This window comes from Quercus lobata, chromosome 2 (assembly GCF_001633185.2).
Source record: "Quercus lobata isolate SW786 chromosome 2, ValleyOak3.0 Primary Assembly, whole genome shotgun sequence".
In the NCBI taxonomy this organism is placed as follows: domain Eukaryota; kingdom Viridiplantae; phylum Streptophyta; class Magnoliopsida; order Fagales; family Fagaceae; genus Quercus; species Quercus lobata.
Genome location: NC_044905.1, coordinates 25,723,094 through 25,795,182, shown reverse-complemented (window position 1 = coordinate 25,795,182; position 72,089 = coordinate 25,723,094). Strand labels below are relative to the sequence as shown.

At 34.7% G+C, this 72,089-nt stretch overlaps 4 protein-coding genes and 1 pseudogene across 5 annotated transcripts; 4 read left to right on the top strand and 1 right to left on the bottom strand.

Annotated features, from left to right (window-relative positions):
- The first annotated feature begins 10,857 nt into the window (after positions 1-10,857).
- Positions 10,858-13,224, top strand: LOC115977786 (peroxidase 64-like). The gene is made up of 4 exons (XM_031099805.1): positions 10,858-11,112; positions 11,547-11,735; positions 12,305-12,467; positions 12,748-13,224. Exons 1-4 carry the CDS (start codon positions 10,915-10,917, stop codon positions 13,149-13,151), a joined length of 954 nt encoding a protein of 317 aa, XP_030955665.1. The 5' UTR covers positions 10,858-10,914; the 3' UTR covers positions 13,152-13,224.
- Positions 13,225-19,584: 6,360 nt separating this feature from the next.
- Positions 19,585-22,260, top strand: LOC115975097 (UDP-glycosyltransferase 87A1-like). Its single transcript, XM_031095744.1, has 2 exons — positions 19,585-20,125; positions 21,252-22,260. Exons 1-2 carry the CDS (start codon positions 19,627-19,629, stop codon positions 22,145-22,147), a joined length of 1,395 nt encoding a protein of 464 aa, XP_030951604.1. The 5' UTR covers positions 19,585-19,626; the 3' UTR covers positions 22,148-22,260.
- Positions 22,261-35,619: 13,359 nt separating this feature from the next.
- Positions 35,620-39,312, top strand: LOC115975098 (annotated as a pseudogene).
- Positions 39,313-42,060: 2,748 nt separating this feature from the next.
- On the top strand, positions 42,061-56,779 carry LOC115975096 (ran-binding protein M homolog). Of its 2 annotated transcripts, none has more exons than XM_031095741.1 (10): positions 42,061-42,555; positions 43,858-44,004; positions 44,179-44,265; positions 47,399-47,444; positions 48,416-48,492; positions 49,877-50,039; positions 53,330-53,398; positions 54,812-54,871; positions 55,239-55,325; positions 56,101-56,779. In XM_031095741.1, exons 1-10 carry the CDS (start codon positions 42,185-42,187, stop codon positions 56,374-56,376), a joined length of 1,383 nt encoding a protein of 460 aa, XP_030951601.1. In that variant the 5' UTR covers positions 42,061-42,184; the 3' UTR covers positions 56,377-56,779. The 2 variants fall into 2 exon arrangements, with proteins under 2 accessions (XP_030951601.1, XP_030951602.1); XM_031095742.1 differs by having other exon boundaries at positions 54,812-54,865; positions 56,101-56,649.
- A 3,125-nt stretch (positions 56,780-59,904) lies between these two features.
- Positions 59,905-62,225, bottom strand: LOC115975095 (60S ribosomal protein L15-1). The gene is made up of 4 exons (XM_031095740.1): positions 62,111-62,225; positions 61,845-62,011; positions 60,846-61,043; positions 59,905-60,402 (listed from the first exon to the last, which is right to left on the bottom strand). The coding sequence occupies exons 1-4, from the start codon at positions 62,112-62,114 to the stop codon at positions 60,157-60,159; spliced, it is 615 nt and encodes a 204-aa protein (XP_030951600.1). The 5' UTR covers positions 62,115-62,225; the 3' UTR covers positions 59,905-60,156.
- Between the last annotated feature and the right edge of the window lie 9,864 nt (positions 62,226-72,089).

The following is a 72,089-nucleotide window of genomic DNA, read 5'->3' as shown; positions in this document are numbered from 1 at the left end:
TTGACACCTCCTCGATCAATCGAGAATTACGAAATCAGAATTTTCAGATCTAATTTTCGTCCCATGCTGACATGTATGTGTAGGGTTTCTTTTGTCACAACCCTAGAAATATATAAGGCTTATTTTAGAGGCCGTCACATAAGAGAATACAAGGAGAACATATGTAAAAGGTAACCGATGCCTTATTCTTTCTGAAAGAAGCTACTGCGTCTTTTGCGCCTTAGGGTTTTGTAACCAAATGCTTCTTGATCTTCATTATTGATGAAGTGAGGAACTTTGCAGCCAACATCTTCTTCTGGTTGGTGTGTTAGTCATGTACTGAGAGCCGTGCATCATTGGTTAGTCACGTACTGGGATCTGTGCAAAAAGGGTGGCGTTTAAATATTGAAGAGTTTAGAGGTTCTGAAGCGGTAGAAGGTTTCTACTGTGAGTTCATCTATGGGGATTGTAAAGTCTAGGGACAAATGTTTTGTACTAGATTTGAAACTTCTCTTTACTATAGTAAATTGCTTTTCGGGAAGGTTTCCCCCTAAGTTTTTTACTGTGAAACTAGTTTGTTTCATTGGTTTTCTTGGATCATCATATCTTGTCTTATTTATTTTTCCGCTACATGATTTTGAAATGATATTGATGTTTGTTTGTTTTAACAAGTTTTATTCATAATAAATCTAATTAACAACTTGGGTTTAAAACTTGTTAATTCTATCAACCGGGGTCTAAATTTCCCAACAAGTGGTATCAAAGCGGGTACACTCTAATTGGATTAATTTGATGGAACTAATTATGCGTACTAGAAAGTTCGTATGAAAGTTTTTTTATAGGCTCTAGGTGAACAGGTATGGCAAGCTGTTGAAGTTGGCTAGATTAAGCCAAAGGAAGTGCCAATGGATTGGAATGATGCAACAATCATAGCGGCAAATTTCAACAGTAGGGTCTTGAATGCTTTGTTTTGTGGGGTGACCAATGAAGAATTCAAGAAAATATCATTCATAGAAGTTGCTAAGGAAGCATGGACCATTTTTGAGACCACCTATGAAGGTACCAAGGCAGTAAAAACTGTTAAGTTTCAAAGACTCACTAGTAGTTTTGAAGAAATAAGGATGGAGGAGGATGAGACATTTGATGAGTTTTATACTAAACTCAAGGATATTGTGAATTCTGCTTTCAATCTTGGAGAATCTATTGTGGAATCCAAAATTGTTAGGAAAATCCTTAGGTCCTTACCTGAAAGATTCCATGCCAAGATCACTGCTATTGAGGAAGTGAAGGACATTGATCAACTTCCTTTGACTGAGCTTGTAGGGAACCTTCAAACTTATGAGATGAGATTAGGCTCAATGGGAAAAGGTGGAAAGAGTAAAAACTTGGCTCTTAAGGGTATAGAGGAAGAGATTAAGGACTTTGAAGATGAAGATGAAGATGAGGATCTAACTTTCATAACTAATGAGATTATCAAGCTTCTTCAATTTATGAAAAAGGATAAGGGCAAACCTCCTAGGAAATCTAAATCCTTAAGGAAGGGCAAGAATGAGAAACTCCTCATCAAATGCCATGAGTGCAAAGGTTTTGGTCATATGAGGATAGAGTGCCTAAACTACCTCATGAAGGAAAAGACCAAGGAGTCAAAAGATAAAGGGTTGGCTGCTACTTGGAGTGATACTAAGAATGAATCTTCTGATGAGTATGTGGGTGAATGTAGTCACGTTATGGCCTTTGCTGCCTCAACCGATAAGGTGATTGTGGAGAGTGCTAGTGACAGTGAAAATTCTTCTGATGATGAAGTACCCAAGAAGATGACCCTTTAGGAAGCTTATGATAAGCTATTCACTGAATTTATAAAATCTGAAAATACTTCTCATCTTTGTAGAAAAGATCTTAATGAGGTAAAAACTGAAAAAGCTGATCTGTTAGTCAAACAAGATGAGACTGCAAGGTTAATTGAGACTCTTGTTATGGAGAACATCTCATTAGAAGAGAAAGTCAAGAATCTTGAGGTTGAGCTTAGTCAAGCTAGAACTCAAATAGAGAGGATGTCTAGTGCAAAGCTTGATGAGGTATTAAGTGCTTAAAAGCCTAGTTTTGATAAAACTAGTTTAGGATATACTATTTCTTTTAGCCCTTCCTCTTCCATGGCTTTTAGATCAAGGACTGTATTTGTGCCATAATCTGAGATAGGTGATAAAGGTATGAAATCCAAAACTGTTTTGGCTAATTCTAAATCCTTTGTTAGACATCATGTTTGTCACCATTGTGGTGTTTCTGGACACATTTGTCCTAATTGCTTTAAGTTGTATCCTCATAAGTAATTGTCCAAACGGTTACAGGCTACCTCTCAAGGACCTACACCTTTGTTTAGAGAGTAATTAAAAACTTTGGGCTTTTTAACTCACTTTCAGGAGAATTTTAGTTCTTCTATGTCCTTTAATAGACATATCAGGACACGTGCCTTTTCATCTTCACAGCTAAAGACTCGTGCTGTGTGGGTGAGAAAGGAGCCTAAGACTTAATTGTCTTTTCTATTTGTCCTCTGCTTTAATTCTTTCTATCTAAAGTAGGACTCTCTTTGCTTGATTTTTTATTTGCTTTTGGAATTATGCTTTCATGCATCTGCACCTTTCTATCATGCCTTCATGCATATGTATATTTCTTTCATGCTTTCATGTTTTTTGTCTGTTTTTGTTTGGTTGTTTAGTCTTTATTTTGCTTGTTTTTCAAAATAAAAAGAGAAAAATTTTAAAAATACAAAAATAGTGTGTCTTTTGTGTACATTGGTACTTATGTACCTTGAATGGCCATTGAAACAAAGTTTTCTAAACGTTGTATCTTTTGTAGCTTAGATGAGTATCTCCGTGCACAACTAAGCAAGTGAGCTTTGTGGCTCTTGTTTGTGATGAGTAAGATTAAGTTATCTCTTATACTTAACACTCGTATCACTCTTTTTGATCGGAAGGACTAGAAAATCCTAAGAGAAAGGCATAAATAACCATCTCACCACTGTTGCCCACCAATCATGAAATAACATCTGTATGTTTCGGCATAACAAAAGTGCAATGTCAATGACATTTGTGTGCTTCGGCATAGCAAAATTGGAATGTTAAAAGCTTAACATAATTGGGTATTTCTTTTCTATCTCTTATATGTTCATTCATGATTTGCTTAAAAAGAAAAATATGCAAAGAAAAATAAAAAGCAAAAAATCAAAATGCTTTTAAATATGATTGCAAGCGTGTCTTTTAAGAGTGTGGGAGTTATAGGATGTACCTCGAAGGTGATAGTCCTTATCAAACAGTTATGATTATGTGTGAGTTAAAGTGATTTTCTTATATCTCAAATCGTCATAACATGTATATACTTATGCAATCTTGCGATATTTTTTACACACAACACGTAATATTTTTTGTTACTCTTGATACATGTGCAGGTACAACTTAATTTGGTCATCACAAGGTTTATATGTGTTAATGTATGCTCACTAAACTGTCTTGACTTGTTTTTGAAATATAAAATTGGTTAGACTTGTTTAGTGTGTGTGTGTGTTTTGGGATCTATGTGCATAACATTTTTCTTGTTGAGAGATTTGTTTTTCACATGTTTTGCATCATTTTATTATCTTGTCATCCATAGCATATTGTTTCATTACATTCATGCATTTATATGGATTTCTTGTACCCCCTTGATCATCCTTGATCATTTTTATGTCTCTTGGGTGAAGCTTTCAAGCTTCTTGTACCCTTTGTCAATCATGACAAAAAGGGGGAGAAATTGTGGAGACTTTGTGGTTTTTTTTTTAGATTCTACATGTTAGGGGGAGAAATACATGCCTTAGTAAGGGGAAAATGTGCTTCATCTTGTTAGGGGAGTGCTTACCTCCTTCTTCTTGTACACCAGTCTTGTGACCATGTTTACATACATTGTACTTTTTCTTTTTTATATGTTGATGTATGTTTCTTTCACCTACCCTTACATGTGTTGTTTCTTTTCTATCTTTATACACATGTTTCTTATACATTGTATGCAATTTATTATTTCTGTCTCACATTAAGATGTCTTGATGAGTTTTGTTTAAAGTGTTTCAGAAATACAAGTTGTCAAAGTCTTCCTTGCCATGAACTCTTTTCTTGCAAAGTTTTTCAAGAGTTTGTGTTAAGATAGATTTTATTGTATTTAACAAGTGAATATGAGTTGAGTGATTTATGATTTCTCTCATATGTTCATTTGTTTGTTGTGATTTTGTCACGGATTGCCAAAGGGGAAAATTGTTAGGATATATATAATTCACTTGTTAGGAACATATGTCACTATTTTATGTAATTGGTTAATCCTTTGACAAAACACATTTTACTTGTATTTGGGTAGATCTAGGATGTGTTTAATACTTCAAGAAACCTTGTTTCAAGTTCAAGTGTTAAAGCTATGCAAGTCTGTCCAAAAATCAACTGAGAAAGTGCTGAATTTTAAAGCTCGATAGCTGCTTGACACCTCTCGACACCTGGCTTATCTATCAAGCTCTTTAGTTGCTTCTTATCGCAATCTTGACACCTCTCGATAACTAAGTCGATCGATCGAGCAAATTTCTGTCCCCTTGACACCTCCTCGATCGATCGGGAATTACGAAATCAGAATTTTCAGATCTGATTTTTGGCCCATGTTGACATGTATGTGTAGGGTTTCTTTTCTCACAACATTAAACATATATAAGGCTTATTTTAAAGGCCGTCACATAAAAGAATACAAGGAGAACATATGCAAAAAGTGACCAATGCCTTATTCTCTCTAAAAGAAGCTATTGCGTCTTTTGCGCCTTAGGGTTTTGTAACCAAATACTTCTTAATCTTCATTGTTGATGAAGTGAAAAACTTTGCAACCAACATCTTCTTCTAGTTGGTGTGTTAGTTACGCACTAGGAGCCGTGCATCATTGGTTAGTCACGTACTGGGATACGTGCAAAAGGGGTGGTGTTCATATATTGAAGAGTTCAGAGGTTCTGAAGTGATAAAAGGTTTCTGCTGTGAGTTCATCTACGGGGATCGTAGAGTTTAGGGACAAAAGTTTTGTACTAGATCTGAAACTTCTCTTTACTATAGTGAATTCCCTCCTAGGTTTTTTACTGTGAAACTAGTTTGTTTCATTGGTTTTCTTGGATCATCATATCTTGTCTTATTTATTTTTCTATTGCATGATTTTGACATGATATTGATGTTTGTTTGTTTTAACAAGTTTTATTCATAATAAATCTAATTAACAACTTAGGTTTAAAACTTGTTAATTCTATCAACCGGGGTCTAAATTTACTAACAAGCATGTTACCCAAATCTAAAAGGAGAATATCTCAAAGTGTAGGGGTACTTGCCTAAGGTCATGCTACATGAACCTAAAAGGAGGAAACTTGATTCTTCTTAAATATGTGATTGTGTATTTATTGGTTATATTTACTTTAGTTCATGATATAGAATTATTTTCATCAATAATGATGTATTTTGAATTTAATACTATTGTTGAATCTTAAAAATACTTTCTTTAAGTATGATTTTCCTTTGAAAAATTAGGAAAATATGTTCCATGAACCTATTGATGCTTCTAATGATCTTATTGTGATGTGCAAGAATTGAGAAGAAGTAAGTGAACTAGGGAGAAAAAGAGTTACGGTAACAATTTTCTTACCTCAATTGTTGAAAATGAACATGTAAGTTATTATGATGCAATTAAATTTGTTGATGCACCATTATGGTTGGAAGCTTTTAACAAATTATTAGATTATGCCTAATTATATTTGGAATGGGTTGAGCTTCCACCTAAGGTTAAGCCTATTGGTTGCAAGTGGGTGTTTAAAAGAAAATTATAACCAAATGAGATCATAGACAAGTACAAGGCATGCTCGGTAACTAAGGGCTATAAGCAAAAGTATCATGTTGATTATTTGATACTTATTCTTCAGTTATTTGATACTTATTCTTTGATATATGATGCTTACACATGGATTTGTGATTTTTGGTGAGGATAAATGCATATATAATAAGTTAAATAATAATGAAGGTATCATTATTTGTTTATGTGTTAATAACTTACTTATATTTGGAACTAACCATAATGTTGTGCATGATACTAAATGTTTTTTTTGTCTCTAAATTTGATAAGGAAATTTTGGTTGAGGCAAATGTTATTTTAGGCATCAAGATCCTTAGGGATAATGATTGCATTGTACTATCATAATCTCATTATGTGGAGAAAAAAAAAATTCAACACTTTGATATGTGACCTATGTCTATTATGCATGACTTAAAAGTGCACTTGTTCAAATATTGTAGAGATAATGTTTCACAAGATAAATAAGTACAAATTATTTGTTGTTTAATATTTTTGACAAACTGTAGTCACCCTGATATTGCATGTGATGTTGGTAGATTGAGTAGATACACTCATAATCCTAGTATTGAGCACTGGGATGCAATATCTATATTATTGGGATATTTAAAAGGGACTTCTTATTTATTTATTTATTTATTGTCATATTATGGTAATCTTGTTGTTTTAGAAGGATATTATGATGCCAACTCGATCTCTTATATAGATTATGTGAAGCCCACTAGTGGATATGTGTTCACACTAGCTGGAGGGGCTATCTCTTGGAAGTCGTCCAAGAAGACTTGCACAGTGAGATCTAACATGGAAATAGAGTTAGTGGCTTTAGAGAAGGTTGGGTCCGAAGCTGTGTGGCTTAGGAGTATATTAATTGATTGCCAGGCTGCCATAACACATGTTAAGAGCAAAGTTTATAATGGGAAAAGTTAACATATCCAATTGAGATTGAGGCACCTTATTGATATTGATGTTATGTCATTGGACTTTGTAAGGTCTAAAAGGAACTTGGTTGATCCTTTGATCAAACCACTAGCAAGAAGGCTAATGTGTGAGACATCTAAGGGGATTGGACTAATACCCAAGTTGTGACACTGTGACTAATGCCCAACCTCCATGATGGGTGATTCCACGCAAGAGGTTAAATGGGTAGAGGTCATTAGTGGTCCATGTGGGCACTATCATTTGTTATGTGTTTTCTACTATCTCGGCAAGAAGATTAGTGATGAGTCCATCCTTATGGTGTGAGACAATGCTATGTTGCAGAATTTGGTGAGGTTGAGCTTTAGGCTCTTAATGGATACACATCCTTACCTGTTGGGATGGGGAGTATCTGCACGCACTCTTGATGGATGCTACCGACTAAGTTGCAAATTGTTGGAGGTTGAGTTTTATGCTCTTAATGGATCCATATCTCTACCTGTTGGGATGGAGTGTATCTGCATGCACTCCTGATGGATGCCACCGACTAAGTTACAGATTGTTGGAGGTTGAGCTTTATGCTCTTAATGGATCCATATCCCTACTGGTTGGGATAAGGTGTATGTGTGTGCACTCCTGATGGATGCCACCGACTAAGTTGCAAATTGTTGGAGGTTGAGTTTTATGCTCTTAATGGATCCATATTCCTATTTGTTAGGATGGGGTGTACCTGCATGCATTCTTGATGGATGCCATCGACTAAGTTGCAGATTGTTGGAGGTTGAGCTTTAGGCTCTTAATAAATCCATACTCTCTACCTGTTAGGATGAGGTGTCCTACACGCACTCCTGATGGATGCCACCTATATGAGAGTGGAAGTTGTGTCACTTCCTATGAGACTTTTTAGGTAAGTCTCTAGAGCTCTCATGAAACCTAATGGCGCATGGTTTGGATAAGGTGCCAACCCGTTTAAGAACAACCTTGGTAAAGAAAGTTATGTGGGTGGTAAGTTTGAATTACAAATAGCTTGGTTAAAAGAGTTTTAACTCCACCATTGTCTTTTAGTTCCTACATATTTATCCTAAGTATGGTTAAAACCTTTTGGTACCATATTGATGCATGCTTTTTTTTGTTGCCTGCCTTTCCTATTTCGTGTTTGTAACATGTGAGGGATTGTTGGTGTGCGTGTGTGTTTCAAACACTTTTATAATTTTTATTTTTTAGCCGTTGGAAATTTATGTTGGGCAATAAAATATAAAATAGCCATTGGACAAATATGAGAAAAATAGTTGTTGGGCAATAATGGGTTGGGCTTTTATGGGTGTTTAGTAACCAATAACTATAGGTTGTTTTTGTCATAAATAGCCTATCTAATATTTATCACTACGCCTTTCCCTATAAGTCTTTTCCATTACTCTATATTTCCCTAATACATAATTTCTATTCTTTTATCTCCCACATATTTTTCTACAATTTATATTTGTTCTAAGGAAAGGCAATAAAGGGTTGTTCTTGAATCTTTGTGAGTGGAAATGCGTCCATCACAAAGGTTGACGTCATAGTCTAATCCTGGGAGGTTGTTTGGCTAAGAGAATCAGTCGCACCGACTTTTACTCTAGGTGGCACGAATCAACATTTAAGGACAATGCTTTCACAGTGTGATTCTATAACATTGTGAGATTGTTCTAAACTATCTTTATTTTATATTCTTACTAATTATTTAGGATATTATTTGTTGTATCAAAACTTGTTTATTCACTAAAATATTTCCAACAAAAAGTACTATAGATAAAGGTAAAAGATAGATGAAATAGTACAGTGGAACCCACGAATAGTAGCAAAAATAAGTTAAATAGTAAAAAAAGTTAGTTTTTTAAGCCAATGTCAAACGTGCACTAAGACTATCTTTCTTCTTGTTGTTGGGCTTAGTTGTTGTTGTTGTTTTTATTATTATTATTATTAAAAATTTTAGTGGATTTTAATTATATTTTGTGGGATCACAATGAATATTGGAATTGTGAGTTTTGCGAGATTATATTGTTGGAATGGTGAATTTTGTGTTTTCAAAGTATTTCCACTCCCAATCAAACACATGAAAATATTTTCTAAACATGTTAGAGTATAATAAATTTTTTTGAAAATATATTTTCAGTTGAAAATAATTACTCTTGGAAAATATTATTAGGTCGAAACAAATATATAATTGCTAATTAGGGTGCACGGGGCTCCTGTATTTGCATTAAGTACCCCCTTAGGTCCTAAGGTGCTTGTATATATACACCTGCTTCCTTCTCCTAGCCATTGGAGGTGTTTTAATGGTGGCTTCAATGTGGTATTTGTAATGCCTCCGTGAGGTGTGAATGAGAGGATCTTTGTCTCTCCAACGGTAAGGAGACTTATTACTGTTGTATAACGCCTTGCCATTATTTGTGAATTAATGGCTTATCCTTCATCCAATAGATATGGCTTAGGACGGAGACTGATGTGATGGTTCCTTTGTCCACTAGCCCCTCTTCTAGACGAGGAGGTTGCCTGAGGAAGTTAGGCCGAGTCCATCATAAGCTATTACTTATGAGTAGTTGTAATGGATTATCCCAATTATTAGCCGTTGAATTTGGAAACTCTGTACTAGTCTTTTTCTTTTTTTGGGTAAACAACTATGTACTACCGTACTAGTCTGTACCATATGAACTTTATATTACGCAAGGGTACCACTCTATATTCGTTACAACTTACAACCCTCTTCAGGAAATTAACATATTCTTTTATAAGGTCTTTACTCGGTAGGTTCACTGAGCTGATCTAATGAAAATTAAAGGCCATTCCTTTACTTCTGTACTAAACCAAGAAAAAGTTTATCAAGGAATTCGGCAATTACTAGGTCTCATTTCCAATATTTATTTCGTTTTCCTTTAGTCATTTTTAATTTGCATCCAAGGTTAATTTTTCGCATTGGTCATGGTTTTCACTTTAGTACCCTTCAAAAGGGAGGAAAGTACGTGATGCACAAAGCTCCCATTTTTGTAGTATGTGGGAGAGATCATAATAGACAGTGTTATACTGAATTTTTTTCTTGGAGAGACTGATTCTGGGACTCAAAGTCTCAAACCCCGTGACCCATTGCTTTTGGTGAAAAGAACTTGCACAATCGAAGCCCAACCTCTAATCACATGAACATCACTTTCCAAGGACGGAACCAGGATTCGAACCTAAGGAAGGCCAAAGCTTAAAACCAAAAAAAATTATGAAAATAAAAACTAATATCTATTTCCTATTCAACAAAATACTACATACAAAATAAGTATTTCTTAAACATTTCATATTATAAAAATATCAACAAAGTATAACATACAAAATAAGTATTTCTTAAACATTTCAACACATTATCAAAATGGAAGTCGATGCTATTTTAAATCTCTAAAGTCGTTTATGATTAATTCTGTACCAAATTTTGCAGCAATCTCATTTTCAATGTACAAAATCAAAGACTTAAATCACAATCACACAAAGAATTAAATTAAAACACAAGAGACAAACATTATTTCATATATATAATATATTGGCCACACGGCCCACACCACACAAAGTGACAAAGACAAAATTTAATAACTCAGCACCAAAGACTTTACAATCATTGTCTAACATCTATCCCGATCAAATAATGCCTCCCATGTATATTTCATCTATCTACTTCTACGAAAAAAATGATGCATAGTTAAAATTCAGCATTAATAGTGCTGCCAAATCTAGTGCACTCAAACAATCATTGGTCTCAAGCACAAACACAATTTCTTATATATACTAGGTTTTTTTTTTTTTTTTTTTTTTTTTTTTTTGTTGTGTGGGGGTGGGGGGGATGGCCCCCCTCTGCCTTACTGTAGGTCCGTCGACACTTTCTAAATAACTACATGAAATGTGACTTGTCCTCTTTTGAGCTTGCTTCAATAATACGACTCCAATAAAGCTATTCTTGATAACCAAATTAACTGACAATTATATTCTCCACAACCACTCCAAGCTTGAAGCGTCCCCTAGCCTTTTGCTACCTCACTGTATAAATGACATCCCCCATCTCTGAGTTTTCACCGACAAATAGCACAATACAATATAGCTCAATTGACTTGACTAGTTTCAACAATGGTAGCCATACTAGTTGCACTTGCCCTTTTCATTCCCTTTAGTTCTTCAGTGAATGCACTGAGCTTGAACTACTATGACAAAACATGCCCACGTCTTGAGTCCACTATTACCAGTGCTGTCAAAAATGCCATGATAAATGACAAAACAGTTCCAGCAGCGCTGCTTCGGATGCACTTTCACGACTGCTTCATAAAAGTAATCATCCTATGCTTATTTTTATTTATATCTATTTATCATTTCTGTATATAATAAAATGAAACTCTTTAATTTTTTGTTGACTTTTTCTTTTGTTGTCACATAAGAATTTGAAAATCAGATTTTTCCACATCATTTTAATATATATATATATTAATTAATTAATTATAAATAGTGCTAAACTATATTAATTCGTTTAAAATAACAATAGCTCATTCTCTTTTTTAATAAAGCAATCAAACACTAAACAAATTCTTACTATATTAAGTTTGATTTCTCTAAATAAACTCTAATATCATATATAAATAATTTTTGTCAAACTCTTCTGTAACATTACTCAGGTTATATATTGAGCAGTGTTAATAAATATTTATAAGGCTTGCGTTGTTCTTATATATGTAAACCTACTTGGTACTTCATGTTTTGTGATTAAGGGTTGTGATGCTTCTTTGCTGCTGGCATCAAAGGGAAATCAAAAGGCAGAAAGAGACGGGCCTCCTAACATTTCATTGCATGCATTTTACGTCATTGACAATGCAAAGAAAGCGGTGGAAGCATTGTGCCCCGGCCTCGTCTCTTGTGCTGATATCTTGGCTTTGGCTGTTCGTGATGCTGTTGCTCTGGTTAGTTTATCATGTCATAATGATAGTCATTTGGAAGAACACTACTTAACAACTATAATATGGCTTATTTAATTAGTAGTCATATAATTTGTTAAAATGATTCATTGATTAGTTGTATGATTAAAATACACGTGGATTCTAATTGCCATCTCCTTTAACCGGTTCAATTTAGAAAAAAAAACATTTGTCCACAATATATAACAAGAGTCTTAATTCAGTAACGATGGGATGTAAGACCCATGTTTTACACTATTCAATAATAAATTATCACATCAATTCTTTACTTAAAACTTAATAAATCTTACTATACATAATAACATCTTAATAAACTCAGTTAATTTAGATTTTTCAATGGGTATTAAAATTGATTAAATATGGTTGTGTCTTAGGATTGAAGAGGTAAAACTTGAGTTTTACATCACATTCTCTTAAAATTTAATCTCATATAACATTAGGGTAGAGTAGAAGTCTATCATGTATATAAAAAAATTAAAAATTATCATAACAATGAAAGCCCAATATCTAAGCTTATAGTAGTACTTTTTTTTGGGTCTGGTTTGATGTACTAGTCTGGAGGTCCCACTTGGCAAGTACCAAAAGGAAGAAAAGATGGAAGAATCTCAAGGGCAATCGACACCAGACAATTGCCATCTCCCACTTTCAACATCTCTCAACTACAGCAAAGCTTCTCCCAAAGAGGTCTTTCCTTGGAAGATCTTGTAGCTCTCTCAGGTATGTTTCTATATATATAGAAACCATCTTACACTAATGCCCTGTTACTTCATCCCTGCATATATATATATATATATATTTATTTATTTATTTACTTGCCCTGTTGAGTCATATTTACTTGCCCAACTGGGTTTGAAATCAAATCATAAATCTTAAGCTAATAAAGCTATAGTACTTGCCAATTGTTTAGTAATTCTTAATCATGGCATTGATTTCTTCTTCTTTTTTCTTTTCTTTTTTTAAATAAATAGTTGACCATCTTATTGATACACATTTGTAGGGGGTCACACACTTGGATTCGCTCATTGCTCATCTTTCCAGAACAGAATCCATAACTTCAATGCCTCCCTTGACATAGACCCGTCACTGCAGCCATCCTTCGCAGCCAGCCTACGAAGCATATGTCTGGCGCACAACAAGGCGAAAAATGCCGGCACCACACTGGATTCTACCACCGCAACATTTGACAATGTATACTACAAGTCACTTCTTCAAGGGAAGAGTATATTTTCTTCGGATCAAGCTCTACTCACTACCCCAGAGACTAAAGCATTGGTTTCTAAGTTTGCTAGCTCCCAACAAGAATTTGATAAGGCTTTTGTGAAGTCCATGATCAAGATGAGTAGCATCACTACTAGTACTGGTGGGCAAGAGATTAGGCTGGATTGCAAAGTAGTTAGATGATTTTAGCAGCGTGGATTTAATTATAATGTGATTGAGCCAGTCCAACTTAAAATTATTGTCTCTTCCAGTCCAATTTGATTTTTTTTTGAGGGATCGAAGGAATAAATGTGGCCAATACGTGCAAGCGTCTCTGCATGCAAGTTTGTATTTAGAATTGAAAATTACTTATGTATAAGCATACTTAATATAATAAACATGTGTTTTGTCACTAAAAAAAAGAAGTAACAAAACTGTGTGCTTAAAAATGTGGAAGCTACGTTATGTACTAAAAGTTTGTTATGTTGATTTGAAAGTAATTTAATTTATTTATAGTCATAATTATTCATTTTTAATTCTTTATTGATTTACTTTCATAGTACACTTAAGTTGTATTAAAATATTGTATTGTAGATGAAGATACTGATAAAATTGGCCAATTTAAGCTACAATTTGCAAGTATGAATATTTACAGTACTAAATCTGCTACCAACGTTGAGTAGATTGAGATTGAGATATAATTCTTGTAAAATATTTACTTGTTCTTCTTTACTTAATATGTTATTTTTATTTTTAAAACTATTTTTTATTTAATTTATCTTTCTAAATAATTTAACTTTATTAATTTAAATGCAACAAGAACATTTATTTTTATTATTATTTTTTGTTTCTATTGTGGGAATGATATTATTAGTGGTGTAAACTTAAAATATATACTTTTTGGTAGTCCTTAAGATATATCGCTTTTTGAAGTTGTAAATTTGTAATTGCAAATATTTTGGCAATGATTTATTAACATTGAAAATATTTTTATCATGAATTCATGACTATAAAGAATTTTATTCCTGCTTAAAACTGTAAGAATTGGAATGATATTAACAAGTGACATTAGGTGCAATTCATTTCTAAAATTGATTTTATTCATTCTCTCTAAAAGAAGGTTGCCATTGATTTGTTTTTGTAATTAAAAAAAAAAAAAAATTCGTTTGAAAAATACGGGGCGACCTGATTCAACCCAACCTGCTAATTTACCATGTCTATGCAAAACCATAAAATCTCACCAAACTAAACCATGAAAGTCCCAGCAAGCAAACCCAATTTTCCAAAAAAATGTTGAAAAGAAAATGAGAGCTAAATAAACCCACTCATGTCTATTAAACGCTTACAGCTCAGTTGATAATGAAACACACAGAAAACAATGTCGTTTATGATAAACGGATGACTCAAAACTGTGTCGTTCCATTTAAAGAGTGCATGCGTGGGAAATATGTTTCAAAAGATGACACGTGAGACAACTAATTCATACGGTGCCGTATAAAGTAAAGCACGAACACAGAACAAAAGACGGCAGCGTTTTGGTCTGGCTATTCTTTCCCTCCAAGACTTTGTGGTGTGTAATGAACCATATCATCTGGTTGTTGTGAATTACGTTAATAAAGCAATTTCTGTGATTCATGCCGAAATATATATATATATATATATATATATAAATGTGTTGTACTTGTACTTGTACCCAGGGTTGATTAAAAATTCAGACTACTACAAAAATTATTGATAATCATCTTGGCTGCACCTATCAAAAGATATTTACTTGATCTTGGATACCCTGCTATCTGAGTATGATTCTACAGATTACGTATGTGTTTGGATTCAAATTATTTATCCTGCATTTGCGTTTGGCGTTTGTATATCCGTGGGACCCATTGCTACAGTAACTTCCACTTAAACACAAGACGTGAATTGAAACACACGTTTTTTTCCTTCAACGCACCGTTCTTTGTGTTCTTCACCGATCAAACCCAAAACATGATGAACCCAGCAAACCCATCAAAACAGAAGATCAAAACAATGAAACCAAAACCATATGAATCAAACCCACGTGGAAAAAAATCAAAACGATCAACCGATCAAACCTAGCAAACACAACCGATCAAACGGATCTACCCAACAAATGCAAATCAAACCCATCACCAATCTCAACCTCACCCAGCACCACTGACTTCCCATATCAAACCCATCAAACCCACCACCGATCAACCCATCCACCACCATCGAGGGACCCGATCTTCGCTAGCGTCGAACTGGATTGTCTTCCTTGTGGATTTACATTCTAAGCTCTTCACCAGCGTCGGACCGATGTAGGTCTTCCTCTCTTCCTTTCTCTAGTGGGCATGGAACTCTCTTCTCGAAGACACAAGCATTAGCTAAGGTGGGTGAGGAGTTAATAGAAGAAAAAGAAAGTAAAAATGCATTTTCAGCTGAGCTACAGTTCTCGGATCCAAAAATAATCAGCATGCATTTTTCACTTATTTGTTACAGTATTTTCAGTTTTCAGTAAAATAAGTGGTATCCAAACGGACCCTACATGTCACTATTAAACCTTTTTCTTTAAGTATTCACACAGACACCAACACAATCAATAAAGTTGAAGACAAATGTTTTGCATCAATTCTTCTTGTACCTAAAAGTTTCCACTGATAAAAAGCTATGAAGCACGGGTGCATTTCGGGACTCGGGTGCGGGTGCGGGTATGGGTGCGGGACTCGGCAATTTTTGAAAAAGGTGAGTGCGGGTACGGCGGGACTCGGCAATTAAAAAATTATTAAAAATATTTTTAATATATTACTAAGCATGCTTTTTTATATAATAATAATAGAAAACTCATATAATAATAATAATAATAATAATAATAATAATAATAATAGTATAGAAATAATAATAGTAAAATAAATAGATAATAATAAGTAAAAACAAAAAAAAGTAGGAGGCTCTCACGTGTAGATTCCCATTAAAAAAGAAAAAAAAAAGAAAAAAGAAAAAAAAAGGAAGATGGGGCTCTCACGTTTGGTCAGAGAGGCACAAAAGAGTTTTTGTACTTATCAAAAAGAGAAACAGAAGTTACAGAACACTTCCAAAAGAACAAAAAAATAGAGAACAACTCAGTACTTAAGAAGACGATGCAAAGATGCAAAGAAGAACATGAAGAAGCAAAGATACGATCTCAGTCCACCGGCGACAGTGGCGTATCAATATCCAGTCCAGTCCACCGGTATTTTCGGTTAAGTTTTTTTTTTTTTTTTTGCCCTTATCGGCCGATTTTCTTTTTCCGGCCGAAACACACCGATATTCGGCCGATACGATCCGATTCGGCCCGAATCGGGGCGAATCCTTCCGGTTTGACGCGAATCGGCGTGTGTTGGAGCCGAATCGGCGTGAGTCAGCACCGATTTGAGCCGCGTCGGCACGAGTCGGGAAATCCACATGGCACGACGCGACACGACGCGGCATGGACGCGCGGTCTGCAGCGTCCCTCCCACGTCACTGCATCCCGCCGCGTCGAACGCGGGTGCGCTGGGTCCAGAGCCGCGTCCGTGCATCCCAGATAAAAAGTCTCATCAATACATTAAACAACATATTCAGAGGTATTGTCTAAGCCCATAAAGTAGGGAGTACCTCAAGTACACACATTGTGATGAAATTTACTTTAGAATTCTAGATCCACAGATGATTTAGCACATATGTCCAAGTGTGTTGGAGGTGTGCCATATTTAAAATGCTACACAGCTTCATTATATGTAATCAACATCTATAATCATCATCTCCGCTAAACAAAATATAAATTTGATTGATAGGTTTCAATTAAACAAACTAGTAATTTTTTTTTTTTTTTTTTATTGAATAAGAGATTTGAGATTCAAATACACTAAAAACTAAATAATAAAACAATCATAATATAGGGACATCATAGACTAAAATTAGATTATATTTATAAAAAAAAAATACATAAAAACTACAAAAACCCAAAACAGAGGAAAATGTGGATGGGCTTTCTCTTATTCCTTCTTGAAGCATTTCAGCATAGAGGTAAAGAGCTTGTTTTGGAAACCCACATCTGGCATGACCAACTACACATACTAAAATTTACAACCAAAACAGAACCAAAAAATTGGAAATTAGCAACCATCTTTATCACAATGTGCATACTAAAATTTACAATTGAGCACATCTAATCAATTACAACTACATATAATCACATAATTCTCAGAAACCCTCACTCACTTGCTCACCAACTGACGTTCTTGCTTTCAATCCCACAGATAGTGAAATTTGAACTCTTCTTGACCATTCACTGAGCTGAAATACCAATGCAAATGCACCTGCAGTCACATTGAAAGCACGCAATACACAAAACCACAAATTCAATTTTGACATAGCATTTCAAATTCAAGAACAAAAACCACAAAAGTTCAAAATATTCAAAGCGAATAACAGAATATGGAAGAAATTCAAGTCCAAGCAAAAACAAACTGATCAGAAATAAGTTTTTAAAACTACGAAATCGAGAGAAATAGAAAAAATACCTAATCGAAGATTTTGGATAGGGAAAAGTGTGAATATCTAAATGTAATAGTACCGGCTTGGTGAAATCAATTCGATGGCGCTGATCTTGATGAGGAAATCAAAACGAAAATCATAAAAAACAGGAAAAAAAAAACCTAGTCAAGAACTCTGTTTGGTTCCCTAGAAAATAATAGAAAAATAGAAAGGTTTTGAAATTAAATTGTAAAAATTATACTGTTTGGTTCCTAAGAAATTTCTAAAAAAATATATTAAAAAAAAACCATGAAATTAACCTTTGCAAATAATTTATCGGAAATTTAATATCCTCTTATCAATGCTTCGACATAATTATTTAAAATTTCAATTGCAAAAAAGCTAAGAAGAGAATATATGAAATTAAAAACTATCAACTTTTCTATTCGATTCCCTATATTTCTCGGGATCCAAAAAGAGCGTAACAGAAAAGAAAATCAAAAGGAAAAAAAAAAGCGTACCGATCAAGCTAACAAGTCTGATTTGCGAGTTGATCAGAAACCCTAAGATTTCACACACAATGAATGAGAGAGAGTGAGAGAGCGATAGAGTGAGAGAGAAGGAAAAAAAAATTAATCGTAAAAAACACTGTAGAATCTCTCTATAAGATCCGTGTTTTTATTTTCAGCGTTTTATAACAGTTGATAAAATATTTAATTTTTTTTTCCACATTTATATGACTGTTGATATTTTTGATAAAATATTTAATTTATTTTTTCCACATTTATATGACTGTTGATATAACTTTTCTCTATTTTTTTTTTTAACACCTACTTCAACAGTTATGGTAACTGTGGATTTTTTTTTAACACATGTTTCATCAGTTATACCAACTGTAGAAATAAATATGTGAATTTCTTTGCTTTAATCAACAATTGTATACAACTGTAGAAGTTTAAGGTTTTTATTAACATTTTTAAGTGACCGTAGATAAAAAAAATGTTGAAAAAACTCAAGTTTGTTGTAGTGGCTCTAGCGAGTCTTCCGAAACATGAATCTTCCATATGCATTTTTGACTTGACTTAATACAAACCAAAACTTGAATAAATTATAACCCTTATAACACTTTGTTCCAATACATGAATTTAGCCAACCATCTAAAACTTAATAACAATATACAAGTAATGCATAATTTAGGGCGAATTTATGTAATTAACAATTATTTTAAACTAGCTTGTAACCCCATGCATATGCATAGATACACTATACAATAAGATGCATAATATAATTCTTATATATATATATATATATAATTTAAATACAATTGATAGTTATTTTTATATTTTATTAACTTTTAAAAAAAAAATTGTAAGAATATTATTAGGTATAAAATGTAAATTGTTTTTTTTTATCATTTGTGAAGCACTCTTATTTTATTTTTACGATTCATTTATTCTAGACTCTTTGGTTTTTGTACTTAATAACTCACTTGAATGAATATTTATGATGTGATTTCATATTTGATTATAAAATTAAGAAATAAAATTCTTTAAGAATAAATAATTTAAGATATATAACGCAAAATTGGAACTCTAATTTGAGTTTCTCTTAGTTTCACTTACTACTATTATTATTATTATTATTATTATTATTATTATTATTATTAATTTCAACTGTTGATAAATATAGATGTGAAAAATTGAAGACAAAAATCAGAGATTTCACTCGTATCTTTATTCTAATTAACCTTTTCAACAAATACGATCTTTATAAGTAGTCTACAATTACCCGTACGATAGTGGCCAAAATGTTTGAACGAAGTGGAAGAGAAAAGAGAGAATACATACAAATTAGCCATTGTCCCATTAATATCGACCATCAAAATGTGTGTTCAAAGAGATATAACTCCTAGGTAAGTTTAACCAAAAAAAAAAAAAAAACTCTTAGGTAAGGACACAACTTTTAGTTATAAATTGGATTGGGCCCATTTTTATTTGGGTTCCACCTTTCCAATATTTTTAAGGTCAACCTTAATCATGTCAGAATATATATATATATATATATATATAATCTCAACTTGACGATAAGATTTTAAAATTAACAATATATTATCCAATACTAATAGATTATATAAATTCATCAGACAGAGACATAGTCCTCAATTCTAACAAAGCTTCTTTCATAGATGGAGTTTTCCAGTGTTGAACGAACAACAGTCAGTCACATAGTTGCTATGCCATTTCCAGGCCGAGGCCATATAAACCCCATGATGAACCTCTGCAAGTTACTATCCTCAAAGTCCAAAAAAAACCAACTTCTCATCACCTTTGTTGTCACCGAGGAGTGGCTCGGCTACATCGGCTCCGATCCCAAACCCAACAACATCTGCTTCGCCTCGATCCCTAACGTTGTCCCGCCAGAACGTTTAAAAGCGGCCGACTTCCCAGGGTTCTACGAAGCTGTAATGACGAAGATGGAAGCTCCCTTTGAGGAACTTCTTGATCAGCTTGAGCACCCAGTTGATGCTATGTTAGGTGATGTTGAGTTACTGTGGACGATAAGCGTAGGTAATAGAAGGAATATTCCGGTGGCCTCGGTTTGGACCATGCCTGCTGTTTTTTTCTCAATGTTACATCATTGGAATCTTTTCTTACCAAACCGACACTTGCCGCTTAATTCGGTTGGTAAGTGTTACTATTGCATTCACGTGTTTTAGACTTTTAGCTACATGCTTTTTCTTTTACTTTAAACTTGAAAAAATATATATATTAGGTACATGTCTACACATTACAGCTCACTTCTGAACTGTCTTTTTATTTTTTATGTATAAAGAAACTAAACTGTGTCTAGTCAAGCTTGTTTTATTAGGAAAAATATATATATAACAAATTTGATATATAACTTTTTATATTATTTTGAAATATAGTGACGGAATAAACAAATCATTCAAAAAATTAAGGTTATTTTGAGGATACAGACCTTATGACAGTGACATAAATTATATTTTTCCATTCAATGATAAGAATTTGTTTAGAACATTTTAAAAGTATAGAAAATAAGGTGAAATATTTATAACAAAGATTTTGAAATGAAAATCAAAAGCTGACTGCTAGCTGAGGATCAAATATGCTGATAAGAACCTGGCAGCAGTATATATATCATGATTCACCAGTAATCCAGTAGCCCTTATGCTACTGCATATAGTACTGCAGCAACAACATCAAAACAAGGCAGTGCAGCTAGCATAGTACTTAGTTATTGCTGGTCTAGTTCAATAGCTTTGGATTGTTGTCCTAGCAGGTGTGATTGTAATTAGACATCATGACAATTGCGACTTCACACTCACACACCATAATAGGCATTATTGGTCTAATGTCTAAGCCATAAGCAAAGGAGATATTTTAAGGCAAAAGCCTAGGAGTATAAAATTTTAATTTAGATTTTCATGGCATTCAAGAAAAATAAATATAGCTATATTACAAGATTTGACTTTGGCCACCCTATATATTGGTCGTAACGTACTTAAATGGAAGGAACTAATAGGTGGTCAGTGTAGCATTAATTTTTATAATGAATTCAATGCATTTTTGGTCAATTGGTTTAACTAGTACAACCTAGAGAATGTAAGTACAAAGTATATTTTAGTTCTCAAAGGCATTAACATATATGGTTGGCTAACTTGAAAAAAAAGGTTCCTAGAACGTGTTGATCCACTTAAAGAGCCAACTGGTTCATCTCTTTCTAGATTAGACTTGATATTACTGCAAAACATGAATATCTGACTGGATGTCTGCCTCTTTTGTGTGATAGAACTTGCAGAGCAGCATGTGGACCACATCCCCGGACTTTCTTCAACACAAGTTGCTGACCTTCAAACAATCATTCATGAAACCGACCCTCGAGTATTGCAGCTTGCAATGGAATGCATTTCAAGGGTGCCGAAAGCACAATATCTTCTACTCACTTCTGTCTATGAGCTTGAACCCCAAGCCTTTGACACTTTAAACGCAATATTTCCATTCCCTGTCTACCCTATTGGCCCTGCTATACCTTACTTAGAACTTGAACATAATTCCTGTATTACAAGAACTCACAACATCCCCAACTATCTCCAATGGCTAGATTCCCACCCTGCGGGTTCAGTCTTGTACATCTCATTGGGAAGTTTCCTTTCAGTTTCAGGCACCCAAATGGATGAAATTGCTGCTGGGCTGCGTAATAGTGGTGTTAGATTTTTGTGGGTGGCTCGTGGAGAAGCTTCTCGGTTGAAAGAGAGTTGTGGTGATTTGGGATTGGTAGTGCCATGGTGTGACCAACTGAAGGTGTTGTGCCATTCTTCTGTAGGAGGTTTCTGGACACATTGTGGGTGGAATTCCACTCTAGAAGCAATTTTCGCAGGCGTACCAATGCTTACTTTCCCGTTGTTTTTGGACCAAGTACCGAATAGTAGGCTAATTGTAGAAGACTGGAAGGTTGGGTGGAGGGTAAACAGATCAACAGTGGGAAATGAAATTTCCGTGACCAAAGAAGAATTATCAGAGCTTGTCCAAAGTTTTATGAATATGGAAAGTGGAGAGGGCAAAGAATTAAGAGAAAGAGCAAGAGCACTAAAAGATATTTGTCACAAAGCTATTGGAGATGGTGGATCATCTTATACAAACCTTGATGCATTTTTAGAAGGCATTTCACAAAGCCACAACCATTGAGCAGTTTCCTCGTGTAGATGAGCTGGTGCTTTTTTTCTTTTTTTTAATAAAAGCAACAAATATTTGTTTATTGCTTTAATAGTTAATATCAGTGTTTGGAATGGTTTGGATAATGTGAGTTCCAATTAATTCAATTAGTAAAGTCTTTAATAGTTGAATAAAGATTTTGGAATTTAATCCCCGTCTACACCAAAAACCGATTGGTGTATTGGTCTGATGATAAAGAGCTATCATTAAAAGCGGATGCCTTAAATTGAAATTCTCTAAAAAAAAAAAAAAAAAATGATTTGGATAATGGGTGGGCATTAGAACCCCATACCAGCAGCCAACATTCTATTTCAGTTCTATTACAAGATATACTAACTGTAGTAATAAAAAAATAATAATAAAAAATCTAAAGCCCCTATTATACTCCTTGATATTAACCACAACTATACCATAAGAATTAATGTTGATAAATCATCAATATTTTTTAGCCGTAATACCCCTGAAGAAGTGAAGGGTGAGGTAATGAGTACCCTTAGACCTATGAGTGATTCTCGACATACTAAATATCTTGGCCTACCATCTATTATTGGCAATTCAAAAATTGAAGTCTTTGCAGAAATCAAAGTGAGAGTGGGGAAAAAATTATTAGGATGAAAGGGAAAAATGCTTTCAATAGGTGGCAAGGAGATTCTCATAAATGCAATTGCCCAAGCAATTCCAACATATACAATGAGTTGCTTTCAACTACCAAAGGGTCTGTGTGATGAGATGGAAGGGATTATGCAAAGACTTTGGTGGGGATAGCGTAAATAAGAGACAAAGATAGCTTGGGTGAGTTGGAAGAAGCTGTGTAAATCAAAGCTTAGAAGTGGAATGAGCTTTCAAAACCTTCAAGCCTTCAACCTTGCCATGCTAGCAATGCAAGGCTGGAGATTGCTAACAAAGCAGGACTCCCTTGTGGCCCGAATTTATAAAGCCTAATACTATCCCCATGGAGATGTCCTCAAAGCAAAGCTTGGGACAAATCCCCCTTACACTTGGAGAAGTATTATGAATGGGGTAGAAGTTATTAAACAAGGAACTCGATGGTGGGTTGGTAATGGAAATATAATCCACATTTGGAAAGACAAATGGATGCCTACGCCCACAACCTACAAGCTAATTTCTCCCCCAAAACTGTTTGATGACTTCCCTATGGTCTCCTCTCTTATTGATAAAGACACTAGAAGATGGAAAGCAGATATATATTATCAGATCTCTTTTCCTTCCTTTTGAAGCAAACACCATTCTCAACACTGCCCTAAGCTACAATTTGCCAGAAGACAAGATCATATGGGTTGGTAATAGAAAGGGGGAGTTTACAGTTAAAAGTGCTTACTACATTGCCCTCAAGGTGATTGGAGCAGAGGATGAGGAGGAAAGCTTCACTAGGGACTGTAGAACTGCACTATGGAAAAGGACGTGGCATTTGAAAATCCTTGCAAAGACAAACATTTTCGCGTGGAAAGCATATATGGATGGCCTCCCAACGGCAGTAAACTTAAAAAAGAGGGTATTAATATTGATGTGTTGTGCTTATGCTATGAAAAAGAATCTGAGTCAATCTCTCACTTCCTAATTAAATGTGATATTGCGAGGAGAGTATGGGACTGTTGGTCAGATTGCCATGTAGAAACCACTTCAAGCCCTTTGGATTTTTCTAATTTAGCTATAGAGATCATGACACAAGGGACATCCCAGGACCTTGAATACTTCCTTGTCACGGCTTGGTCAATTTGGTACAATAGGAACCAAGTAGCACACGAATTTGCTTGCCAGTCTTCCAATAGAATTTGGAGTTCTGCTAAAAGGTATTTACAAGATTACAAGAAGGCATTCACACCTTCAGGCCATTATAAGTCCTATGAAGGCAATAGATGGTTAGACCCCCTAGCTGGTATGTTTAAAATCAATGTGGATGAAGCTACCTTAGAAAATGGAAGGAATTCAAGTGTGCTAGGGACATTTTTATGTAATTGACTAATCTTTTGACAAAACGCACTTTACTTGTATTTCGGTAGATCTAAGATGGATTTAGTACTTCAAGAAACAAGTGTCAAGTTTAGTATTGAAGTCATGCAAGTCTAACCAAGAAACAAGTGAAGGAAGTGTTGTTCTTTAAAGCTCAATAGCAATCTCGATAGAAAGACTTCTATCGAGGTTTAATGTTGAAGCTTGACACAAGCTAAACACAAGCTCGACACAAGCTATATCTGTCGAGAATTACGAAATCAAATTTTCCAGATCTGATTACACACATATTCTTATGTATTTGTGTAGAGTTTCTTTTCTCACAACCCTAGACATATAAAGATTATTTTAAGGGTCGCCACAAAGTGATGCAAAAGGACAATACATGCATCATGTGATCGGAAGCAGAAATTGCTCTAGTTCATCATTCTCTTTGTAGAAACTACTGCGTCTTTACGCCATGGGTTTTGTGACCAAGGAGCTTCCTAATCTTCATTATTAATGAACTAAAGAACTTTGCTGCCAACAATCTTCTTCAAGTTGGTGGAGTAGTCACGTACTGAGATCTGTGTATCATTGGTTAGTCACATACTGGGATTCATGCATTGAACGGAGAGATTGCCATTACAATACAAGTCCAATTGGGTATTGGGGTAAGGGTTCAACTGTAGGTTGGTATTTTAGGATAGGTGATAACTTGCATAATTTGGCATAATTTATCACTTCTAAACTTTGAACTTTAGTCTAATTTTATTTATTTTTGTTGATTTTAGACTTCATTATTGTTATTTAAATTTTATTGCAGATTTGAAGAAAATGAAGATTTATTCAAATAAAAGAGACGAAGCAGCTAGAGAGAATATTGGGTTTTGGATGAATGGAGGCTGAAGGAAGAATTTTTTTTTTTTTTTTTGGCTTGAGAATTGGCATGAAAAGCGGGTCCCTTTTGGTTTTGAGGCAGGCGGTTTGACTTCATCTTGACAGAGAGGCACGCATGAATTGGAGAGATTGAGTAGGCTTTTTGGGCTGCAACAAGTTTTGGGCTGGCCTTTAAAAACGTCAGGCTAAAAGAAAAAAGAAAAGAGGCGCTAAAAGAGAAAAAAAAAAAGAAAAAGAAAGAAAGAGGCGCTGAACAAAGAGAACAAAAGAAAAGAGGCGCTGAAGTAGAAAGGAGGCTGAAGCAGAAAAGACACTGAAAAACAAGAGAGGGGGACGCTGAAGCTGGTAGAGGCTGAAGGAGATTCTTTTGCGTTCATTTTTTCCTTCAAATCTTCTCAAAAAAATTATGGTGAATTCATTTATGTTGAATTTAATTTTTAGCATGAACTAAATTTTCTTTATTCTAGGAAAACGATGTAATCTAATTCCGAATTATGCTTGCTTTTCTATGGTAATTTGAATTAATTCTCTTCATGTTTGTCTGGTTTATTCTAAGCTTATTGCTTCTAATTAACTGACCATTAATTAAATGATTTTGATCTTGTGATTTGCTGTCGAAAGAAGGAATTATAGGATAGATCTTGAATATTTTAGCATAGGTAAATATAGAGATCGAAAGACTTGTATGAACCTATATAGTACTAAAATCGTTGATCTTAATGCTTTCTTGCTTTATTAAATTGCATACTCTTGTGTAAATTGATGAACAAGAATGTTTCCAATTGACTGTCGAAAGAGGCTTTTGGAAGAATTTGAAGATTGCTAACAAACAGAGAGAATTAAATTCAATTAGCTATATGAGTAAAGCATAGTGAGGGATTAGGTGAAATCGATTTCCTAGAAGTTTTTTTCTCATTAAGTTGATTTTCAAGCAACATCTTTCTTTTCCTCTGCGTATCTTTTATTTAAATTGATTTTATTTTGAATTCCAATTACAAAAACCTTAGTGACTTCTCTAGATAAAATTGAAATTAGCATAATTTTGGTATTTGTCAAAAGTAAGTTACCAATCCCTAAGGACGATACTCTTCTCATCATTTTACTATAAAACTACGATACTGTGCACTTGCAGTTTTGCACCGATCAATAGGCCAAAGGGTTTGATAAGATTCCTCATACTTGTAACCGCTTGTGATTGATAATAGTAGATTCTCGAGAGTGATGACCTTAAATTCACCCGATAGGGTTTTGCCTTGAATGTTTTCCTTATTCGTATACAAATCACCATATCAAATTTATTTTCCGCTACATTTAGTTTAGTCAGTTATTTGTTTGTGCTACCATGCTATTGCATGTAATTTGACTAATTAATTAACTTGGGTAATTAATTAATTTGCAAATGGTCAATTCGTTTTAACCTAGCAAGTGGTATCAGAGCAAGCACACTCTGATTAGGTTTAATCTTTGCTGTGTGATCCATTGACCCCTGTTTGTCATGGATAGAGGACAATCTCTTGTTATACCTCCTTTATTTGATGGCACTAACTATGCATACTGGAAAGTACGCATGAGAGCTTTCTTGCAGTCTTTAGATGAGAAGGTGTGGCAAGTTGTGGAGATTGGCTAGACTAAGCCAAAGGAAGCGTCGGCTGGTTGGGATGATGCAAAAATCAAAGCAGCAAACTTCAACAATAAAGCATTAAACGCCATTTTTAGTGCAGTCATGAATAAGGAGTTTAAGAAAATATCCTCGACTGAAACTGCAAAGGAAGCATGGACCATTCTCTAGACGACTTATGGGAACTAAGGTCGTTAAAGATTCCAAGCTTCAAAGGCTTACTATAAGCTTTGAGGAGATCAAGATGGATGAGGATAAGTCATTTGATGAGTTCTATGCCAAACTCAAGGACATAGTCAACTCAGTCTTTAATCTTGGGGAAACTATTCACAAACCCAATGTTGTGAGAAAGGTACTCAGATCTCTCCTTGAGAGATTTCATGCCAAGATAACAGTGATTGAAGAATCAAAGGACATTGACTCCATTCCTTTGACAGAGCTGATTGGCAACCTACGAACCTATGAATTAGGTTTAACTAGACTTAGGAAAGGAACCAGAAGTAAGAGTATGGCACTGAAGGCCAAAAGTAATGAGACTAATGAGTCTTCAAATGATGAAGATTCCAAGATGAAGTCCTACATCACTAGGCAATTCAAGAAGTTCATGAAGAATGCCAATGTGAAAGGTTTTGACAAGGATCGTAATCAGTACAGTTCTTCTCAATTCAAAAGTCAGGACAGGAAGAAGGATGTTAAGGATGGCAGTCAGTATACTATTCTCTCCGAACCAAAGTGCTTCGGATGTCAAAGTTTTGGACACATGAAACAAGAATGTCTAACATACCTCAAGTCGATTAGGAAAATCAAGGCTTTCGCTGCTACCTTGAGTGATACCGAACCTGAGATTGAGTCAGATAACAGTGATGACGAGAAAATCTTAAGTGCTTTCATTGCCACAGGGGATCCTACTGAAGGGATCGTAGAAGCAGTGGATGAAGAAGAGGACGTGATGGAATCCAAATTTGAGAAAATGGACAATCAAGATGACATTCATACAGCCTATGCTAAGTTGTACAAGGTTTCCAAGAAGCTGAGCTTTACGATGTGGAGCTAGATCGAGAGGAGCTTTCTACCAAGGTTGATGAAGCCAATCAAACCATTGGAGCTTTACAGTTCGAGAACAACTTCCTTACTGAAAGGACAAAGAAACTTAAGGCGGAGCCGTTCCAGGTCAAAGCTCAATTGGAGAAGACTTCCAGTGCAAAACTCAATAAGATGTTGAATTTTCAGAAAGCTACTTTTAACAAAACTGGTTTGGGGTATGATTTCTCTTCTCCTAATATTGCCTCCTCTAGTACAATTGTGTTTGTCTTACCTGTTGATAATGTTAATTCTGAGAACAATGAATCTAAAACTGAAACAGCTAGTGAGAACATAGATAAAGACAAATCTATTCTAAGAGCACCCCCTAAGGTTGAAAAGAAAGAGACTGGAAACCCTAGGACTAAGAAGGAAAACAACAAAAAGTCTCAACAAAAGAAAACGCATTTCTGTCATCACTGCGGAGCTTCAGGGCATACACATCCAAACTACTATAAGTGGTTAACCACTCAACAAAGCAATAGTATGCTCTCGTCAAGAAACCAAACTCAGTTCCCATCCTCTCTAGCTCCTCTGGGAGATCTTCTCAAGGCCCTCATATTCCTTTCGAACTTGAACGGTTTCAATGCTTCCCCCTCTCCTCAAGATCAAAGGTTCGCACAAAGGAAATTTTCTTCCAAAGTGTGGAAGGAAAAAGGCTTAAAGTGATTCAATCACTTTTTCTCTGTCTCTCCTTTTATGTTTTGCATTACTTGTTTGTTTTGCTTTATAACTTTTGAGTCAGTCTAGTTTTATGCTTTGTGTGTTTCTTTATGTTTTTATTTGGTTGCTTTCAAGTTTTTGTTTTTCATAAATATATAAAAAAATTAAAAATCAGAAAAATACAAAAACAGTATGTGTTTATATATTGGTACTTGTGTACCTTGGATGGACATTGAAACAAAGTTTTCTAAACTTTGTATCTCTTATAGCTTAGATGAGCATCTTAATGCACAACTAAGCAAGTGAGCTTTGTGGCTAGTGTTTGTGATGAGTACAATTAAGTAATCTTTTATACTTGACATTCATATCACTCTTTTTTACAGAAATGACTAGAAAATCCTAAGAGAAAGGCATAAATAATCATCTCACCACTAAAACCTACCAATCATGTATAACATATGTGTGCTTCAGCATAGCAAAATTGTGATGTTTTGACTCACATAATTGGGTATTTATTCTCTTTCTTATATGCACATGCATGATATGTTCAAAAAGAAAATATGCAAAGAATACAAAAGTAAAAAGAATCAAAATGTTTTTAAAAATGGTTGCAAGTGTGTTTCTAGAAGATGTGGGAGTTATAAGATGTACCTCGAAAATGATAGTATCCATTAAGCAGTTGTAATTGTGTGTGAGTGTATTTGATTATCTCAAGTCTCAAATCTTCATAATATGAGACACTTATGCACTCTTACTATACTTTCACACAACACGCATACTCTTTGCTACGTTTAATACATGTGCAGGTACAATATGATTTAGCCATCACAAGGAATACATGTGTTAATATATGCTTACTAAACTGTCCTCACTTATTTTTAAAATATAAAATTGGTTAGACTTGTTGTGTGTGTGTGTTTGTTTTTTGGATCTATGTATGCTTTGCATATATGTTGAGAGATGTTTTGAGAGCTTAACACGTTGATTGGATCTTTGTTTGAGTTGCTTGTTTGTTGCATTCATATCTATGTGTTTTTCCTCCCTTGAAAAACTCCTTTTCTTCAAGCTCGATAGCTTCTCGACAAATCCCAGACAGATTCTTTTCTATCGAGCTTTCTTTCTTCAACCTCGATAGAAACCTTGACAGATTCTAAATCCATCAAGATTTCTGGGTTTCTTCTCAATAGATTCTCGATAGCTTCTTTAATCCATCAAGCCATATTTTTGATCATTCTGTCTGCTCGATAAATTCTCGACAGATTCTCAATCCATCAAGGTGAGTTTTGCTATCAACAGATCCTCGATAGCACCTCAACAGATTCATTTCTGCCGAGATTTAGTGCTCGATAGATACCTCAATCCATCGAACTGCGTTTTATATTTAAAGCTAAAGCGCGATTTTAGATTCACATTTCTCTTTCTCTCTCGACAGAAAACATTTCTCTCTTACCCCAAACACTCTCCTCTCACTCAAATCACTCTACCCACTCCTTTTTCGGCCTAGATCAAGCTTAAATCTCTTGGTAAGTTTTCTAAATCCCTTCTTTTTCATGCATTCATGCATTTTAGACCTAGGTTTTGGGTTTTTGAAAATTTTTGGGGTTTTTGAGATTTTTGTGAAATTTTTGGGTTGGCTTGTGTTGATTTGGTAATGTATGCTCATGCATTGCATTCTCATTGGATTATAACAATATTTCATGCATTTTAAATGTGTGATTGATTATTGTTGTTTGAGTGCTGGTAGGTTTGGATTGAGTTTTTACCCATAATGCTTTTAAATTTTGCACGTCACATGTTCATGCATACGTTATATTTTTTTCATTCCTTTTCTGGTTTGTGATGTGTTTTGCTTTCTCTTTCTCTCTCTCTCTCTCTCTAATAAACTACGTTATGCACCCAAACTGCGCAAATTCACTCCAACTTGAAACCCTCTTCATGGTTCCGGGTCTTCTTCTTTTGATCCTCATATTCCATCTCATATCTGGTTCCATGATGAGAAGGCCAAGACGGACTTCTCTGAGAACTTTCAGGACCATGGTGTTCATCCGAAACACCAGGTCATCCAATCAGATTTCTCCGACACTGCTCTACCCAAAGTCATTCGACTTGGGGATGGGAGTCCCTCTGTGGGAAGCCTGAGAGGTGCCTAGTCATGTTCATTCAGGAGTTTTACTCCAACATGCACATCATCGATAGTTACATGTATCGTAGTTACTCCGGATCTTATATCTGAGGTACTATATGTTCCCAGGGTAACGCATCCTAACTACCCTGGTTGTGAGAGTCTTAGGACGGTGTCTAGAAACGAGCTAATTTCTCACTTTTGTGAGAAACCTTCTCTTTGGGGTGGTTTTCTACATACCCCTTACTCAGGCTTTGCAAAAGGTCCTAGATTTTTTAACATGGTGATGACCTTCACTCTCACTCCACTGTCTCACTATAACTCCATCACTAAGCTTCGTGCTCGTTTTCTTCTTTCCTTGATGGAGGATCTTTCTATTGACTTTCCCTCTCACTTCATCACATCTATTATAAATATGTATTAGGATACCACTACCCGTGATAAACTCATCTTTCCTTCGGCTATCATGTGGATCCTTCGGCACTTCTCCATTCCTATTCCTCTCTTTCCTCTTTTCACCATCATGGGTGCCATCAATGCCGGTTCTGTTCGACGGAGCGAGGCCCAGCTTCGACCGAAGTGGCCACGAGTGTAAACAGATGATCCCACAACTTCTCCTATTCTGCCTTCTTCTTTGGCTCCTTCCACCTCTGCTCCTTCTTCCTCGATAGCTGGTATGACTCTTGATGCTATCATGGCACAACTTCAAAGGATGGATGCTTGTCTCAACTATCTCACAAATGAGACGTGTCAGATGAACACTCAAGTCAGTCGCATTGCTTGTAAACAAGCTCGCATGGCTGGATTTGCTCCTTCTCCCTCTCCTTCTCTAGAGGCCTTGGCTGATGAGGATGATGATGCTAGTGATAATGAAGATGATGCTAGCTCTTCCAATGATGATGAGATGATGACCTCTCAATGACGATGAGATGATGACCTCTCAATGACTTGCCCTTTATCATTCGTGACAAAAAGGGGGAGTAGTTTTGGTTTTGAGAGTAGTCTTATATTTAGGAGAAAAGTTAGTATGAGACATTTTTTATAGGGTGAGTGTGTATATCTTTTTGAGGGATGTAGTGAGGTTTATATGTATTTTATTCTTTCACTCTTTACATTAGCCTCTTGTATACTGATCTTGTGACCATTTATTGACATACATTATACTTTATTTTCATATATATGATGATGTATGTTTTTTTCTTCACTTACCTCTACATGTGTTGTTTCTTTTCTTTCTTTATACATATGTTTCTTATGTATGCAATCTTTATTTATGTTTCACACATGATGCCTTGATGAGTTTTTGTTTAAGTGTTTCAGAAGAACTGGTTGTGAAAGTCTACCATGCCATGAACACTCTTCTTGCAAAGTTTTTCAAGAGTTTATGTTAGGGTTAGATTTATGTTGTAATTTAACAAGTGGTTATGAGTTTAGTGATTTAAAACTTCTTTCATGATTCATTTGTTTGTTGTGGTTTTGTCACGAATTGCTAAATGGGGAGATTATTAGGGACATTTTTATGTAATTAACTAATCTTTTGACAAAATGCACTTTACTTGTATTTAGGTAGATCTATGATGGGTTTAGTACTTCAAGAAATAAGAATTCAAGTTTAGTATTAAAGCCATGCAAGTCTGACCAAGAAACAAGTAAAGGAAGTGATATTCTTTAAAACTCGATAGCAATCTCGATAGAAAGACTTCTATCGAGATTTAATGTTGAAGCTCAACAGAAGCTCGACACAAGCTGTATCTGTCGAGAATTACGAAATCATATTTTCCAAATTTGATTACACGCATATTCCTATATATTTGTGTAGGGTTTCTTTTCTCACAACCCTAGACATATATAATGATTATTTTAAGCATCGTCACAAAGTGATGTAAAAAGACAATACATGCATTGTGTGACCGGAAGTAGAAATTGCTCTAGTTCATCATTCTTTCTATAGAAGTTACTACGTCTTTACGCTAAGGGTTTTGTGATCAAGGAGCTTCCTGATTTTCATTGTTGATAAACTGAAGAACTTTGCTGTCAACAATCTTCTTCAAGTTGGGGGAGTTAGTCACGTATTAGGATCCATGCATTATTGGTTAGTCACGTATTGGGATTCGTGCATTAAACAGAGAGATTGCCGTTACAATATAAGTCCAATTGGGTATTAAGATAAGGGTTCAACTATAGGTTGGTAAAATTCCTTATATTTGTAACCACTTGTAATTGATAATAGTGGATTATTGAGAGTGGTGACCTTAAATTCACCTGATGAGATTTTGCCTTGGAGGTTTTACCCATTCGTAAACAAATCATCGTGTCAAATTTATTTTCCGTTGCATTTAGCTTAGTTGGTGATTTGTTTGTGCTATAATTTGACTAATTAATTAACTTGAGTAATTAACTATTTTGCAGTAGGTCAATTCATTTTAACCCAACAAAGTGTGGGAGTGATCATAAAAGACTTTCATGGTTTGGTTGTGGCAGCTTATTCAAAGTACCTATCTGGCCAATTCACAGCTTCTGAAGTGGAAATGCTAGCGGTTGAATGTGGCATCCTTGCCTAAGAAATGGAGCTATCACAAGTGATCATTGAGTCAGATGCTCTGTCAATTGTGCAGAGTATAGCTGATGGTGAAACTAATGGTAGTCTAGGCCATTTGTATACTGGTATTAGTCAAATCCTTGAGTTCTTCAACAGGTGGGAAATTAAGCATTTGAAACAAGAATACAATTGGGTAGCTCATGAGCTTGCCCAACTTGCTAGGAGGAATGAGGCTTCACAAAGCTAGATAGGGGTCTCCCCTCCCACGGTGCAAAAGCTCATCTTAGTAGAATGTATCTAGCTTAGGACTAATATTTGGTCTTGATTGTTCTCTATTGTACTTCCTTTTCTTTCTACTATGTATCTAGTTTCATATATTAAAAAAAAAAAAAAGGTCAATCAAGAAAGAGAGTAGAAAACCAAATCCCAGATCTCAGCCCAATTCAGTGCCCATAGCATTGCAAAAAAGAGAGTAGAAAACCAACACCATAGTAGGATAATTATCTCTAACAACAGCTGATGTGGCAATTTGGGTCATGGAAGAAATTGGTAGTATGTTTAGCATTTCTCTTTTTTTTTTTTTTAAAATGCTAAAACTACAAATAATATTAAAAAATTGAAGAGATAAAATAATGCCAAGGCTTCTTTACCATTTTAATTTTGTTAAATGTTTCTTTCAGTTGCATTTATTAAATTAGAGAATTTTATGGGAATATACTTAAAAATATGCCATGCTTGTGTCCATTAATCCCTAAATTTATACTTTTAATTTCTTTTACCTAAAATAAAGGATAAATAAAAATAAAAATAAAACTAAAAATCCTTCTTTTCCTCACCACCATCAACCTCCTCCTCCAGCCATCAACCTCCTCCTCTAGCACCAACTAAGACTACCACCACAAACTATTCCTAAAGGCTTATATCTTTATTGAATGTTCCCAATGCACACCTCTGTCCATTACCTTGCAAAACCCCTTCATCTACCCATTGCCTCTTCCTCTTAAGCAAACAAAAACCATTATCCCTATGAACCCCAAAACCAAAATTGACCCAACAATGCGACCAATCAATCCCAAAGAATCAAATCTTGACAACGATAGAAGCATTTTTGTTTTTGTTTTTTTTTTTTTTTAGGTAAGAGAAATTAAAAACATAAATTTAGGAATTAATGGACACATGGAAGAATTTTATTGGTGGTACACAAAGTAGTATAGAGAAAATGATATAGAAGATTTCAATTCGTTTCATCCTCCCACAAAAGCATGGAGTCCAAATTTTATGTCCTATTTTTTCTACTCTACTCTATACTTCACCAATAAAAACATACCATATGTCCACTTATTTAATTATTTCCTACCATTATACCTTTTCCTAATTTCAATTACTTAAAATAAATAAAATAAATAAAAACCTCAGCCCATCCCCACCACTACCCCCACTGGCGTTGGCACCATCAACCCAACACCATCCCCACCACTACCACCACCCCTCTCTGACACTAGGACCTTATTCTGAATTTTAAACTAAAAGTTATTAAGGAAAAGAAATATTACTAAAAATGACAAAATCCATGTTTGTGGGGCCTTAATGGAGGAATTTGCCAAAATTAGAGCAAACCTCGAGGCACAATCTCAAGTCTTGATTAGAAGATTATTTCTCTTTAGCCCTCCAAATTTCATGCAATTCTGACATCATGACCTCAATGAGTTCTATTGCTTCAGGAAAGCATGTGCCATTTGTTGTACATCAATATTTCCAACTTAATAATATCAAAGATTTAAGACAAAAATAGTATCTTCCAAGTCCAAAAATAATATATAATCTCAACTATTTTTATTTTTTTATTGTAGAATTTTAACCTATGGTGTCCGCTTTCAATGATAACTCTTTTACCATCAAACCAAGAGGACACTAATCGATGTTTGGTGTAAACGGAGGGTTGAACCCCAGATTTCTTATTCAACCATTAGAAATTTTACCAGTTTAGCTAACTAGAACACATGATATTATATAATCTTACTAAAGATGAGATTTAAAGTTACTATTAATAAATTAAAAATGACTCTTCTAAAAAAAAATGACAAAGTTTGGCTAGAACCAATTCACTCAATACATTTTTATTAGTGTGAATTTTGATAAATCTATCATTGGATTACATTTTCTTCTTATATTCTCCATACTTGCAAAATTTATAAAAGATTAAAAATCAATAATTACTTCATCAATCAACTGTTTAAATTTCAAGTTTTTGTAGTCTAAAATTATGCATAAAAAATAAATTTATGTATCATATAATAAATAACATTTATTTAACACAAAATTTGACACGTGTTAAAAGCATAAAAATATGAAATTTAATGGTTGGGTTTTCAAAATATGTATAGCCTTATGTTACAATCAAATTTATAGTCGAACTTTGTGCAATTAAAAATAACAATATACGTATCAAACAAAAAATAACAATATAAATAAATAGATTGCTATTTTATATATATTATCAAATAATTTATATAAAGACCTATCAAAAGGAAAAAAAAAAAGGTTTCTATAAATTAGCAATTTCTCACAAAACTTATTGACATCCTTCTACTAAATTCATCAGTGATCGGTTCTCAGTTAAAGATGGAGTTTTCCGGCATTGAACTACCAACCGTCTGCCATGTGATAGCCATGCCATACCCAGGCCGAGGCCACATAAACCCGATGATGAACCTCTGCAAGTTACTATCCTCAAAAAAACACCATCTTCTCATTACCTTTGTAGTCACTGAGGAGTGGCTCAGCTACATCGGCTCCGATCCCAAACCCAACAACATCCGCTTTGCCTCCATCCCTAACGTTATCCCCCCAGAAAGTTTGAGATCTTCTGACTTCACTGGCTTCTTCGAAGCTATGATGACCAGGGGCGGAGCTACATGTTAAGGTGGGGGGGCCAAGGCCCCCCCCCCCAAAATTTTTGAAATTTTTTTTTTACTATATAGAAATATTTAATATTTTAATAATTAGCCCTCAAAAATGGGACTTGGCCCCCCCAACTATTTGAGTTGGTCCAATAATGTTCTTAAAAAAATTTTGTCCAATTTGTTTAGTAGTTTTAGAGAACAGATTGTTTCTCAAATTCATTTTTTATAATAATATGTGTTCTCGTATTTTTTAAAGTTTTGGATCATTTATATCTTTAAACATTTCATTAATTTAATTGAATTTTTTTTTTACTCACAACGGTAGACAATTTGGTAATTTATATTGAAAATGAAAATTGTAAGGATTTTACTATGAAAGATGGTGAAAAATTAATTTAATTCTATGAAACATTTAATTTTAAGGATTCATTATGAAAGATACTAATTGTGTGTATAGATACATGTGTTTGTGTATGTGTATAAAAATTTGTATAGACTAATAAATTAGCAACACAAATCCCCCCCCCCCCCCCCCCGGCCGCCAAACAAAAATTTCTTGCTCTGCCCCTAGTGATGACCAAGATGGAAGCTTCCTTTGAGGAACTTCTTGATTAGCTTGAGCACCCAGTTGATGCTATGTTACCGTGGACGATAAGCGTAGGTAATAGAAGGAATATTCCAGTGGCCTCGGTTTCGAGCATGCCTGCTGTTTTTTTCTCAATGTTGCATCATTGGGATCTTTTCGTACGGAACCGACACTTGGCGGTTAATTCTCTTGGTAAGTGTTACTATTACATTCATGATTCATGTGTTTTAGTTACACATAGTTTTTCTTTTACTTTAGACCTCACTTCTCAACTGTGTCTAGTCAAGCTTGTTTTATTAGAAAAAAAAAATGATATATTACAAATTTGATATATTACAAATTTGATAAAAGAGAAAGTCCAACTAAACAAAAATTTTGATAACAAATTTCACCCGTATGTAATTGGTGTCATAAAATTATGATAATGGCAGTCTAAATGAAAATGATGTTGCCACCAATTATATTCTGCCAACTCAACATATTGTGAAATTTGTTGTTTAGCTTTTTGATAAATGAAAAATGTTGATGGAATAAACAAAATTTATAAAATCTACCGCGCCTATTTGTATTGCTACAATTATGCTTACAGATTTGCAACTTTAAGTCATTTTGATAAGATAGAACCTATGACACAGACAAATATTTTTCATCCTTAATAATTAGAATTTTCGATCTATGATAAGAATTTGTTTAGAACATTTATAAAATAAAATAAAAATTAAAGTGAATCACTTATAACAACGATTTTGAAATAAAAATCAAAAGCTGAGATCAAATATGATGATAAGAATTAAGAACCTGGCAGCAGCAGCATCATGGTTCACCAGTAATTCAGCAGCTCTTATGCTACTGCATATAGTACTGCAGCAACAAGTGGTGGAGCCAGGATCTGACTTGATTGGGGCAAAAATCACATTTGACATCACACACACACATACATACATATATATATAGTATTTGAGATCAATTTGCAAAATAACAATTCATTCATGTGCATATTAAGCAATATTTGAATGCAAGAAAATTCAAAATAAAATAACATATTCATTATATTATTTATCTATTAGGGGTTTATTTACATAAAAAATCATTTTGAAATTGTAATTATAAAAAATGTTATATCATGAGGGTTTTGGTTTTGGTTTAAAAAACCATCCTATTTATTCATATAATTTTTAAATGCATTTATTGTATTATATAATATAATAGAAGAAATATTAATAGATTTTTTGGGTGAGGCCAGGGGAGGCAAGTACCCCCTTCGACCACCCCTGGCTCCGCCCCTAGACTAACAACATCAAAACAAGGCAGTGCAGCATAGCAAGACAGCATCTAGCTAGTTGTTGATTGCAGTGCAGCAGCTGTTAGTATTTTGTAATTGCTAGTCTAGTTCAATAGCTTTGGATTTCTTTCCTAGCTGGTGTGATTGTAATTAGACATCATGACAATTGTGACTTCACACACCATAATAGACATTATTGGTCTAACGTCTAAAGCAGAAAGCAAGGAGTATAAATTTTATTTTAGATTTTCGTGGCATATAAAAAATATAAATTTGTTGGAAAATAAATATAGCTATATTACAAGATTTGATTATGGCCACCCTATATATTGGTCGTAACATACTTAAATGGAAGGAACTAATAGGTGGTCAGTGTAGCCTTTTTTGTAATGAATTCAATGCATTTTTGGTCAGTTGGTTCAACTAGTACAACCTAGAAAATATAAGTAGATTTTAGTTCTCAAAGGCATTAACAGGGTTGGCTAGGACGTGTTGATCCACTTAAAGAGCCATCTGGTTCATCTCTTTCTAGTTTAGACTTGATATTACTGCAAAACATTGATATCTGACTTGGATGTCTGACTCTTTTGTGTGTATAGAACTTGGAGAGCAGCATGTGGACCACATCCCCGGACTTTCTTCAACACAAGTAGCTGACCTTCAAACAATCATTCATGAAACCGACCCTCAAGTACTGCAGCTTGCAATGGAATGCATTTCAAGGGTGCCGAAAGCACAATATCTTCTACTCACTTCTGTCTACGAGCTTGAACCCCAAGCCTCTGACAATTTAAATGCAATATTTCCATTCCCTGTCTACCCTATTGGCCCTGCCATACCTTACTTAGAACTTGAACATAATTCCTCTATTACAAGAACTCACAACATCCACAAATATCTCCAATGGCTAGATTCCCACCCTGTGGGTTCTGTCTTGTACATCTCGTTGGGAAGTTTCCTTTCAGTTTCAGGCACCCAAATGGATGCAATTGCTACTGGGCTGCGTAATAGTGGTGTTAGATTCTTGTGGGTGGCTCGTGGAGAAGCTTCTCGGTTGAAAGAGAGTTGTGGTGATTTGGGATTGGTAGTGCCATGGTGTGACCAACTGAAGGTGTTGTGCCATTCTTCTGTAGGAGGTTTCTGGACACATTGTGGGTGGAATTCCACTCTAGAAGCAATTTTCGCAGGCGTGCCAATGCTTACTTTCCCGTTGTTTATGGACCAAGTACCAATTAGTAGGCAAATTGTAGAAGACTGGAAGATTGGGTGGAGGATAAAGAGATCAACAGTGGGAAGTGAAATGTCCGTGACCAAAGAAGAAATATCAGAGCTTGTGCAAAGGTTTATGAAAGTGGAAAGTGGAGAGGGTAAGGAATTACGAGAAAGAGCAAGAGGACTAAAAGATATTTGTAGCCAAGCTATTTTAGAAGGTGGATCATCTTATAAAAACCTTGATGCATTTTTAGAAGGCATTTCGCAAAGCCACAACCATTGAGCAGTTTCCTCATGTAGATGTGCCATTTTTTTTTTTTTTAATTTTAAATAAAACAACAAATATTTGTTTATTGCTTAATAGTTAATATCAGTGTTTACAATGGTTTGGATAATGGGTGGGCATTAGAACCCCCCATACCTAACTTCGGTAAAAGAAATACTTCTAAAGCCCCTACTTCACTCCTTGATATCATCCACAACTATACCATAAGAATTAAAACAGGACCAATCAAGAAATCTATAGGATCAAGAAGCTGTCCACACCTTCCACAATCAACCTACCAAATCCCAGATCCCAGCCCCAATTCAGTGCCCATAGCATTGCTAAAGGAGAGTAGAAAACAGCCACCACAGCAGGATTCGATAATTGTCTCTAACAACAGCACCCAGCCATAATCATGTATTCTCTATTTACAACAAAAGTTTCTGTTTCCTTGGAAGACATTAAGAAGATTTGTCTCTTATAAATGGTCTTCTTGGTTTGAAGCATTGCCTTTCTTATTGCCAGCAATGTTGCTACCTTTCTGTTATTAGGTTGAAGACTTATGCATCCAGCATAAAATTTTCTTGCTGTGGCTTAGATAATAGCATTTCAAGTTATATATAAATACCATGAAGGGTCAGTGTCTATATAAATACCCAAACCCCAACTGGTCTCTCTTCTCTCTTTCAATTCGTAACGTAAAACCCGGAGCTAGCTCCTTGTCCGATACTTTCCCTTTTTGTTTCGTGTTACATTTCAGATCCCAAACCTGAAATTTCTATATTTCCCCCCTTCTTCGATTTCTCCGCTCCATATTTATCTCCCTTCTTCCAATCTATTTATTTTTGACGGTGGGTGATGATATTATTAGCAGCAAAACACACAAGAGTTTGGTTTCAGTTACTTTTTTGAACCAAAGCAAGCTCAACAGAGTTCTCAATCTAATAGAAAAATAGAAATTTGGAGGTATCTATCTCTTCTATTCTATTCTATTCTATTCTATGGTTTATATTTTCTCATTTTAATTTATGCATTTGTTTTCCAAGAAAACAAGTTGGTCCCGGAGAGAAAGAGCATAGTGAAGCAAAAGCAAAGAGGGTCGCTCGGGATCAGAGAAGAGTTATTAAGATATAAAATCGTGAGTCAATAATTGAAAAAGAAAGAAAGAAAAGGAAACAAAATGTGGGCAGCCATACATTACTGCATACTATTTGAAAGTGGTCTCATTATAGCGACCGACTGTGATTTATATGTGTGTGCTTTTTTACCCAAATAAAAAGAATCAAAGATTGTGCAAGCCGAAGTTTCTGACAATAATTTTTTTTTTTCTATTAAAATTTAAAACCCAACAAATAATAACCCAATAAAAACCCGGTTACTACTTTTATCTACTGTGTAAAGCAAAGCACATTACTCCTCGGTTTTCAAGAATTCCGAAGACGGAAAAAACTCTCAGTCTCTTTTGTTTTTGTTTAGGTGGTCGAGAAATGAAAGCGGTACATGAGTGGACAAAGAGACATGAGAATACGGATGACATTGGCCTTTAGACCAAGAGAGTCCCTCTATTATTAAATTGCAACCATTATTATTCGAAAGCGACTTACCCAAAACCCAAACCCCCCCAATCCCAACCCAACTCAACTCAACTGTTCCCCTTTCTTTGTCTTTCTTTCACTCTTTAGCCCACACCCACTTTTTTTTTTTTTTTTTCCACTGTAAAATAAACTAAAATTTTCAAAATAACATTAAATAAATAAATGTGACCCATGATTTATTGAATGATGCTATATTGAAATGAAGAACAAGCAAAAGCAAAAGCAAACCCAAATCTTAAAAAATGAAAATAACATTGTGTTTGGTTATTTTTAAGAAAGTGCATATATGTAAGAAAAAAGAAATTGAGATATTCTCTCACCTTGTTTGACTAGAAGGCAATAGATTGAGAACTCTGTTGAGCTTGCTTTGGTTCAAAAAAGTAACTGAAACCAAATTCTTGTGTGTTTTGCTGCTAATAATATCATCACCCACCGTCAAAAATAAATAGATTGGAAGAAGGGAGATAAATATGGAGCGGAGAAATCGAAGAAGGGAGGAAATATAGAAATATCGGGTTTGGGATCCGAAATGTAACACGAAACAAAAAGGGAAAATATCGGACAAGGAGCTAGCTTTTTACGATACGAATTGAAAGAGAAAAGAGAGACCAGTTGGGGTTTGGGTATTTCCATTTCAAATTGAAAGAGAGTAGCTCTTTTTGTTTTTTGTTTTTGTTATTTTAAATAGATAATAGCATTTCAAGTTGTAATATCTGAATATTTGTTATATAAAGATTGTTTTTTATAAATATGTTAAGATACTAATTTTATATAATATATATATATATATATATGTCACATATTAAATTTTTTATTTTTGAAAACATTTTTTTGGAAATTAAAGTGTCATTATTTTTTTAATTCTCAAAAAAAACTTAATAAGCACACATTACCCAAACCCAAACAACAACACTAAAAACTTCTTAAAAAAACACCGCCAATCTCACAAAAAAGTTATTCAAAAGCACAGCATTTCTTTTCTTTTTCCAATATTAGAAATAATCTGATACTGCCACGTCATCATTGAGCAAGAGAACACTGTTAACACTGACACGTGTCCCAATGCAAGCATAGTAACACCCAGCTCATGGTCGCAGACAAGTAAAACCCTCCCTCCGATGAGTGTGTATTCAGCAAAAAAAAATGATTCAAGAAGCAAGGAACAAATTTTAACAAAGCAACAAAAAAAAAAAAATATATTCCAAAACCAAATCCAAATCCAAAATTTTGATAAAATTCAAATTCATTTCATTTCTCAAATTCACATATCTAGGGTTTCTTTATATCAGAAAACAATGACGAACAACAATAGTGGAAGCAAGAACGAGGAGGAGGTGGGGTCGTATTTCTTGGAGGTGGCGCGTGGGGCGCACAAGAAGAAGGAGGAGGAGATGGAAGAGGACACGGAAGACGAGGAGTGCCCGACGGAGCTCAACACTATAAACAGCTCAGGCGGGTTCCTGGTGGTTTCCACTGATAAGATTTCGGTGAAGTACCCGAGCGTGAACCTCCACGGCCACGATGTCGGAGTGGTGCAAGCTAACAAGCCGGCTCCGGTGAAGCGACTCGTTTACTACTTCGAGATTTACGTCAAGGACTCCGGGGCCAAAGGCCAGATCGCCATTGGCTTCACCCCTGACAATTTCAAAATGCGGAGACAGCCCGGGTTTGTGTTTTTCTTTTTTCTATGAATAGCAAGAAATATAAGAAAGTTGTGAAATTGGGTGTGTGTGTAGTATTATTGTTGAAAACGTAAATGATTTGTGAACAAAGGGCTTGGGATTTTAGGGACTTGTAGGAAGTTCAATTTGAAAGAGTTTCAACGTTGCAAGTCTGAAAGTGTGCAGCTTGTTAATCATTTTTACTTAGTTAACTGCTGTCTGTGTAGAAGCAGTGGTAATCTTTCTACTTTAGATGTTGTGACTTGTAGTAGACTTAACTAAACAAAATACTCACATTAAGCTGAATTAAGACTAGTCCACTCACATTAAGCTGAGACTAGTCTCATAACTTTTTTTGGATAGATAAAGATAGGATTTGAAACTATGACATCCGCTCTTTGATGATTGCCTTTTATGATCAAGCCAAGACACTTGGGGGGGGGGGGGGGGATTGGTTCAAGTGATAGCCCAAAGGGAATGGCATACTTTGTGGTGCCTTAGGTTTGTGGTTCGAATCTCATTATCTACCTATCAAAAAATAATAATAATCAGGCCAAGACACTAGTTGAATTTTGGTTTTGGAGGTATTTGAACTAAGTTCCATATTTGAAGAGAATAGACTTTACCAATTGAGTTAACTAGAACCAGCAAACTACTCTCATAATTTTTTTTTTTTTTTTTTTATAACTCCATAACTACAACAATGGGGGAGGGGGGATTCAAACCCTAGTTCTTCTAATAAAAAAGAGAGTTGGCTATACCACTGACTTCACCTTTAGATACCAAATTAAGATTTCTACTAATTTGTGGAGGTTAGAACCTCTAAGGTTGAACCATAGCCCATGGTTTTTATAGAGTAAATATACTGCCAAAAGTAGTACTCCAATGCTTGTGGTGGGATCCACCAGTTTAACATACATTTGGCTCTACAAATCGGTGGTAGCTCCTTCAAAAACAAGGTTCTTTTATGGAATTATACAAGATTAGTGAGTTTTACATGTTTAAATCCACACATGTTCTCTTTGGTGAGTTCTATAGTTGCCATTTTTCTCTAGGCATATTTTTTGTTTGATTGGAAAATGGCACATGTACGCGGTGAGTCTTGACTCTTGAACCCACAATCTCACCCACCACCTTGCTCTTATTAGGGCAAGAGATGCCAGTTGAGCAAGAATTTATTGGTGTACTTCTTAAGATTTGAAAAATAAATAATAAACCTTTTTTTTGTGCAGTCTTACATTGTAACATTGTACATGGGCTTTGAAATTTTTGTTGTTATTATTGTTAATTAATTAATTATGGAACAGGTGGGAGCCACACAGTTGTGGATACCATGGGGATGATGGAATGCTTTATCGTGGACAAGGAAAGGGAGAGGCTTTTGGCCCAACCTACACAGCTAATGATATAGTTGGTGCCGGAATTAATTATGCTTCACATGAATTCTTTTTCACGTAAGACATTTGTTTGCTACCTTCAGTTTATTAGTTGTTAAATCAACACGGTTCAGTATGTTATTAAATCATGTAGCCATCTTGGGCTCGTGTATAACTTTAATTTACTTCCTGTAATTGTCCCCTTTTTCTAAGGATTCTGATAATTATATGTCTGCTCTTTGTTGTTACCAGTAAAAATGGAGCAGTAGTAGGAACAGTGTACAATGATGTGAAGGGTTCCTTATTTCCTACAATTGCCGTTCACAGCCAAAATGAGGAGTAAGTTGTACCGTCTCTTTAAAAATTTTATGCTGCTTCATCCTTCTGTCATAAACCTATTGTAATAAGGAAGTTGTGAGTGCATGTTATTGCAGGATTCATATAGTGCAGATATCAATCTAAGTCTGGAACTTTTGCTCTGCTAGTGGATATTAATTATTTATGATATTTGTTAATACTATTAAATGAGATCTTTTGGTTTCTCTTGCATGGATGTGGCATAGTTTTGATCATTGTGTGTTTGTTAAAGTATTGAATTTTTGCTGCCAACATCATAAAACAATTGTCAGGCCAACTAGTCTTTTTTATTTTTTTAAAGGCATAAAATTTATTTATTTATTTTTTGGTAAGTTGGGTTAGTGGATTCTGTACATGGCATGTAAGGGCTCAACTAGAATCATCCATAAGCAACTGAATGTAGATGTTGATAAGCGCTAATACTATCTATGCTTGGGGCTTCCTGAAATCTAGGAAAAAGAAACAAGAATATGGTGAATTTAATCTATTGAATCGTCATAAATTTATCCCTTTCATGCACTTCTCCTGTTTGCAACCTTGTATAAAAACTCTATTTGCTACACTGCTTGCAATGCTATGTTTTTCTTTCTTAATAAGTTGCAAGACTGTAACTGTGTCTGCATATATATAATTCACTTTTATGAATCATTTTTTTTGTATCTATAGTTGTTCTACTACGTGTCAGACTATGATCATGTAGTAGTCCCAATAAATAATCAGCCTTCTTCCAAGAAAATGAAAAGCCTAATCATGTTCACTTTAGCAGAGGGAATAGTAGTTTTCTAATAATTCAGCAAGTCAAAATATGTAGAAACATCAGTACTGAATCAGTTACTAATGTCAGCATGTTTGATGGTCCAGTAATGATGGGGAAATCTCTGATAGCGTTAGTGTTGTGTAAGAACCTAAGATATGTGATGCAGGAGCTTCCAAGGCTAAGCTTTTTTGATAAATTCCAAGTCTGAACAAAGCAATCATCCACAAGTCCACTTGGACCAGCTCACTGTCCTGCATAAGTCCAAAAGTTCTATCTCAATGTCTCCTTTTTTTTATTTTTCTTTTTTTTACGTTACTTCCACTAGCTATTATTATGTCATTAATGTTCCAATAGGTCATTTGACTGGGAGTGGGATGTGACTTTTAACGTATAGGTTTAGTTTTTTATCAAATAGGCAGGTGTATCTGTATCTGACACATATCCATATTGGTGTGCCAGGATGCAGTTCAGGTTCTGCAAAATCAAAAAGTAATTTTATTAACACTGCTAGGATACACAAGATTCAACAATAGTGCGGCATATAAATTGGTACTTGTCAAATACAGAGCCAACCAAATAAAATCTACAAATCAGAAAAACACAAGGAACCAAGGGAGATTTGTTAAACCTTCGTCTTCATCAGCGATGTTGACACTAACCTCAGGTTTCACGATTAGTTTGGTTAGAGCTCCATTGTCAGATTGGTGGGGGCTTCCTTGCCTTTTTGTGCTCATATAGGGGCAATGTGTGCCCTATTCCATAGTGAGAAAGAGTTTCAGAGATGTGCTCATGTAGGGACTATGCTTGCCATAATCCATAGAGTGTGTGTGTGTGTGAGAGAGAGAGATAGAGAGGGGGGTGGGGGGAGAGAGAGACTAAATCTTCTACTAGATAGGAGGGAGAGGATCTAGCCAATAGTTTAAGGCGACAGCCAATGACACTCCTCTCACAAGAATTGGTGGACTTGTATGGTTTACCAATTTAAACTATGATAGCAAGAGGCCAGTATCTTGGGAAAACCTTAAGAAAGGTAATTCAGTCCTTGTTTGGGGAAGCCAAGAGGGAGGAACCAGAGTGGGCATGATTATAACAACGCAACATGCGTTAAAGGGGTTTTAACTTTTAAGTATTCGACCCACTCACTCTGAGGTGGGCCAAAGCTCTAAAAGCTTCACCTTAATACTTAGAAGACCAAAAACCCAATGGGCTGAAAGATTTTGAAGAGACTTTAGGTGAGAGAAAATACAACGTCCTGATTCAGTATATATGGGTCAGACCAGAGATATTACTGTGACAAGTGAGACTATAACTCTCTCGAATGTGGGGGCTAGGCAGACAGGCAGTGGGTAGCTTGGAGGTGTCAAGGGCAAACATGGTCTTCACAGCAGTACTGAGGGGGTTGAATGCACAATGGGTGTGGTAGCGACAGGACAAGGAGCTTGATATAGGGTGGAGTTCCATGTGGTTTAGCATCTAAGGCAACATTCAAGTGCTAGGGAATGGAACTGGAGAAAAACTGATGAGGCTCAACTGAGCTTTAGTGGGGAGGAAGACAGACTGGGTGGACAACAGGCTGTTTTGGTTGGGCAAAGGTGAATTGAGACCACATGCAGCAATTACATGGGCCATAGTGCCCCACAAAGGCTTGCAAGAGATTATTCCATTAGCTAGTTGGTCGACATTGAGATGGAGGGGGGAGGCAACCAAGGAACTGTCGGAGTGGGTTATGCAAAGCATAAGATAGTTTAGTAGATTTATGGGAGTCTCTGTGGATGAGTCAAGGATTCTTAGACTAGAGTGTTTAATAAATAAAAGGTTAAGGGTTCTTAGAATAGAGATAACTAAGTGAAATATATAACTTAATTTTTTTTTTTTTTCTTCTATAAAAAAATAGATGGTTATGTTTTGACCTATATATGCATTGCCTCTCACCATTCAAATTCAAATAAGAAAATGAATAATTTGGCTTCAATAATTTAATACACACACACACACACACTATTTGTATATGATTGAACAATTAATTGATAAGAATGGATACTTGGTTGAATCTGTAGAAAAGTTAAACTGCTTTTGCTTTATAATGGGTCTATCTGCTTCAGTAATGTGTTATAGAAAACTGTCAAGCTTTTGAGTTTGGTAACCTTTAGTTTGTAATCCTGAATAGCCAACAGTCTATAGCATCTGATACGCTTCTTTAACAGGTTTGTGAACAATGCTAAATTGCCTGTCCTGTGAAGTCTCCTTGAACTTACAAATTGTTCTATTACGTATTGCATATTAATCATATTACAGCTTCTTTTTATCATAGTGGCAGAGTTCCTGATTTTTCAGATGTGTTTGATCTGAATTTGGCAGGGTCCATGTCAACTTTGGGCAGAAACCATTTGCTTTTGATCTTGAGGCAAGATATGCTCCTCCTCCTTTTTCTTCTATTGGTTTTAAGTGTGGGTTTGTGTTTGCAACTTTACATTATTTCCCAGAATTTTGAATCTTGGCCTACCATATTAGTTGATTGCCTAGGTTGAAGAATGTGATATGTACACACAAAAACACACTGACTTCAGACTAGAGTGCATGTGCTGCACCCTCATAAACACCCAAGTATTGCTAATATATACACTACTTGGGTACATTAATGGCACCACTTCAACCATTTTGACCAGAGTTCCCCTCCATTTCTTTCTCTTTTAAATTTTAGCCCCAAGTCCTCTCAACCTAACCTCAACTCTCTCTGTCTCTTCCCTTTGCACAGCTCCTCCAAATTGTCTTTCTTTGAGGGACGGCAGGGGGCATTTAGTTTTTGGGGATCTCATCTCCTGCCCTTGCTTTTGGTGGTGTTCCTCCTACCCTGTATGCATTGTGGATATCAGCACTCGCCCTGCCCACCCACCCCAATTCCTTAAAAGTGTCTTTATTTCCATTCATATTCCTTGAAAAAAATTATTTTTTTGATGTTTAGACAAATTCCTTAAATTTGCAACAAATGAAGAACAACGTAATGAAAAAAGTAAATCTCAAACTAACAAATTATTCAAAACATTTGAAAAACCCATAGATATTTTAAATTTTATTTCATTTTTCCTTGATTTTGCGAGTCCTAAATTACACTTTCACATTCAAAACCCCCAATAATGATCTTAAATTTTCTGGGGAAAAAAACTGAAAAGTACAAAATAACGAAATATGTTGTTTCTGGATTTCATAGCTATGAAGGATTATTTCCACTTATTGAATTGGGTTAGTGAAGTAAAATTAAGTGATAGATAATTTGTTTTGTTATCATGCTTTGCCTTTTTATTCTTTTGCTGGAATGACTCACTGTTGTTGTTTCCTTTGTTAATTTTTTCTTTTTCATTTGTGTCATTTGATTAGGATTTTGAAAAACAAGAGAGGATGAAGCAACAAATGACAGTTGAAAAGATATCTTTGCCGCCAAATGTCAGTCATGGGTATGTTCACATCAGATTAAATCTTATTCATCCAAGACATTTTCTACTCTGTGGTACACCTGTTGAGGTTCTTCTGATTTAAGTACTACTTTCCATTGAATCATCTGATTTGTGGCAAAAGAACTAGAAACCTTTGTTACTATAGAAGCTTGTCCTACAGTGGAGCTTGACCCTTGGTTTATTCTTTGGTTATAAAATTATAATTTCTGCCCATGTAATTTTTAGAACAATGCAATTATGTGCCAACTGATTCTAGAGAAGAGTTTTTTTTTTTTTTTTTCTAAATTTGGTACAGCTTCGTCCTCTTCCTTTTTTGTTTCCTTCAACTTCAAATGTCAAATATAATGTTTGGAGATCAACTAGCAAATGAGGTTTCAAATCCTAAATGTTCTTCAAGTCTAGAATTGGGATTCCAAATTTATCAAATAAGAGTGTTGAAGGGAAAGGATAGCTCTGGTTGCTTTTCTTGAATTTAAGAAGGGCAATCAGTGGTTAGAAGAAGCTTACAAAGCCAGCAGGAAGAACCTTAAATATATGAGGTGGGAGCAGGGTTAGAAGCTGTGCTGGGTCCTATACTGTGTATACACCTGCTCTTAAGAATTTCAAATGGCTGAAATGTTTGAAGTCCTGTTAGTGGGGATAAAATTCAAATTTTTCTGTGGGGGCAATAAGATTATCATTGAGGAAAAAAACAGTTATGTAAAGCTTTCTTATTGTATTCATACTTAAAAATAAAATAAAAAACTATTTACTTATCTAATTTTTAAGAGGAAAAATTTTCAATGATGTTGAATTCAAATTAGGTAAAGTGATATTATATCATTAGGTTCATGTCATTGGAATACTGAATCTTTACATTTTCCTGAAGAAGTCCTAGATTTAGATTCCAGAGAGAGAGCATAATAGGAGTCTCTGTAATCCTTTTTTTTTTTGGTGTGTAAGGATGTATTTTATGGCTTTGTTGATACATTTGGAAGATCTCTCATGAAAAAGGGATGAAAATAGAATTCCATTTTGGCTATGTTTGTAGCAATCTTGAATTTAGGGATATTCATTATCATATAGCCAAGGTCCTAGTAAATTTGATCCAATACATAATGGTCTACCTAACATCTCTGACTGTAGGGTGTTGGCTATTCAAATTCCCATTGCCTTTTTTCTTGCTGATGTCCTGCTAAATGCATGCAAAACTGTTAAAGATTGTTCATAGCTGTATGTGTCTTTGATGTATGTCTTAAAGATATTTATTGTTCATGCTATATACACCTTAGAACTATGTATGTCTTAGCAACACATTTTGGCTATGTTATGAAAAGTCATGTTACTGTTATTTGATCTATGACTGCCATTCTTCAAGTACTTATGTGCTTGTATCTTTAACCAGAATTGTACGCTCCTACTTACTACATTATGGCTATGAAGATACTCTCAACTCATTTGATATGGCTAGTAAAACTACTGTGCCTCCTGTCCATATAGCTCAAGAGAATGGCTTTGATGAGCAGGACATCATGTATGCATTGAACGAGAGAAAGACTCTACGACAGGTATGAAATTTTAGACTAATTTTATGTCCATATGGACTTTTTGGTTTACAAATATGGATTCAGTGTTCTCTCTCATGCATTTTCTTCGTATATTGGGAGCTAATACTCCTCCAATGGATGTGGGATACCGGATGAGATGGAAGTTGAAGCTTAATGGGGATTTTGATATCCGGTCATATTATAACAAATTAAGGGATTCTCCCTCAATTGTCTTTTCTTGGAAAGCTATATGGAAAGTAAAGGCCCCTAGGCGAGTTTCCTTTTTTGTTTGGTGTGTAGATTGGAATAAGATCCTAACGGGTGATAACTTGAGATTGAGGAGATTGGTTTTTGTGGACTGGTGTATTATGTGTCGACATTGTGAAGAGACAGTAGACCACTTACTTCTTCATTGTGAGATGGCTTATTGGTTATGGAGCTCTGTCTTTATAACTTTTGGCTTGTCTTGGGTTGTACCTAGATCGATCTCAGATTTTCTTTTTGGCTGGTGGAATTGGTTGGGGAAGTACTCGTCTCAGATATGGAATTTAGTTCCGTTGTGCATCTTTTGGTGTATTTGGAATGAACGGAATCGGCAGACTTTTGAGGATTTGGATAGTTCCAGTGATTAGATGCTTGCTTCTTTTAGTGGGACTCTTTTTGATTGATCTCGGGCTTGGGGACTCATGACTAGTGATTCTCTCCCTTCTTTCCTTAGCTCTCTTTCTCTTTGTAATTAATCTGTTGATTGATTTTCTTTTTTGTTTTTTCTTTCTTGTATTTTCTGGGTTTGCTCTATGTTCTTCATGCATAGAGTAGCCATTCGTATATATAACATTCTTACTTATCAAAAAAAAAAAAAATAGAGTAGCCATTCATATATATAACATTCTTACTTATCAAAAAAAAAAAAAAAATCTATGGGTCTTACCCATTATCCCATGCAATGATGGATTTTTATAAAAAATTAGGCTATTAAATAAAAAATAAAAAATAAAAATAAAAATAAAAAAAACTGGTGAGATGATTGATCACTTGCTCCTCCACTGTGAGCATGAGTGGATGGCTGTGTTGCCCACCTTCTTCCTCTTTGCATACTTTCATTGACAGTTCAATGTCTTGACTTTTTTTTTCCTCTTAGTATATTTCTTGTATACTGAGATTCGTCAAGGAAATTTTCTTATTCATAAAAATAAAAGAAGGCTTTTTATGAGAGATAACAAACTATAAATTAAATGCTTCTTTCCACATAAAAGATACGTCCTTTTCTTCACCTTTCAATGTAAGTGAAAGATACCAATCATTTGACTCCACTAATTTTAAAAGTTGGAAGATATCCAGCTTTACTAATGCTTGTATGTGCAAAGTTTGCAAACATGTGAGACCGCAGCATGCATGCACACACACGCACATGTATATTCATCTTTCAAAATTCATTATCAATTTATATTCTTTTGATGTGAAGTCCTATTGGGCTAATAAGGAAATGTTCTCTCTACTTAATTTCTTCTTTGGAATGATAAAAGATCCTTTTGTGAATTATTCAAATTTTCTTTTCCATTTCTTTCTTCTTCTTTTTTGGGAAAAAAGGAGGGGGGGGGGGGGGGGGTTTGCCTGGCACTTCATTCTACTTTGTGGTTGCTTGAGTTCTAGGCCGAGAGAGTACTGGCAACAGTTAATACATGATGGACTGAGCTAGAGAAAAACATTGTCAACAGAACTAACAGTTCCAAAAGATCATACGTCACATGGCAGTTCACAAAGTTCTGCAATAGACTGACTCAGTTTTGAGGCCCCAGAAAATGTAACAAATGGATAAAATGTGCAGTGAGGTGGTGTGATTTTATCTATCTTTGCATTAAATATTTCAGTTTAGGAGCAGCCCAGCTGAATCAAACTCTCAGAATGAGTTCTTTGCAGCTGCAACTATAGAAAGTTGATGACCAATAAACAACTTTTTAATGAGATGCTGAAGTATAGCTTTTATTTGTTTTAAAATTGATTGGAAATGTTCTGGATTAGATGTTCCATCTTATCTTAATTAATCTCTATTTTCTAGTTTACAAAAGTCCTCCATAAAATACTTGGAGAAATAAATACATATGAATGGCTGAATTGGAGTTCATTGTTTCATGGGGAATATTAATGATATTGTGGGTTTCCCTGAGTTCAGCAACAGGTGCTTATTGTTGCATATGTGTTTTCTTATGCAATATGAAGTGATCAAATCCTCACTCATGGTTAATAGTTTATGTCATTCCTGAAGTTTGCTAAGATATCATATGTAGTGCAGCACCAATATTTCGAAGTTATTCCTTAAAGTTACTATTCTGTCTGTGATTGGTCTAATTCAATATATTCTCTTTATTAAATGTGGGAACTTTTGCTGAAAAAACTTCAACTTATAGCTAACAACAATTAAAATAATTAAGGGGAAAAAATTATAAGAACATACTACAAGATCATATGCATTAGAAGAACTAAATATGTAAATAAATTAATAAATAAATAAAAAGACCTCCCTCAATCATTAGATTGAAAGGGTGAAATCTTCAGCAAATGGTCTGAATGGTTAATTAATTGAGGAAAATGAAGAAGTACAAGAAGTGAAATATTGCAATGAGCCAACCCATGAGTGAGTTATAGCTTAAATGGTTCCTCCCTACATAAGAATGGGATGGAGAGTAGTTGTGTGCAACTTAGCAATAAACCGGGTAAAAATAATAATAATAAATAAAAAAGAAAAGATAATAAAAGAAGAAGATATGATCCCACCCAAGTTTTGCAAGAAAACACATCATAATAATGTTTGTAAGAACCATGTGGTCATGTTACTTATTAAAAAAAAAAAACCATGTGGTCATGTTAAAGTACAATAGTCCCACATCACCATCATCTTACTTGCAGGAATTGTTGTTACTTCTCTACTAGAGCTTAACCAAAAATGTGGATTGGGTTAAGGTACCTGGGCTTTTAGTTCTGATTACCAAAATCAGTGCAATGGGCTTCAATATCTATCCCATTGGGTGCAAGAGGCAACCATAATTTACAATAAATTATTTTCCAATGATCACATGCTTGAGGAGGTTGCCTAATCCTTTTCAGAGTGTGTGAACTGAAGTTCACTTAATTATCTTCTCTTACATTTTTTTTTTTTTTTGGTTTACTTATTATCTCCAACTGCTTTGTTTCCTAGCTCTGTTTTTTTGCTTTTATTTTTTTTGAACTACCCTTTTTAGCTAACTAATTTGAGCTGTGTTAATTTTGCTAATGTTATAAATTTGGCTGACTTATTTTCACTGTGCATGAAGCTAATAAAGAATGGGGAGATTGATGCTGCACTTGGTAAACTTCATGACTGGTATCCCCAGATTGTTCAGGTGGACTCAACTTTCAGAGTGTTATCTTGAAATGATGTTCATTAATGTTTAAAAAGTGTGTTGCGAACCTGGCTCTGATATTCAGAAGGTTTATTTTATTGTTAATGTGCAACGAATGTTGTTTAATACTTATTCACAAGGCATATATGTCATCTAAATTGGTAAATGTCCAAGCATTGTAACACACGAATAGTTGTTTACTCCTAATCCCTGCCTCTTACTTTAACAAACACCCCCTCCCCTTGCCCAGCCCCCCCACATTCCCTTTTGCCCACCACATGTGCCATTGATTACAATTGTTATTATCATCAGTCATGCTTTAATACCATAACCATTTTTAAGTATTTCTTCTCAACTGCTTAACTGCCTCAATTCTTGTCCTTTCTGCTGTTTGAACTGTGTTTGAAATTTCTATGTGCTCTATCAGTGCAACATGGCATTGAGATTTCTTACTGTGGTTTGAACTGGTGGAATGAAACCTGACTTGGTTTTCTGCATGAATATCTGGTTGTTTCTTGTCAACTGCTGGCAGAAGTATGAATAAGCCATACTAATCCATTTGAAAGATAACTCCTAAGATATTTTTTCTAACCGGTCAAATCGTTTTTTGAATATCTTTTCTCCAATGAGCTAGAGCTTTTCACATCTAAAATTCAATCAATCTAGGAATCATTTAGAAAAGAAAACATACTGATGTCCTCTCATTATCAAATTACTAGATTGACATTTTCAAATCAAAATTGTTCTCTTTTGTTATATTTACAAGGGCTTTTTAGTATTTCTGGGACAAAAACTAGATTGATAACTTCAGCAGGGTCCTCTTTTTCAGTAGAAGAGATGATTATACTTTGAGGTTTGAAACTTATAGCATCCCATACCTGAAAGTTGTCACTAGCTAAATGAGAACTTTGAGAACATGCTTATGCATTTTTGTTTTTGTTTTTATTTTCCAATGTTCTCATAGCATCAGGGCAGAATCAGGATTACAGATTTTGGGGTGGGAGGGTTCAATTTAGAGAAACAATTATTTGAAATTTTAGATTATTGGGTGATATATGGAATTGAAAAATAGTTTGGGGGCCATCCATATATTTACTAAAAATTGTCCTTGAATCTGAGGAAAACTTAAAATATTTCAAGATTAGAATTTTTTTGGTCGCCCACCAGAGGGGGGGGTTGTTATAGCTTCAATGTGATACTGCTCCTGGATGGCATGTCATTTTTTGTTCTGAATTTGAGTTTGTGCTTGATTCTTGTGGTAGAAGATGAGAGAAATGTGATCATTGTTGAGCACTAATTGTAGTGCAGATTTTTATAAATTGTAATTTAGATTCAACTTTTAAGGGTTATCTTCAACCTTCTTAGATCGCCTTTATTTATCCAGGCATTGACAATCAATTGTGCTTTTTGCAGGATGATAAATCGGCTACCTGCTTTCTGCTTCACTGTCAAAAGTTTATTGAATTGGTTCGTGTATGTTCTTTTCTTTACCCTATCAATTTTGCTTAGTAGTAGCTTTATACACAGGAATTCAAGCTACTTCCATAATAGAAGGTTTTTTTTTGTTTGAAAGAAATGAATGCAAGTTACCCATTCAAAGGTTTTTTGTTTTATTTTGCTTACTATGTTCGTCAGTAGAAAATGGCAAAGTGTTCTCAACTTTCTCTCCATGATTTATGTGATTGATGAATTGTTCTCATATGACTGATTTTAGGGTTGGTTAGAAAACCCTTAATTGTTGTTGTCACAGACTGCTAATTTTGATACATACAAAGTTATGATCAAGTATACTTAATCGACTATTTATTTATAATTTGAGACACCTGAACCTGACATGTAGGTTGGGGCACTAGAGGAAGCTGTGAAGTATGGAAGGATTCAATTGGCAAAATTTTTTGGGCTCGCCGGGTTTGAGGATTTTGTTCAGGTACTGAGTAAAATTGTTTGCCAACAATGATAAAGTCTGTTGCACATAGGAAATACTACTTCTGCATTGAAATTCTTCTGGTCCATGCATTTGCTGTGATTTTGGTAAGTTGCAAAGCAATTGACCCAATAATTGCTTTGTTCTAGAATTTTTTGGATGAAACACATGGAATTTTATCTCTTATTTCCTTCTACACTTGGAAGATGTTGAGATAAATGTTAATATTTTACTTTTTGCAGTAAAACATGAATTATTCTTGTCTCTCTCTTTTTTTGTATTTATATTTTTTTTTCCTTTTTAAAGCAGCACAATGCAATTAAGAGGAAAGTAAAAGGAAAACATTTTTACCTTCCGTATGAGCCTTTTAAATACATCAAGAAGTGCCTATCAGTCTATAACTATGTGTGCATGTCGACCTGGGAAGAAATTTTTGTATCAACCACAATTTACCATCTCATGGTGGTAGCATATCAAAAAAGGATGCTCAAGTGTAGACATCCAGGGTTTGCCACTCTGGGGTGGTTCGACTGGCCCATACTTTGAGGGAGGGGGTTCCTCATCATAAATATAAAAATAAAATAAAATTAAAAAAGGATGCTCTAGTAAACCATAGGATTTATTGCTTTTATGACTTGCTTAGGCTAGTTAGGGTGAATTGGTTTCTGTATGTCTTATAGAGGCATCCTTTGGTACTAAGCAATATAATGATCCTTACTCTTTTGAAGTTTTGAGCTAAATAATAATTGTAACTCTCTCTCTCTCTCTCTCTCTCTAGGATTGTGTTGCCTTGTTGGCATATGAACAACCACGGGAATCCTCAGTTGGATACCTGCTTGAAGATTCACAGCGAGAAGTTGTCGCTGATGCAGTTAATGCCATGATCTTGTCAATGAATCCCAACTTAAAAGACTCACATGGTTGCTTGCAATCTTGTCTTGAGAGGCTACTCAGGCAGCTAACTGCTTGCTGCTTGGAGAGAAGGTCCTTAAATGGGGATCAAGGTGAAGCCTTCTATCTGCACAGAGTACTCAACATTGGTAAGAAGTGCTAGCTGATATGTTTATCACACCTCTCGTCTTCCCCTTGTTATATAGCCAGTTGACCACTACCCCAAACTGTTGCAAGTGATCAGCTTGGTTTTAGGGTATGGTATACTGTACAGAGACTCCCTTGCTACTTAGCTGATCTGCAATAATGCTTCTTTGGAGGAATGGGATGTTCTCTAGATTCATGTAAGCTTGCAACCTCAATGAAACATTTTAATTGAATTGAATGGTGGTTTGAATCTTAAATTGATAGATTATCCGGAAGGTCTTTTGTATTATGACTTGTGAGATTTTTATTAACTTCACAAGCAGTAAATGTGCCATTTGATTGCTAGGCAAAGCTAAAAAAGAAATGACTAAACACAAAATTGCGTGGTAATGTTGGAATGGATTAGCTGTTTGAGATTCCATCTTTTACGTAATTTTCCTTTCTTACTATCCACTGGATTAGCCATCTGATAGTTGTCGAAATCTTTTGAGAAAGTATCCTTGGACATAATATTTTGAGCCATGCTAAAGAGACCTAAAGGCGATCATGCTCAAATGGAGCTTGTTGAGATGGTGATATTTGCTCAATCGTTGCAATGTCACTATTGTAGATTGAGCTTTTCATCTTCTTCGGTAGAACCTCCTTTGAAGAATGCTAGAAATTGTCTGTCAAAAGGAAATGGCTGGGTTCCATTCTTTCCAAACTCTTCAAAATGTTGGGCATTGGAACTAATTCCCTTGTGTGTGCTGGGCTGGGCTGATGGTTAAGAACCTGCAGTTCTAGCTCGAACCAATTTACTATTAGAATTGACCCCCTGAGCATTTTTCTTCAAGATCTGACAGGTTTTTTTTTTTTTTCCTCCAAAAAAAGAAAAAAAAAAAATCAATGTTTCTTATACTTGAAAACTCTCACCAAATGGCATCAGCTTTGGGCAATCCCTTTGACCATGCATCATAAGTCAAAAGAAGTATTATATTTTGGAAAAAATAGGATAAAACAATGGAGTGGAAATTATTTTCCTGGTCAGCATTTTGGCGGTACTAGGTTGGAGGAATTTCCTCCCTATTGCTAGATGACACCCTTTAAAATAAATAGTGTGTCATTTGGGATTGTGATTCTTAATTACTTATTAAAACAAAGTCCTCCGCGTGTAAAAACATTCTCCCCCACGAAGGCTAATCTTTTTGGCAGGAAGGTTATTGACAACCATATCTGCAATCTGTGATGCGTGTGAGTGGACAAAGCTTCAGAAACCTCTGGCCATGTCTTCTGGGATTGCACAATAGCTGGTAAAGTATGGAAAAAATCGAGTGTGGATGCGCTACAACAAAACCTCCCACCTCCAGGAATTTATGGACTTGCAGTGGTATTTAAAATACAACCAACAGATGGATGAAGATGGACTGGCACTAGTTATCATCACCATTGCGCGGGGCATTCGGTAGTGACATTGTGAAGAGGGCACAGGACTACATTGATGAATTCCAAACTGCAAATCTGAAGCACTGACAGGTCAGAGAGGAAGAGCAATCGAGATGGTCACCACTCGAGCCTCCTTAGTACGAGGTTAACATTGATGTTACTGTTTTCTCAAGCACAAAGGAGGCTGGTGTTGGCATTGTTGCCAGGGACCATACAAGTGCATTAATTGCTGCATTAAGCAAGAAAATTTCTGCACCATTGGGACCATTAGAATCGGAGGCGAAGGCTTTTTGAAGGGGGAGTTTACTTTGCAAGGGATGTTGGACTCCATGACATTGTATTTGAATGCGATTCAAAAATTGTATAAGATACACTCACAGACCATTCCGACCCTCCCATATTCATTGTCAATATAATTCAAGGAATTAAACGTCAGCTCAACTGTTTTCAATAGGTGAAGCTCTACTAGGTGAAGCTCTACTATGTACAACACCAAGCAAATTAACCTGCACATATGCTTGCTTAATCTGCAAAAGGCATTCGTAGCTTTTTTGTAACTTGTTCAGAGGAAAATCCAAGCATGATTGAATTAGTTGGATTCAAGACGTATTGTAATTTACCTTCTACTGAATAAAATTTACAAGCTTCTAATAAAAAATTTAAAAACAAAATAAAAACAACATTTGTTAAGTTGACCTAGTTCACTATTCCTCTCCTTGTATAAGATCCTCTCTCTCTCTCTCTCTCCAAATCTCCCCCTTCACCTATCTCTCTACCTACCATGAGAAAACAAGTTGAACAAACGAATCAGTAAGCTCATCTCTCCATTTTTGCAAAAGAAGGTAGACACACAATAGGATCTAATTGCCGATAGGAGGATCCTTCTTTCATTTCGCATTTGTCATTGGACAAATCAAGTCATGAGAAACCAAACGATAATAACTAGTATCAATTGATGGGAAGGGGCTTTCAAGTAATGGCAATTGTCATAATCAACTAACGAGCAATCCTAAAAATAAAAAATAAAAAATAAAAAAATTGAGTTGGTTGATTACTCTTCACTTTAGCCTGCTATATGCCTAGCCATTGTTGTTGAGTAATCTCATAAGGGTTGGATTTCCTCCATACCATCAAGAAAAAGATTGAGTTGGTTGATTACTCTTCACTTTAACGTGCTATATGCCTAGCCAATGTTGTTGAGTAATCTCATACGGGTCTACCAAACTATATGATGATTATTCTAGCCAATAAGCTATTCTCATTCACATTTGAAACTAGGGCATAAATAGCCAAATAGCATATTTTCGCAAACTATGTTGCAATCTGCCACTGTTTTGAAAATATGTAAGGATGTACCACTTTTTGAGTACTCGAGGTTGGCGAAATCGAGTTTTCCATAGTACTCGAGTACCATAAAAAATTTTCAAAATTCTTCAGAGTATATTATTTCAAAGAACTCGAGTTTTTGGACAAAGCCCATTTAGTAGAGGAGTTTGTGTAATGTTATTTGGGTGTTTTTAATATACGTATAGGTGAAAAAGTGTATAGAAATATGTGTAATGTTGTTAAAAATATGAAAATATGTGTTAGAACTAAGCTACCAAACAGGGCCTGGAGTTTCACGGCAAATTCAAATTTCACAAACTCGGGTTTCAAAAAAATGATTAATTCCTACATATTTCCAAAACATTGATAAGTTGCTAATTTTTTTGCAAAGTTTCACAAACTCAGGTTTTAAAAAAGTGATTAATTCCTACATATTTCCAAAACATTGATAAATTGCTAATTTTTTTTGCTAAATAATGATAGTGGGCCATTTTTGCCTGAAACTAGTCATATTTTAGCCGGTTCAAGTTGTTCATTTGGAATTTTCATGTCTAGGACATTTCAAATTGAAGCCTATCTTATGCACTTTTATATGACATCTGGTTTACATCAATCCTACATCATTTGACCTTGGTCAAACTTCCTTGACACTTGGCAACAAATATGGTATGGGTCCAAATCGAAGATGTTAAGATGTGATTAAGGAAACGTGCTTCAGCCGTTCAGCCAATCTGCATAAAAGGAGCCAGCTGGAGCATGAAGAATTTCGTTAACCATCAAACAAACACAGTTGAAGTTCAATAATACGAAGAGTGCGAACTAGAAACGCATTTATGTGATGAAACATCCAAAACTGATACAGCAAGCACAAAAACTCAAAACATCCAAAACTGATTTAACAATCACAAAAACTGTCCGGGCATGACCAACAACCAAGTTAACAATCTGAATCACAGATATAATTCAGAACACTTCAGTTTCTTAAAGCTAAAATCTTATAACAGGTAGAACTGTGACAATAATAAAAACACCAATAATATCTTGCAAATCAACGGTAACGCTTGAGAGAGAGAGTGTTGTTCCTCTTCCAAGTTGCCCTTCTTGAAGGTCGTGCCTTGTGATGCAAGTGTCCCTTCCCACGGAGACCTCTGTATTTCTTTCCAGCAGAGGTGAGTCCACGAAGTTCCCTGTGCTTGTGAACAGGATTGCAGATCCAGTTAATCCTTGGGTCATTGCGGATCGCATTGTGGGCAGCATCAACCAAGATAACTTCAAAGTACTTATAAGTGGAGTCCTGCAAAGGTGGAATTACAAAGCATCAAAACTACGAAAAGGATTTTAACAAAGCATCAACTATACACAAGGATAACTTCAAAAAAAAATAATAATCACAGGAGGAACAACAAAAAGTTACATTCTTTCAAAAAATATTTCAATACGAACTAATAAATAAGATAACAGTTCAACCCATTTTCTCATGATAATTTATCAACTGTCACTAGGAAAGAAAATTTCCAATTCAAACTATCAATTCAGATACTAATTCAACCCATTTTCTCACAATATTTTATCAACTGCTACTAGGACAGGCTCATTAATTCACAACTATTACAAATAACAACTATTAGAAAATATAACACCTGTAAATTTCCAAGTCCCCATTGTCATTCTTTTATAAAGAAGAGGTTTTGAACAAGTACAGACGGTGCTTGGCAAAATAATACATTTCATACATACCTCATTGAGCCAGTATGAGTTAAGAACCTTAAGACCGCCCAGTTTACGACCAGCACGCTCCTCTGCAACTGAGCGCTTGCTGCGTTGGAATTTCAGTTGTGTGACACCCTGGTTTGTGGGTTTTCCATACACAATACCCTTAGGAACAGGCCTCTTCCGTCCACCACGTCTTACACGTACACGATAGACCACATAACCCTGTAAAGAATATTGTCATAATTACTACTAAGGCTTCGTTTGGTAGGGAGACCAGAAAAGTGAAAGGAAACAAACTGTAAGATGGAAAAAAGAAAGAAAAAAGAAAGAAAAAAAGAGATTAAAATGTATACAAAATAGAGAATATTGTAAAAAATTCTTCTCATATCTTAGTATTGAATTGTTTATAATATATTAGAGGAATAAGATTGTCAAATCACCTATGTAAGACATTTTCTCTTCTATTTTCCTTATATTTTGGAAAAATAAAAAAATAATACTCTCCATTTTTTGGTTTCTTCCTCTTCCCTACTCTACCAAACAAGAGAACATAAACAATATATCTTCCCCCATTTCTATCTTCTCACTTTTCCACCATATCAAAAGCAATCAAAGTGTAGGTAAAACATAAGTTGGTAAGCAAAGCAAGTATAACAATGGCTACAGCAGCATGATAATGTACACTTGCCACAAACTAAAGCTGGTATGAATAAATTTCATTTCATTTTTTTCCTTTTTACCTTCTCTTCTTTTCAAATAAATATAGAAAAGTCATTATATATACAAGGTCAATCAAACATCAACTTATAGTAGAGCAAATGGATCCAGATAATGAACAACAAAATGCAGAGATACCCTAATGTTAAAATGTAATAAATAAAAAATAACCCAATTATTAAAATATAAATAACTATCTAGCCAGTACATCAAGAAGAATAATTTTTTTCTGAATTAGAAGTAAGAAAAAAAGGGTTAACATTAAAAACATATGGATAGTATTAAGAAGAAGAAGAAAAAGAAAACCTGCTTGGCCTTGTAACCCAAGCGGCGAGCCTTGTCGGGGCGAGTGGGGCGAGTGAGACGGACAATAGAAGATTGCTGGCGATACTCCCAACACCTCACCCTCTGTAAAAACCTCATCACATCCGATTGCTTCTTCCTCCATAGCTCTGACACGTACTTGTATGCCCCTATATATCAATTCATCATTCACATCAATTCATTCAAATTCTGTAAATTAAAAACAAAACCCATCAATTTTCAAGCAAGTAAAAGAAGAAAATACCTACCCATTATTATTCTCTCTTCTCTCAAACAGCCTCCCTCTCGCGATCTGTGTAGTTTCGGCTGAGAGAATGAATAAAAGAGAGAAGCTGAACTAGGGTTTTAGAGAGTAATTTATCGTGTCTGAATCACCAAAATGCCCTCTCCTTTTCTGTCTATACTCTAAAAGGCTGTTGGGCTTAATGGGCTTTGGAGGATGGAACTGCCTCATCAATGTTTCCAAGCACGACGTACCCAACAAAAGTACAAAATACAAAACTTAGGTGTCCTTGGATCCATTTATTTTGTTGATACTAAAATTTTTTTTATTGAAAGTACAGTAGATAAAAGTAAAAGTTAGTTGAAATAATAAAAATTAGATGTATAAATCTCATTTATCTCATCCAAAATTAATAAATAACTAGTAAAGGTTTTTGTACTTGAATAAGAGATCTCATGCCTGGAAACCCTACTACTTATTGTCCCTATGTCAAGTGGCTCAATGTAGCTATGTAATATGATAGCTAATTTATAAATTCAAGTAGCTCACTAATTGTTTATTTTACATAGTAGTCTAATTTGATGCCAATCCAAATTAGCTTCTAATAGTAGTCTAATTTGATGCCAGGTGCCATTTTGATTTTGATTTTTTTTTTTTTTTTTTTTAAATTTTGATGCAAAATGCTTCATTCACAACACTCCATATGAAAACCAATGATACTACAATAATAACACACTAACCTAAGCACAATATGAGAAAATGGATTTAGAGTTATTTCACCGCACAACGGTTTTTTAAGGGCAAAGATTAAAAGTGACAAAATTCACTTTTAATCTCAAACCTTAGATACGAATTTTTTTAATCCATTTAACTATTTACCTTTTCACCTTTACCTTTTTCTTTTCTTTTCTTTTTATCTTTTTAACTTTTCTCTCTCAAATTAAAGAGTAATTGAATAGTAAAATAGCCCTAACTATAACACTAAATCCAAATACAAGGAAAATGATACTCATCCCACAAATCATCATTATTGACAATGCCATCATCATCAATACAAATAGACTCTAATAAATTCTCTTCACCATCATTGAAATACTTTAGTTCTAGTAGCAATCCCCAACAAAGATGAAGGAAGCTCATTATTGTTAGTTTATGCTACAATTTAATTTGCTAAGAGCATTCGTAATAGGTATGCCATATGCCAATTTTTTGGCAGTTAGCACACCAAACCCCAAAATATGAGCCTCATGAGGTGTTTCGTATCTTAAATTTTTTTGCAACATGTTACAGTGCAATCTCAAATTTGAGAGCGCACTATTCACAAATCTTACAACTTATATTATTTTTTTATTCATGATGGGCCCACTTTCTTTTCTTCTTACCTTTTTCTTTCTTCCCTTTGTCTCCTCATTTCCTTGTCCGACCAATTTCTGCTCTTTCTCTCATTTCCTTGTTCAACCATTTCTCTGCTCTCTCTCCCTCTACTCCACGTCACTGCCTCCCTCTCTGACGAAACCCAGGCTGGAGCATCAAGCCAGGCCAATCTCTATGGCAGTGGTTTCATTTTTTTTCTTTTTTGGTTTTGTTGTGATTTGATGGTGGATTCGGCAGCGAGTGGTTGTGGGTTGATTTTCATAGGTTGTGATGGGCTAATGTTGGTGGGTGGCGACAGTTGTGGGTTGATTTTGGTGGTTGGGTTGATTATTAGGTTGATTTTGGTTTGTGAATGTGGTGGCTTGTGGGTTAGTTGGGGCAATGGTACTGTGGTTGTGGCGGTAATTTGGTGGTTGTGGTGGTTATATTTTGGGTTGTTGTGGATTTTTTTTTTTTTTTTTTTTCAGAATGATGATGGGGAGGAGTTAATATATTATTTTAATGTGTTGTAAATACTATTTTAATGTATAGAATTGAAGAATAAAACATGTGATGAATGGAATATTGTAAAATAATGTGGTAAAATAATAAAATAGGTTTTTGGTGTGTCAAAATGACATTTTTTATAGAAGAGCAAATGATAATACTCTAATAGAAGGAAATATTTAAAAAGTAAATAGTACTTGCACATCATGCGGGTTACAAGCTAGTAAGAGAATTAATAAATATGAATATGACAATTAGGGGTGTACAAAAAATCACTAGGTCTACACAACTGGATCCATATCCCATGCAATACCTCAAATCCCAGCCATCCATTTAATCTAATGGCTCCTTATTTTAACACCTCACCAAATGACGAAAAGACAATTTTACCCTTAAAAAATTTCACACCATCCCATGCCCACTGTTTCAAGATTCAGCCCACCCACTGTTTCATAAAACATAAACTCAAAAAAAAAAAAATTCTCTCTCTCCCCTACATAGTTGCCTCTCTTTAAATCCATTGTCACAGTAGCCCGGTACCAGTCCACAAAAGGCCAAGCCTCTCTCTTTGCCATCACTGTTGCTTCCAAAGCTCCTACAAAGGTTCTAGCTCGTCTGATTCTGACGCCGACGAAGAAGACCCGTCTCGCTCTTCAACAAAAAAACTTCCTCCCTCTTTCTTGTGTGTGAAGCTGTCCCAAGTCCCAACTCTTATGGAGTGAAGGTCTCCCTCTTTCTAGTACCCCTTTTCCCTCTTTCACTTCCTAATATATTTGTGTGCATGTTTGTTATGTATAAGATTTTTTTTTTTTTTTAGAATCGTTATGTATAAGATAATTTAATGGTAGTGAAGAAGAATTTCAAATAGGCAATGAAGCTTTTGAAGTCTAATTAAATGGAATCGTTAATTTTTGAAGTGTCCCATATAATAAAAATTACTCTATTTTCATTTTCTTTGTCCTACCTAACAAAACAGAGTATCAGTAGTGGTTGGCCATTTGGGTTTTACGCTAAAAATTCAATTTTTGCTTCAAGAAAACTAAACATAGAAAAATCTGGGCTTTTGTTGTAAATTTGATAACTTTTCATAAAATGAAGTTTAATTGCTTTAAACTTGAAGGTTAATTTCTTTAATCTTAATTGCTTAATTGCCTATGATGTAGGAATGGAGGATATTCTGGTGAGCTATGTGTTTGGGAAGAAGAAGACAACAGAAGTTGCTCACTTGTAAGTACTTAAAGACCAGAATCCTTGGAATATTGATTTTATATAGTTGTATATTTGGTTTGCTATTTTGATTCTTTACAAAGATTTTAAACCTTGCTAATTCGGATTAAGATGTAGTTGATTAAAAGGAAATAGAAGCATAAGTTGGAACATTAGGCAGGTTGGATCACTCTCTACAATTTTCTTATCTTTTTTATCAATCTAACAATTAACGGAAGCCACTTTTAAGGTGGATGGGTGGTCAAAATTGGGTAGAGTTAGTGAAACTGAGAGTGTATTGAAAGTAATGTTAGTAGATGGGTTTAGTCCTGATTGTTTGACTTTTAGTTACCTTATTGAGGGTTTAGGGAGGGCTGGTCAAATTGATGATGCCGTTGAGATTTTTGAGCACATGAAAGAGAAAGGTTGTGTGCCAAACACTGGAACTTACAATGCAATGATCTCAAATATATATTAATATATGAATAAAAGTTAGCATTGTTTCAGTATAACCTTCAAAATGCTTGTTATTAATTCACATATAAAATGATACTTTAGTTCTCTCTCCCCCTCTTTTGCGTAGTTTGGAATTTGAATCCCAACATGTGCGTGTAATTACTAATTAAAGAAAATGTTTCTACATCTTTGGATAGTATAACATTCTTTCAGTTTATATTTTCTTTTGGTCTTTGTTCATTTTGTAGGTCAAAAGAATGTTTATTGTTAGTTACTATTTGTTACTAGTGTATGGGACAATAAAATTAGTTGGGAACCACAGCTCACACACACACACTGCAAATTTTTATTGGTAAGCACAATATTGGTACACAAATTTTCAGCTTTTATTTTTAATGAAAAACATTCATTCTTCTATAATTATAATAGTTGATATTTTGTATATTTGTTTGTTAATTGCAGGAGTATTTTTTAATTCATTGCATAGTGTGGTGAGAGAATTCTCTCAAAACATGGATGCCAATGAAGATTTGAGTCCTAGAGTTGGTATGAAATTTGATACATTAGAAGATGCATGGGAATTTTGGCTAAAATATGGAAGGCAAATGAGCTCTAATGTTAGAAAATATTACATAAATAAAAGTAAGAAAGATGGAAAGATAACATTAAGGGGATTTATATGTGCAAAGCAGGGCATTTGAGCTTCAAAAAAAGAAGATATGATTCGCACTCGTAACCGAGATGATACAAGGACTAATTGTCCTGTAAAACTATATGTTTCATTAGTGTGAGAAACTTGAAAGTATAAGGTGACTGATTTTATTGAAGAACATAATGATACTCTTCATCTATCAGAAACATTTTATATGATGAGATCTAAACGGAAAATCTTAGAAGTTCATGCAAGATTGATTGAGTTAGCATCCTCTTCTGAAATCAAGCCAAAAGCAGCACATGAATTAATGAGTAGAGAGGCTAGTGGGAGAGCTAATCTTGTATTCACTGAGCTTGATCAATATAATTATCTTAGAACAAGACGGCAAAAAAATTTGATATATGGTCATGTTGCATGCTTATTAGGATACTTTCAGGAACAATTGACTACAAATCCATCCTTCCAATATGCAGTACAATTAGATAATGTTGAGTAGATTACAAACATTTTTTGGGCTGATGCTAGAATGATTATTGATTATGCTAATTTTGGTGATGTGGTGACATTTGACACTACATATGGTACTAATAAAGAGCTAAAACCCTTAGGGGTGTTTATCGGTTTCAATCACCATAGAGGGTTAACGGTTTTTGGGGCTACTCTTTTATATGATGAAACTACAAAATCATTTAAGTGGTTGTTTGAAAGCTTCTTAGTTGCACATGCACGTAAAAAACCTAAAACAATTTTTACGGATCAAGATCCTGCAATGGCAAAGGCATTGAGTGAGATAATGCCTAACACTTACCATGGATTATGTACTTGGCACATAATGCAAAATGGGATAAAACATTTGGGGAATTCGATAAAGGATGTTTCTTCTATTCTTCAAGTTTTTAAAACTTGTATGTTTGAGTTTAATGATGAAATTGAATTTGAAAAAACTTGGGAGAGCATGATTGACACATATGTTATACATGATCGTAGTTGGTTGGATACTATCTACAAATTGAAAGGAAAATGAGCAAAGTATTACATGAAGAATGAATTTACATTGGGAATACAAAGTACCCAACTCAGTGAAAGCTTGAATGGAGATTTGAAAGACTACTTGAGATCTGATTTGGATGTGGCAGAATTTTTTGAACATTTTGATCGGGTGATTGAGCAAAAATGAGAAAGAGAGTTACAAGCTGAATTTAATGCAAGGCAAAAATTTCCCCAATTAGGCTTGAAAAATTCTCCTTTGTTGAAGCAAGCAGTACAAGTGTACACACCTGTAATATTTCGAATGCTTCACGATCAATATGACCTTGTATCAGCAACAAGGATTAAAAATCGCCGAAAGGACTTGTTAGTGCATACATACACTATTGAGTTTTTGCATAAGCCTGGTGAGTTCATAGTCTCTTATGACACTGCAAATAAGACATTTTCATGTAGTTGTAAAAAGTTTGAAATTGTTGGGATTTTATGTTGCCATGTTCTGAAAGTCTTTGACTTTCTTGATATAAAGACAATTCATGATATGTACATTTTGAAAAGATGGACAAGAGAGGCAAAAAGTGGAAGTATCTTGGACAATAGGAGAACAAATGTGGAAGAGGATGTCAACTTGAGTGTTACACAGCGATATAGAAGATTATGTCCCAAGTTGGTACGATTAGCTTCTCGAGTAGCAGACAATGAAGAGGCATTTGCATTAATAGAGAAGATGATAGAGGAATATGAAAAAAAAAGGTTGAAAACATTGCAGCAAAAAATATGATTGGTCATCAATTGCCCCATCAAATGCCATTATGTAGTGGTGCAGAAAATCTTGATCCTAACCAACATTTAGAAGATTTGGTTGAAAGAGCAAAAAGTCTTAAGAAAAAAGAAGGTCGCAAGGGTGGAAAAAGAAAGAAAAGTTGGGTTGAGAAGCAAACAAAAAAAAAGGGTGTAGAGTTGAATTAAATGATAAGGTTAGCCAATAGTTTTCCAAAGTAAATTTTAGGCGAAAATGCACTTTTAGTCCCTACATTTTGGACCGATTCTCGTTTTGATCCCTAAATTGATTTCACTCCTAAGTCAGTCCCTGATTTCAGAAAATTGATTTTATTTTGGTCCCTGCTGTCACAACCCAAACATGTACTTCAAAGTTTAGAGCATGACCAACATGTTAATATCAAGTTTACCTCAATACTAACATGAACCAACCTAAACTGAAGGTACTTATCAAGAATGGTTTCTTGAATTCCTGCTTATTTTTTTGCATAAAAACCATAATATACAAAAATGATGGAAACCTTGAAATTTCATTTCCTTTGAACTTGGAAAATTACCACCTGACTGAAACTTAAGGTATCCGTGTAAATATTACATAGTTAAACGTTTAGCCAAAATTCTAATTACAAACCTAACCCCAAAGACATACAACTGGGATTCAAAACAAACTAAGATACTGAATTACATTTGTGCTCAAGGATCAAGTACATCTTGATTCCTCCTATACAACAAAAGAGCTAAACTACTATACAACAAAAAAAATTCTACAATTTAACAAACGAGAATCACAGAATCCTTACCACCTCTAATACTCTCGTTGCTTCCAGGAAGAATTTGTGCACTGAAATATAATAGAGTGATCTGCGAAGCCCAGTAAGGTTTTAAGTTTCATGGACCTTTAATAAAAATGCATGTAAATCAAGTATTTTATGGATATGCCAAATATGATAAAATAGCTTTCATACTGTTCATATTATTCTTAAAATAACTTACGAATTTTTAGATGAAAATACTTCATTTTCCTTTCATAGACTAATAAAAGGACATAATAAGGAACTTAAACATAATTCAGTAATCTTATCTTTAAACAGACTATCAAATACTTTATCATAACTTCTCATCAAACTTATAACACATTCAATATACATTTCTTTCATCATACTTTTCTTATACTTTCTAAATAGCTTAATAGCTCATTTATAACACATATTAGTTAATCCAATTGTAAGCCTGTCATAACTTTTGGAGGCTTCCAGCATAGAGTGCCAAGCATCCAGCATTCCCCCATAATGCTAGGTAATTTCGAAATCATATCATAATACATATTTTCAACCATGGGGGTAGGTTGACATCCTCCATAAGTTTGCTGTTACCAACAAGGGTGGGTATAGCAGAGCCAATCCCACTTTTAATGGCCAATCAGAATCACCATGGAAATACCAGTACTATAACCCCTATTGGCTGAGTCCAGATTATAACAATGGAATAACTGAAAACTATATTTTTCTGATAACTTTGCTTTTACATAAATATTTGACAACAGTAGCATATCCACTTCATTCTTAGATATTATGTTCGTGATATAAATAATAGCATCAATATGCTAAAATTATTATGTATATAAAATCGAACAAATCACAAACACATATTTTACTTAAATCATGCATATATGTAATATCTCTAATTAAAAATTTTAATGCATAATACTTTTCGAAATAATCTTTATACTTATCAAAAGCACATGTCACAAATTCCTTATCTGAAAACAGAAGACGCGAGAGATTGTACAAGAGGAGCTCAAGTGTCCGTGTTCTTATTCTTGTCACCTAAATAGAAAACCAAAACTTATTACGGACAAACTCTTCCTAATATATAAACTCATACCTCAATCACAACCTAACTCTCAAACTCGAAAAAAATCTTAATTCTCATCACATAAAGTTTCTCAAAGCATATGATACAATCATCAAACACATTATACACCCAAACCATAAAGAATCCAATTCATAAAATTTATATATGTTCCAAACATACCAAAGGATGAGCGTATTAAATTATAGCTCAAAAAATTCACTCTAACTTGAGAATTAAATCCACAAATTCAGGTGTAGCATATGTTGTTCACTACTTATTTCAGCAGCGTGCGCCCCATTTGTAAAATACAAATGGGCTGTCCACATACATCTAATTGTCATGAAATTTTACAGAACCACTCCCCTGTATATCTAATATATACCATAAGAATTTCGGAGTCAAAGCATAAAACCATAATTCTAAAAATCACGCAAGACAACATACTCAAATCTATCATGGCAGAATTTCTTGCATCTTAAAAATTAAACTATTATTTTTATGTTCATCTAAATGCTGTGAGACCACTTCCATAACAACCATGTGTATCTTAGAATTTATAAAAACTACTCCTAGCATCCTAATTCACAAAATATGATTTAATACATATTTTTTTTGTTGTAAACATCAAATTTGTCACAGAGACAGCTTCAGTACATATTCTTACAAAATCATTAACTAATAGCAATATGCTTTAATTTCATTTAGGTATTTTTATACCTATACTAAACATACTAAAATTCGTTAATAAGCATCCAATTGATCACAATCTCATCAAACTTTCAAATCACTAAAACAAAATCATAAAATCAACCTCTAAAATCATATTAGAGAATAAAGAAGGAAAATAAACAAAACAATTATACCTTCAAAACACCCAAAATCAGATGAGGTTTAATTTACTTACCTACACACTTTGAAGATGAAACCTTAGTGTTAGGTTCTTAATTTCTTCTTAGAGAGAGATATCTAGGATTTTTGGTGAAGAGTGAAAGAGAGGTACAGCCGTGTAAGAACAAAGAGAGAAGAAAGGAACAAGAACAAGGAAAAAGAAGTAAGGAAAGAGAGGCTGGACTTTTTGGTACAACCAAGAGAAAAGATAAGGGAGAAGACTTTTGGGGCAGCAAAAGAAGATAAGGAGAGTGCACTTGGGGTGGAATACATGTAATGCTAAGGAGAGAAAAATCACAACCCCTTTTTTTAACTTTTCTGCATTCACACTTACACTTTTCTATAAAGATTAATATCACTTTGCATATATATATATATATATATATAAATATATATATATCCTTACTTTTATAAAGTTATATCCATAACATTAAAAGAGCATATATGTTTTGTAATATCACAAAATCAAAGTTTCATGCACTTAAAAGTAATTAAGATAATAACATGCATATAAACCCATAAAATTAATTATGCAATTAGGTTGGGGTGTTACACCTGCCATCAACCTAATAACAGAAAATGCATATGTGGCAAACAGAATGCACTTTTTAGATGTGAATTTTTTCAGTGTTTGGTGAAATTTTCTGGGAAAGATGTTGAATGCCTAGGAATTTTGTGTTCTTGAGTTCTTGTGATCTAGGTCCAAGTTCTTGAGTTCTTGTGTATTCACGTTCAAATCTATAACTATGTATTTTTATGTTTTCAATTTTGTTTTTATGTTTTTTTAATTTTTTTCAAATTGATAAACTAATTTTTTTTTTTTAAATTAGACGATGTCATGGCATGCTGAGGTGGTTTTTTTTTTATTTTATATATATATATATATATATATATATATTAGCCACATCAGCATCTAATATGCAAGCAGTGTATTCTGTTTGCCACATATGCATTTTCTGTTATTGGGTTGACGGTAGGGATCAAAATAAAAACAATTTTCTGAAATCAAGGATTGACCTAGGAGTGAAATTAATTTAGGGACCAAATTGAGAATCGGTCCAAAATATAGGGACCAAAAGTGCATTTTCGCCTAATAAGAACCTGGTCTTGCTCCTAACATGCAATACAATAATTATGGCTCACATGGAGAACATTATTCGCATCAAGTAAGAGATTTTTTTTATTTGTAGTGGAATAACTTAATAATTTGTGAAGTTGGAGGTTGTACTACACTTGCTTTTTCATTTGTGAATTTATTAATAAGGTTTTCTTTTTTGTGATATAGTAGACTTATCCTGTCACTTTTTCCATGCCAATG

Excerpts from the sequence above, each read along its gene's own strand:
- LOC115977786 (XM_031099805.1), top strand. The coding sequence starts at position 10,915 with ATGGTAGCCATACTAGTTGCACTTGCCCTTTTCATTCCCTTTAGTTCT. Across the intron at positions 11,113-11,546 it reads TTCACGACTGCTTCATAAAA|GGTTGTGATGCTTCTTTGCT; the intron begins GTAATCATCCTA and ends TTTGTGATTAAG. Across the intron at positions 12,468-12,747 it reads AGATCTTGTAGCTCTCTCAG|GGGGTCACACACTTGGATTC; the intron begins GTATGTTTCTAT and ends ACACATTTGTAG.
- LOC115975097 (XM_031095744.1), top strand. The coding sequence starts at position 19,627 with ATGGAGTTTTCCAGTGTTGAACGAACAACAGTCAGTCACATAGTTGCT. Across the intron at positions 20,126-21,251 it reads CTTGCCGCTTAATTCGGTTG|AACTTGCAGAGCAGCATGTG; the intron begins GTAAGTGTTACT and ends TTTGTGTGATAG.
- LOC115975096 (XM_031095741.1), top strand. The coding sequence starts at position 42,185 with ATGACGAACAACAATAGTGGAAGCAAGAACGAGGAGGAGGTGGGGTCG. Across the intron at positions 42,556-43,857 it reads AAAATGCGGAGACAGCCCGG|GTGGGAGCCACACAGTTGTG; the intron begins GTTTGTGTTTTT and ends ATTATGGAACAG. Across the intron at positions 48,493-49,876 it reads CCGCCAAATGTCAGTCATGG|AATTGTACGCTCCTACTTAC; the intron begins GTATGTTCACAT and ends ATCTTTAACCAG.
- LOC115975095 (XM_031095740.1), bottom strand. Across the intron at positions 61,044-61,844 it reads TGGGTTACAAGGCCAAGCAG|GGTTATGTGGTCTATCGTGT; the intron begins GTTTTCTTTTTC and ends TATTCTTTACAG. Across the intron at positions 60,403-60,845 it reads ACTCATACTGGCTCAATGAG|GACTCCACTTATAAGTACTT; the intron begins GTATGTATGAAA and ends CCACCTTTGCAG.